Here is a 60,948-nt window from a genome sequence, read left to right as displayed (position 1 = left end):
GAGTTTAAACCTTGAACCCTGACCAGCAGCAGCTGATCTCTATTTGCTCCTCTCGGTTTATAGATCCCCACCTTTGGTAAACTGCTTCACAACCATTAGCAATAAATCCAGGTGTTTTCAGGTAGCCGAGAGCGCGGCTCAAATTCATCCGTTTCCTTAAGTCGAGAAGCAGGTAGCTGAACCTGTTCCAAGAGAAGCGGTTTTAACATTAACATGTTGCCCAGGAGAGGAAGCTGTAGGATAAACCGTCCAGAAGAGCCAAGTTAAACTACGCGGCCCTGTTCCAGAGCCACGAGGCAACGCTGCTCGGAGCAGCCTGCGGTTGGATTCAGCAGGAAACCGTTTCCTCTTCTGAACTTCCCAGATGCAAAATGTTGTCTTATCGTCTTTAAAGGACATTTCAGTAGAGTTTTGATGCAAAACACTCTGATTGGCCGTCTTCAGCCAGGTGAAAGATCTTCACCACTCTCACGTCTGTGGGTTAAATATGAAGCTCGAGCCAGGGGGTTGTTAGCTTAGCATAAAATAACCACTTAAAGCATTAATTCATACATTATATCTCATCTTTAGCCAGGCTTGCTGTTTCCCCCTGCTTCCAGTCTAGATGCTAAGCTAAGCTAACCTTCTGTTAGCTGCAGCTTTACAGATGAGAGCGGTGTCGATAGTGGTACCCAGATCAGCCATTCCAATACCCGACAATTTATAAAAGAGCTCAAACTCAAAGTTTCCTCTTCTTACTGGGATAAAAGTGGTGTCTGTCATGCTCGAGCGTTTGTGGCCCGAAAGAAGCGTCGCTTTTTAATTAAAGTGACCAAAACCATCACGTGCTGATCACTCTGTCAGACTGAAAACAATCCAGTCAGACCGACTGAACCACATAACACAGTGACACTCGTGGGCCATTTGTATTTGCTCATAGGTCGTGATTATAGCCTGAATACAACATCCTCTCCAGCCTCGCTCTAGGGTCCCCGGGGCCCTTTCGCTTCCCACCTGTCCACCACATGCCTTTGGACTTTCCCCTCCTTACCACATCACCTGACCGCCCCACAGAGCCACACACCTGGTCCCACATCCCTCACCTGCTCTGCAGTTGTCGTACATTCCCACCCATCTCTCACTTCTTCCCAGCTGCAACGGCGGTTTCTCGCCTTCTGTTTTCAGCTTCTGAGCGTCTGTCGCCTGAACCTGGACCTGCACCTGCCTACCTGTACCCACCTGTGAGCCTTCTTCATCAACAAACCACTCAAATCATCCTCTCTGCCTCAGCTGTCTGCACTTTGGTCCCTCCCATGTCGCCATCATGACACCTCAAGGCTGCACTTTTTAAAATGCTCTTAAAAAATGTTAATAACCATGAGACGCGAGTTATTCTGGGAGTGGAAGCAAATACAGAAAACATGAATGTGACCCAGCGCCGAGTGCGACGTCATTATTTAGACTGAGTTCCTGTCGACGCCCCCGGCTCTGACCAACTTCCTGCGGCCCTGGACGCACCAATGACAGAAACCTCTTCAGCCCATGGCCGACCCCGTGCTTACATCAGACCCGTTTATAGGAAAATGCTTGTACTCAAGGAGGAGGAGGAGGGGGGGTTAATCAGAGGGTCTGTTTTGGATCGAGACATGGATTAGTCTGAGAGAGGGAGCCTGTGCGAGACTGCAGGGCGAACAAGGTGACTGCGATGAGTGTGTAAACCGCAGCGACCAGAGCCTTCGTTTTGGGGGGTAACCATCCAGCAGCCTCGTCTACCAGATGTAAATTCCTCCACTGTTACGGAACCCTTATGCAACTCACATTATGAATGAGCAAATGAATACGGCACATGCTCAAGAGAGGAAAACCGCTTGCGTCCAGACGGCCGAGTTTGCACTTCCGTCTTCTTTTTTTTTTTTTTTCTCTCAGAGAGCCCACATTTTCCAAGTTCATGCAGTATTTTCCATCACTGTAAAACAGCTCATTGAGGTAGAGTTGTCTGGGTTAGGGCATTGCCCTGTTACAGTTTTCCAAGTGTAACATGTGTGATTGAGCTTTTAAACCCAAGCAGTGGAACTTCGATATGGAAATAGTACATTATATCGTGTCTCATGGAATCGTCTGCAAGGAAATTCAGGGGGCAAAGGCAGCCATGGACTTCTGCCTCCGTTTGGCTCTTCTGATTTCACATGTCAGACACTTTGCTCTTTTCTCCTTTGCATTGAACTTGATCAAACCTTTTAGAGGCGCAGCAACATTTGGAGTAAAGCATCCGCCCGCTCTCTCCGCCAGCCTGTCACGACTCAACCACTCATTAGTTTAAGTGGAGAAATATGGCTTCATACTTACAAAGCACACAGAAACAATCCGCTTCAAAGGAGTCGCTCGGCATTGTGGGAAATGTGCTCATTCAGAGTGAGATGAGAGGACTGATGCCACTCTCGTATCCGGTCGCCAAACATGACGCGATAGCCGGCAGCTGGCTAACTTAATAAGCACATTTCCTGAAACTTTCCCTTAATTAAACTGTCTGATGTGTTTTTTTCCCACAAAGTTCAATTAACAAGTTAAAGATTCTTAAAAGCTCATTAATTCCTCCCTCATCAGAGAGTCACAGTCAAAGAATATGCACATGCTTGTATTTGAACTGCTCTCAGTGGATGAGCACAGGTCAAACAGTACTTTACATTAGTGTACTAGAAATATAACTGCAGTACAGAAAAGCTACTGCAAGTACACGTTTACTTTTTGTGCTTAATTTGAAGTACGTTTAACATCTTTTAAAAAGTGTACTTCTAAATAGATGTCATTTAATTCGACTTAAATGTATTAAAAATGAATACACTAATTCTGCAGTAGATGGTGGTATGATGATGATGTGGTGATATAGTATAATTGTACTGCAGGTGTGTTTTGTTGCTCATTAATCCTGATTTTCGCTGGTGGACTTCAGGACACTTAAAGTTTGTAAAAAGTTGTTTAGCAACTATTTGCACTTCAAGAATACTCAAGTGGTACTCAAGAACTATTTGAGTGCACTTATAGCACAAAGTGTACTTTTTTGAGTATAATAAGTATAATATTTTGTCGCCTGCGTGTGACTCAGTTTCCATATAAAACCTGTTGAAAATAGAGCCATGATGATGATGATGATGATGATGATGATTCCAAACTTGAAAAATCCTGCTTATATATAAACATCTTGAATTCAGTAAAGTAACAATAAGCATATATTTGAGTGGAGGGAGACTAATATCAGCTCTGGAGTGGACAGGTGTTTTTAGAGAGTGCAGCACACAGTCTGTAACTGTGTGTTTCAGTGATGAAGCAGCGTAATGAAATCAGGTTGTGTTTCATAATTATCAGTAGCTTATTTGGACAAGCAGCTGCTGAGACCGCCGCTGACTGGATTTCAGTCTGGGCAGTGCTGGCATGTCACTGCGCAACAAGGAATCTTGTTTCCTTCCTGCCACAACTTGAGATCCCTGGAAAACATTTTCCCTCTTTTTCCGAGTTGTACAAATGAACTAAAACGTTCCATCAACATGGAAACTACATACATCCACGCTGGACGGAGCCTCCTCATTATGTAACGGGATTCTGATCGATACTCGAATGTTTGTAGAGAGAATTCGAGTGTCTTGAGTCCAGTGGAAAAGTGGCGCAGGATTTTTCCCCTTTGAGCGCAGCATTGTGAAATCCCATGAAACAATATCACCCCCCTCTTGTCGACACTATTTTCTCTCTCGTCCAGGTTTCCAGTTCCATCCTGCAGTATTTCATAACTTCAACATCTCTCTGCATTTATTATCAGCACAATATGGATGCGAAACAGCCAAAATCTGGCAGCCAAAAGGTTACTGAGGTGAAAGAAAAGCCCCCTCCTCCCACTGCAGCTTCATTCATAGCAACAACTGACTGTTCAGCCTTAAAAATCACAATTAATCACTTATTGCACCAGTTTAAAGAATGGATTTAATCCCGTGGGATTTAAAGTGATTTGGGCGGTTTCGTTCAGTTGTTTTCGGAGGCATTAACCAGTGGCATTAGAGATCACAGGGAGAGGCCGGGGAACACATCTGCAGCCCTTCTTTAACAGTCATGGGTGCTAAGACAAATCAAAGCATTCCAGGCCCACAGAGCTATAAATAGTGGCAGAGGAGGGTGTGTGTTCATGCTTCGCAATGTTTCTGTGAGGGGCCTGTCACTGCCAAAACCCAGTGTTTACACAGCGCAATAACAGTGTGTAGTAAACAATTCATCTGCGCTCGCTTGTTCATTATTTTCTGTCGCTCCAGATCATCCATCAATGGTTTCTGTTATTTCAAAACAGCCCGCTGCATCTGCGCAGACACGTTTTAATGTGGCGCACGATCCCCGGGGTGCTATGCAAATGAGTTACTGCGAGCGTAGTTCATCAGGCCTTCAATGATCAGACGTGACGCAGATGCACGGCCGACCTCGGGCCCGAACGGTGCGGCAGCAGCTCGGGGTTTCGCCAGGAAACTGGCGAAGGCCCAGAGAGCTCATTGATGTGGTCGCCCGGGCCTGAAGGCTGGACGTGGATCCCGCATGGTTCCATGCTATCATTTGTATTAAGCGCTGCAGCCGGGGCGCTGTGACAGTTTGTGGTGGACTCTGCAGCACATCTCTCCCTCTCTCTCTCGGGAGCAGCGTGCAAGATGTTTCCAGGCTGGAAACAAACTCCTGTCGTGAAGTGCCAGAGATAAAATGCACCGACCTCGTGATAATTAGCCTGGATCTGTTGCGTAACAGCCGTAAGCTACCGCTCTTTAAAGCCTGATAATCTAAAGCTTGTAAAATGCAAAGTAAATTTCACAATTTACTCTGACTCTGATTGGATTGTGGATTTGGCAGCGGACCAGCTGGGCCTTCACAGCTGGCTCTGAGAGAGGAGGAAAGGCCACGAACGTTAAGGCGAGCAGGCAGCTCTGTTGACTCTGGAGTGGAATTTCACTTTTCATGGGACTGATTAAGTTAAATGGTTTCTTTTAATGGTATAACTTGCGCATTTGGGCAGTGGAACAAGAAAAACAGAAGAGAAAGTTGGACATAGACTGCAGCTTTAATTTGAACATGCAGTCCTGAGCTGCTTGACTGCATGTTTTAAAAAGAAGGAAAAGATTTAACGACCGAGAAGCTCGTCCAACTAAAACCATCTCTGGGCTGAGACGCCATGTAAGCTGCCACACTTTTATAACGTGTAGCCTGCATGGATGATTAACAAAGGTCCCTCTAAATATGTAAAAAAAAGTGTGGACAATTCAAAGAAAAAGGGATTTAACAAAGAGTGAACACATTTCTGATTCAGTCATACAGCTTTTTGTTTTTGATTCCTGATTGTTTAACGTGAAGGTTTGAGGCTGTAGATTATCTGACACATGTGGGAGGTGACCCTGACTGAAACGGCGTCTCCAGGCACCAGGGACTCCCTCCTCTGGCGAGAGAGAGCCAAACACCCAGGCTCCTCAGGCTGCCTGCACCATGTCCTGTGTAACTCGCACCTCATCAGAGACGGCTCTGAAGTGGAACACCGCCATAAAAACCATGATTGTTTCTGCATGCAAGCTGGGGAGAAAGCTTTCAGTCGAAAATCAGCCTCCACGGATGAGGGATGCCCTGAGAGAAGTTGCTATAATAATCGCAGCATGTGCACTGTACGCCTTTCGTTTCATCCTGAGTTAGTCTGAGGCCATTAAACCACGCTGGGCCACATTAAGTTCAGCTGGCTCCACTTTTAATTCATGAAATGGCCACATTAAGCTCCATTATTATTATATTATTTGTTTGTGTTATTCATAGTGCCTCAGTCCTTTACACCACAGCAAAATCTGAGGAGTCATTTTTTTTGCCTTTTTCAAGGATTAGTCTGAGATATTCTTTTTTTTATTATTGTCAACAAATCCCATAAAAAATACTGAAAACAAAAATGAACTGATCCCTGTGATCCTATAATTTATTCCGTTGTTGTCCACAAACTGTTAAAAACACATCAATGAGCCACAGAGGGTGAGATGTTCTGTATTTACCGAGAACACACACAGTGACAGCAACACACCTGCTGCCATAAACACTCACTAGAGCAACAAAAGTGTGTTAATCCGCAGCTGAAAGTAGTCCCAACAAATGTGCTAATTACTGCTGTTTGAGTAACGTTTGTTATACTTTAATATGCCCTAAAAGTTTGTATTCTTGAGCAAACAGGCTCAAACAGACACGGTGGGCACAAAATGCTGAGAGACACATTTTGTTGCTGCTGTTTTGTTAAAAATTTGTTTGGACATGAAGCATTTTAAATCTGCCACGTGAAGAAAAAACAGCACAAGAAAAGAAAACATGAGCTTTATTAATCATTAACACAACACTGACATCAACACAACTCTCCCTTTTTGTTCTGCTCAGTTCAGTGCAATCAACACCATTAAATAAAACATGTTAATAAATTAAAAAAACAGGTTATTTACAAGCAAACAAATCGTTTTAGCATCATTTATGTTTTGCACTTCTATTACAACATAAAAATACAATCAGTTGTACAAAACAAAATTCTGTGCAAACAGCTTGGAATTCAGTGGGGATTCAAATCTTGGTTGAACATATTGAAATGTTAGTTTTGGCACCCTGGACGCTCTGTTTGACACGTTAAGATTCATCAAGTCACATGAGAAAAGTGACCGATCTCCTTCCAACAAAACTGAGATTAGTTTTTGAATTAACAGCGTGGTCATGAACTTCTGTTAGATGCTAATTATTTACAGTATCTCCACCATCACACCACTAATGAACCATGAGGACTGAAGTATCTCAATGTGCAGTAGTAATACTTATTGACAATATTCACATTGTATTTGACAGAGGAGACGTGATATGGTCCTTTTTTTCTTTCACAGCTGAACTCTGGAGGTTAGTAGTAGTGAGCAGTGAGGGGGCCCTGGATCAGACGACATGAAAGGGGGCAGCTGGACGCAGGTCACCGGGGTATTTTCAGTTATGGCTTTAGGTCACCGTTACAGTGAGTCATCATGCAATGCAGAAGCGTGGCCGGTGCTGGCCTGCCGAGCAGCCACATGAGAGGCTGCACATTCCCCTGCAGACACGCAGCCGGCCGGGAGCCCCGGCGGAAGGTTTCGGCTGCAAATAACCGACGCTCCTTTGTGGCCGTTTTGACCGCGCTCCACAAACACTAACAAGTCAGGGTCCATACAAAGAGACAAAGACAGATTTAACATCAGACACCACGGGTCATGCTAAAATAAACAACCACCTCCGCCGTGTCGGGCTGCAGCATCGCGGTGACGCACAAACAACTACACAAACTTGCAGACGTGTGTTTTATGCAAAGTCTAGCCAGTAAACTTTTTTTTATTTTAACCATGTATTCTCAAACTCCATTTAGAAATCACTGTTTAAGGAGAGTGTGAATCAAGTCCTGAGTGAGAATGCTACGTCAATTTCAGTGTCTAACAATAAAACCGGTTTTACTATTTAAGATGGAGCTGGAAATTAGAGAAAATTAGTTTCCAGCCCGAATGACACATCGACAGAACCGAGTGAGAGACATCGAGCTTTTCCAGTGACTCTGGTTGATGCGAGGTTTGACATTATAAAACAAACTGGACCTGCAGACTTTACCGAACTGATTTTGTGCCTCAATTTGTTACGTACGGGCTAAAAAGCTGCGTGTTGTTACACTACGTATTTACATTTCTGTTCAGGACATTTCTATGTTCATCAGTTAGTCTTTGCAGCAAGCACATGTAGCAAGTAACTCGCTCTCAGTAAACAACCCGTCCCTGACACAACGGTCCATCTTCCACGTTTCCAAGTCGACTATTTCAGCTTTTCAGGACAAATTGAAGGGGATGAATCCGTGTTTGATTCTCTGGTCTGCGGGATGAAGACAGGGACACCTTTCTGCTTCCCCACAGGAAATGAGGCTGGAGGCTGCTCTCAGTCTTTAAGTGGTCAGCTTGGAGTAGCTGGGCGGGGAGAAGCGTCTGCGTAGGTACTTCAGGATGTAAAGGGGCAGACAGCTGACCAGCGTGATGACGGTCACCTTCCACAGGAACGACACTGTGGTGATGAAGTACACGTCTGGCAAAGACGAAGAGCCAAAGATCAGAATGAGGTTGTCGGACAGAGACACACTTTACTGAACACGATTTAACAGGTCGAGTAGAAAAAGTGATTTTTTTCATGATATTTTTGACAGTCAACAGTTGCTTAATTGATTTCTTCTTAAATCATGAGGTCAGGTAAAATTTTGGTGCTGGCTTTTTCATCTCATCTGGTACAAATCAGGGGTTAAATGTTGGGAATGGGTGGGTAATGTTGCCGTGGAGACAGTGAGTTAGCTGTGGGCTACAACTTAAGCTCAGTTTTTTTAATCCTATATTTGTTTCTAATTTGGAAAATGGGAACCATTACAAGTTAAGTTATTAACACAGTTAGTAGTTAGTAACACAGAAGTCTGCTGCTGACTGTAACTGCTACTAGCTAGTTAGCTCAGTTAGGTAGCGGTGTTATTACTGTAGCCGACTCTTCCTGGACTGGGAGCTCTGAGCACCAGGAGGAGGAGGTTTTCAGGCCTGGGGCGGGGGGACACAGCGGGGAATGCTGACAGGGACTCTCCCCGGAATGAGCACCAGAACCAGAGCCGGGTGAGCGCGAAACACAACAATGTCGTGGTGATTTACAGCAGCTCCGACCAGGACTCTGACTCCGGGGCAATGAAGACACGGTGAGTTCAGGTGGAGACAGGCGAGTTTGAAACATTAGTGAGTTAATGTGGAGGTATAAACCATCCAACGTATTGAGAAGTTTGTTTTCGTGTAGTTGGAAGTTATTTTTCCAGAGTTTTGAACGAGACAGTCTCAGTCTCCCTGCTGGTTTTGTTAGCAGTCGTTAACACGTCGCTCGGTGAGAGCGTGCACTCGTAAAATTCATATTTTAAAGGCTGATTATTACAGTTTAGTATTTCTCTGTAATGTAGCACAATGTTACTTAAGACATTCTCTCTCAGCCCTGGAACTCAAACCATGTTTTTGATTCCCCAAAAATCTATATTAAACTAGTCAACTCATGGCTTGAACTGAAGACTGCTAGTCGACAGGGAAAATCTTTAGTCGGGGGCAGCCCTAGAGTGTAAACTGCACATTCAACAAAAGAATAGCCTTTAAAATCTATTCCAGTCTGACTTCAAGAGGGAGGAAAAGTGTCCAGAAAGGGTACACTTGACCACATGCCAGTCATGATCCTCAGCGGTGGAGATTGTAGGCTGAAAATGGAACTCCACACCCCACATAAAGCTGAAAATAAAGGCTTTGAAAGCTCTCGGTTAGAGTATTGTATATGTCACAAGTCTTAATATGGCACGACTAAAATTGGCATATTTTTTCGCAAGCTCAAGTAAATAAATGTCCAATAGCCTGGCAACATGCAGGCTGCAACAGAGTAATAAGAAGAGCAAACAATACACCCGTCTTCTGCTATAAAAGCTGTTTGTGTTTCAGACTTTGGGACTTCGGGAAATACTATTATTGTGGCCAGTGTTTTCTACCAAACACACCATCACTGCGATAAACACATGAACCTTGGCAGTCCACAGGAAACTAACAGAACTGTTGGCATTTCCTCTTTTATATTACGGTATGCCTGAGCCTTGTACAGACCAGGACAACCTGTCAATGCACTCACCTTTAGCCTTCCTAATATCCAGCAGGCCACAGCTTATTGTACACCAGAGGCATAGCATGAACAAGCAGAGCCCCCTTATTCCTGAATGCTGACGTACCATTTCAAGGTCAGCAGAAGCACAATAACACCAATCAGGCTGCAGCGAAATGACTGCACACTGCGTTCGTTCTCTTGTCTCAATGAAATATGCCGCCGCAGCCTCCTTCTGTGTGGAAATATGTGTTTGTGTTCACTCACCTATGAACTCGTGCAGGAAGACGAGCGAGGCGACGTAACAGGCCAAGCTCAGGAGCTCGCCGACTATCATGAGCCAGTGCCACGTCTGAATGGTCAGGGCCACCATCAGCAGCTCGGTCAGGATGAGAGACGTGAAGGAAATGGCGACGATATGGACGAACTCCGACTCGAAGAGCAGCAGTGCTCCGTACATGATGATGCTCCCTGCGGAGTGAAAAGAGGGCACAACCTAAGAGCGACACCAACACGTTTGCAGCGGCGTTAGTGAAATACTATCCTGCAGGATCAGAACTATGGAGGCCTGAAACAACAAAAGGCTGTTACCAGAAGAGGAGTCATAAACATCAGTGTAAACAGAGCAAGCAAGAGGAATGTGTTGCTAGCTCGCTAGCTTACCAGGAAATATTAGTGGCTAAACACACAGAGCAGTGAGCACCAGCCTTTAGCTAACATTCATCACCTAACATTTATCATAGCTAACTTCAAATTAACATTATCTTGCCTGCTTAACTGCTTTACCTACTGTTAGAAGAGTTTATATTGAAATGCTGCAGCACATTGTAGTACAGATTGATGAAAGTTAACTGCAGCTAGGTAGCTAGCTGAAAAGCCTGGTCCTCAGTGTTTAGCTAACAGTGTTTTTAAGTAAACAAGGTAGGCACACACTCAGTTGCTTCACTGAAATTGACACACACACACACAAAGACACCCCCCCCCACACACACACACACACACAGCATGGACATAGCCATCTTGTTACAAGTCAGTATGAGGAAAATGGGACATCTTGCATGGGAGAAAATAAGGAATAGACAAATCATTAATTGTGTGAAATTGTGTGAAAAGAGGTAGCAAGCTGAAAAACAACACATTTATTTTATCACATGATTGGAGGCAAAGAAAAAATATTTTCTCTAGTCTTAACCAACCACTCGGAGGTTAAGCATAAAGAATAAAGCACAATCTTTTTGTTTTTACTCCCTATTTCAAGAACTAACGCTACTATCTACTGATTTATTCAATTATATTTTTGACCTCTGCTATTTTCTTTACTGCCTTTTGTCAGTTTCGGTGCTTCATACAGAATGTGATTCCCACTCAAATGAGGTTAAATGAGGTTATTCCTCGTTCACGGATTTTTTTCTCACAGCTTGATCGTGACAGTTTGACCAGTCGACCTGTCACAGAAACAGTCTTATTCATCACATTGGAACAAACAAAGTGAATGCACAATAGAAGAAACTGTGAGTAAACCGATATCAACATACGGAGCAGCGGTTTGGAAACCAGGCCCCATCCTTGGAAACATACGGTAGCTTAAGATCATAAAATAAAATGCTCATGTGTTGACAGAAATAGATAAAAGGTTTCGGGGTGTAGCTTGTGATGCCCCTGTGAGCACCTTTTCACTGCAAATGGCCCATGTCGGAAAGTTACTTCAGGCCTTTTCACAAACAAAGTCGGCACACAGAAATAAACTCCTCCATAAATTCGGATGAAAGTGTGTGGGCTGTTCCAGAGTAATGTGTCACGGAGCAGAGACACCTTTTATTTGTGTTTGTCAGGGTTTGATTTGTCTGTCTGATCCGACATCTTTGTGTCGGACCTGTTTACTTACTTGTACATCTGCAAACAACTGGTCTAAAATGTGTACAGCTGGCTTTTATTGTGGTATTTATGAGTATTTCTCTGTGATTATCAGCTATTTGTACAAACTTTTCCTTACCTTGATAGATACTTATTAAGACCCAGATTAGAAATGTCTTGAAGGACAGTGGTCGACCCTGTGGAGAGAGAAAATAGCAGAACGAGACTTCGTATTCATCACTTTTCATGCATGTTTCTGTGTATCATATTTGGTTGTGCTGCAACAGCCTGTGCATGAACATTCATTAAATACCTTCAAGAGATCTTTGTACAATTCTGGGTACAACATGGCAACCTCTGACTTGACATCTTTGTCCAGCACCAGGGAGAAGACGGGGAACATGGTGTACACAGTGGAGTAGCTGAAACAGACAAACTCATGTGACCTCAGCGTGGGGAACGTCCTCCAGATAAAATGGCAAACAGACAAGACGCTTCACACATTTCATTGTTAGATTCAGCAGTGAAATGCATCAGTCAATACTTTCACATTTTCCCCTTCTCGCATTTCAACAGTGCTTTAACACAGAGGAAATGCCAGAGAAACAAGGCAGCCAAATGCTCTCTTGATAAGTCATGGCCATTCACAGTTTGTATCTCACCCAATAGTCAGGAATCCTTGGTAGAGTGGGACTGAAGCAAAGTAGAAAACAGAGGAGAAGACCGCCTGGAAACAGATAAAGATGGCCATCATGTCTTTTTCCAAGGGGGGTTACAAATAATGAAAGACACCAAGGGCATCACTTTCCAAAAGAATAATCCATTTTCACATCAGAGAAATACAAGAAACTGAAAACCATGACATGAATCTGGCATGGTAACACACAAATTAAAGGGCAACCACACTTTGACTAATCAATTAGCTAAATCCCACACATAAAATACAACCCGGCAATAATCCCTGTTCTACCGCAGTGCTGCTGCCGCAGAAAGTCAGACTGCACGGACTAATTCTAGCTTCTGTTTTTTGCTAATATTGAGCTGTCAACTAGCCCGCCTGCCATCCAAACGGCCCCAAACCAGACAGGTCACAGCTGCGGCTGGTGTTAATGTGAGACATGTGGAGGAGGGCCTCCCTAAAACCCCAAAATCCACGATGCAGTGAGTCATGGGCTATCCCTCCACGCGGGGGCCGAGGTTGGACTGGGACATGGGAATTGGACTGGGCACGGTGTCGGGTGTGTATGTGTGTGTCGGGGGGGTGGGGGGGTGGCTCAGAAGGGCACCACGGGCCTACTTCTCTGAGTCATCGTGCACCCCACCCTTCCATAACCACCCCCGAAACTTCTCCCTGCCTCGCCCCAATCACTCCTGCCTCGCATTTAGATTTTAGCTGTTGTGGAGAAAAATGACCCGCATCTCCCTGCTCAAATTTTAAGGGGGCATACATTCTTTTTCAGACATTTTACAGTATTTTGTTGCTTTGGCTCAGTGTTTCAATGCAGAAAACCTTTAAAGCAAAGAGCCAAACTGACACCTAAACACAAAATGCTGTCCTCACATACAAAGAGCAAAACACTAAATCAGATGCTCAGCCTTCAGTATGCAGCCACCTCCTATTAGCACAAGTGTCTATTTATGATTTAATACTAAATCTACGAGTCACTGAATCAATATGTGCATTTGCAAGCATTTCACCTGACAGTAACATCATTACCGAACATCATTAGTTATTATTAGACAGGAGAGGGAAGACAAAAAAGAAAATTTCCAACTGCAATTTCTCTGTTAGATTACTATTAAAATATACGGTGCACTGAGTGTCTGTTACAGTGGCTTAAATCGTGGTTTAACATTACATGCTTTCCTTGAAACAAGTGATTTGACACCTTGATTAAAAAAAAAAACAACCTTTGTGGTTGATACAGAACAGAAAAAGTGAACTGATGCATTGAAGTAAAATCAAATTTTTCCTTGTATGAATGTAGGATTTACTGTGAAGTCAAACTGTGGATTTTATTGTCTATACTTAATACAGCTTGTTCAATAAAGAGAATCAAAGTTTTCAAAAGCTGAAAGTTGAAGTCTAATATTTTTTCTCCTAGCTGTTTAATCTTGAGTAAATGACTGTGGCAGACTCATGAACAGATCGATGAATAAACATATAAACTGTTGTGATGCTCAGGTAAATTCAACATGTGATGTATTACCTGCTTTGATACAAATTTAGTAAAATTTTGAGGCCAAACTTAAGAGCTGGGAACTGAATTTTTTAAATATTGTGTGAATATTGTGCCAAAACGACTGGAAAACACTTGCAATTCAAAGGTTTGATCTCAGCATGACTGATGAGCACAAACCTAACAGCTCTGTGTTGCACTCTACCTGCATGGCGCTGATGCACAGGCTCCTGTGGATGACAAACTGACTGAGGGCTGCAGACCTTTTGTAGCTGTTCCGACCGTGGACCATGAGGAGACGGCCCAAATGTTTGAACTGAGTCACCGAGAAGTCTGCAGCCAGCGAGGCCTGCTTTCCTTCCTGTCAAACACACACACACACACACACACACACACAGCACAGAGGGCAATGAGGACAAGCTACAAGAAGTCTGCACTGACCTGAAAAACTTTTTGTCTTTTGGGTGCTTATCATGACTTGATCGTACGGTGACAGATTTATTTATGTTGCTTGGTTATTTGAAGACACAAAAGTCAGCCTGAAGCTGGACAAATACTCCCTGCAAACATGAAATTAACAAAAACCAGGATTCCTTCAGAGTCCTGCAGATTTTAATAAAGCACTGAAATACAAAACCGTTAATCTGTCCAGCAAACAGCCCAAAATGCAGAGAAATGGTCATTTGATCATTATTATTTCAGCTCTGATATCCATCACGATGCTATTATCCCTTTCAGTCATACAACAGGGGGTCATATGCTGGACTATAGAGAGCACAGACTGCCTGGAGTCTTGTTGTCACCATAAAGATGCAAGATAGCCAGAGTAAAATATCACTCCCAGCCACTGGTAAAACCACAAACCGTTGTTTTTACACTTCAGTTTGTTGTACAGATCAAATAAACATTATAATATAATGTGTTAATTAGTGAGCTTCAGAAGTGCCGCTGTCGCACACATTTTGTTACCATTGGCCAAAACTAGGCTAGCTGTTTCCCCTTGCTTTCAGTCTTTATGCTAAGCTAAGCTAACTGGCTGCGGCTTCAGCTTCATCTTCAACAGACAGACATAAGGGTGTTATTGATTCTTAACAAACTCGGAGCAAGAAAGGCTTGTGAGTTTCCCATAAGTCAAAAGTCTTCCCCGTGTAGTATCATAGCTGACAGATGCAGCTAAGGAGGCCCAGGTCTGAGCAAAGCAGCCATCTTGACAGGGAGTTTACAGAGAGGCGGGCTGATGAGAGACTCTTACTTTTACTTAAGCACAAAAGCATCCTGTGATCTTCGTTTCCTCTACTGAGACAATAGATCCTCATAAAGAGGAATCATCTGTGTGCACGTCTCTGAACATGAGAGCGATCTTGACAGGAAACACGAAGCGAAAATCTGTGAGAGCGGCACGTCAATGTGAGGCGATGGGATGGACAGAGTCTTACTTTTCCCTCCACTCCCACGCCACAGTCGGCTTCCTGGATCATGCTGACATCGTTTCCTCCATCCCCTAAGAGAAAACAAAAGCCATGGAGGTGTCAGTATTCACAAACTGTTGGTGGGACTATTGTGCATGTGTCTTTCAGGAGACACTCCCTTAATTTGGCCTGATTAAGGGATCAGAACTACAGCCAAAGACGGGAAAATGACATGTCTGCTTGGAATTTGCAAGATAAAGGGTGAGATATGGGGGCTGGGTGATATGGCTGAAAATCAAGAAAAGCACAAATTCATATAAACACCTTTCCAATAACAACAAAATAAAACAAACGTAAAACATTCAGATTGATTGATGTCAATTCATTGAGCTTTACACATAAAAACTCTTCACATGGTTAAAACAAGAAGCGTCATGATTGATTTCATTAGATTTAAGTTCAAAGTTTTTCATGATATGATTCTTCTGAAAGGTGATAACAAGAATTAGTGTTATCATTCAGCCAGACGTCATCATCATGTGATACACAATGCAACCCAGATTCCAGTTACAGATAAAGTTGGGACGCAGAGCAGTTTTCTGAAGTGTTACTGAGCCCAGGTATTAATCACCTTTATCCAATCATGTGATCACAAAGTGTTGAACCTCGCTCCATCCTCGCTGTGAACCACTGAGCCTTTCAGTCATGATACTATCACCTGTTACCAATCAACCTGTTCACCTGTGGAATGTTCCAAACAGGTGTTTTTGGAGCGTTCCACATCTTTCCCAGTCTTTAGTTGTTCCTGTCACAACTTGTTTGAAACGTGTTGCAGCATCAGATTCAGAATAAGCAGAAATTTACTAAAATCAAAGAAGTTAATGAGGTCAAACATTAATTATATTGACTTTGTGCTGTTTTCAATTGAGTTTATGGCAAAAAGGATTAATAAGTTATCACATTCTGATTTATTTGGGTTTAACGTTTTTGGATTCAGGATTGTATACCGGCAATAATGCACGTTTAAATCAGCTCTGCTTGACTGCGGCATTTTATTAGTGCTTATACTGGGACAGGTGTGGAGATGAGCTGGGGTTTGAAACTGATGAATATGTTTTAGGAGGGTATGGGGGAAGGGAAAGGAGCTGTTAAATGTTAAAAACCCACAGAAAAAAAACAGAAAACAGAGCTGAAAGTTGTACGGACTGAAACCCCTCATGAAAAAGCAGTTGGACAGTTTCTATTTTCTACTCACCTACAGCGCAGGTGAGCTTGCCTGTGCGCTCCTGGAGCAGCCGGACTATCTGAGCCTTCTGTGTGGGGGTACATCGGCAGCAAACCACAGCCGGACACTGACATGCAAGTTCCATGAACTCATACTCATAGTATTTCAGACAAACCTGCAAGAAACCCACCAGAACCGACGGGTGAGCAACTTAGGCGCATATAACTGATCTCAACGGTGGATCTTTAACACCTCAACTTAACCTACAGTTTAACTCCTACTGCGGTTTAGAAAGTGACTCTAACCACAGATACCACTTCCAGAGATGCTTCAGTGGCAGCGATATTATCATGCATCACACAGAGAACATATCAGAGTTTCATAAGGACAAACAAGTCCGTGGGAGGAATGTCAGACACACACAGATGCTGTCTGAGTTTACCTCAAGCGAGTCCCCCGATATCACCAGCGCGCAGTCGTGTTTTCTCCTGAAAGCGTTGAGCTCCAGGTGGGCTTCCCCTCGTGTTGTCACCTATGGTAAAGGCAACCACATTTATAAACGCATGCACATGCAAGCGCACACAAGACACACTCACGAGAAAAAAAAATTATCAAAGATGACAATCTGTCAGCCTTTGCATCCTGATTGTAATCAGACCGGACGCTCTGAAGAATGGCAGCTCGTTTCCATCCAGCTGCAGTGACGGCAAACGTTAGAGCAGCAAAACGCCCTCCAAACGTCCACCTAACTTAAATACTGACTTAAATAAAGGTCACAATATTACTATTTTAGTATTTTTCCCATATCATTTGAGGATGCACTGATCAGGCTTCTCTCCAGACAGCCAAAACCTGTAGAAAACTACTCACTGCCTGGAACTCATGTTCTTATGTATTACACAAGGTAGCATGAGGCTTAACTTAACGTGAATGTAAGACGTTCAAACGCCTCCATCATTTAAAGCATGAGCATATCTTAATTATAGTCCTATCTAAATTCAGAACAGAAAATGGAATTGATGCATGATGAAATAAAAGTAACACAGAATCAGTTCAACAAATCAGATTAGTGACTAATTGTTATTAATATGTGGGAAATGTAAGAAAAATCACAAATAAAATTAACTAAGTGATGTTCAGTATTATCAACTGTGGTCCATGTTTCAGAAAAAAAACCTTTTAACCACACATTCTGTCAGCTTTATAATTTTCCTGGAAAATTCCTTCACATAACATGATTTGATAAAACTATCCCACAATATAAATCATGATATAATCATATCAACAGGACACGATTACTCTCAATGTCAATAAGACAATAAAACTTAATAAGCTGTCAACTGAGAAATGCAGCCAGCAATACTCAATATTTATGTCTAATGTTTAAGCAATTCTATTAAAATCTCTCACTTTAACACTTTAACCCCCTATTTTAGCATTTAGATGTGAACATTTTAAAAAGTTACATGGTTTATAAGATGATATAAGTTAGCTGTAAGCTGATATTAGAACTAGACCTCCTCCTGTGGGCAGCTGCAAGTGGAGGCTGGTGTACAAACACATATTGCATAACCATATAGTAACATCCAGATGTAATAATGTGAAATATGTCTTCACAGGGGAAGCTGTAATTGTTCAAATGCATCAATAAACACAATTCTACTGTGTCCTGTGCATAGCTACATTATAGTGTGTCATAAACTGTTAATTAAATCATTATGTAGTGCTTACAAATGCTTAATATGGAGGGTTAAAATAAAGCCAAAATCTCAACTGGAAAGTGGGAAAATACGCTGCATTGTAACAGCAACAACTGAGAACAACTGTGTCAGGTTCAAATATAGACTTAAAAATTATCCAAAAATGCAGCACTGACAGGGCCTGGTGTTAATCTGTCGACAAGAGTTATGCTCTGGAATGAATATCCTTCAGCCGCTGACTATTCATACGTCAATCCAGAGCAGGCCATTGGTGGCCACCAGGAAACTAATCCAGATGTATGTGATGCAGGCCCAGTCAGCACTCCCCCGTCCGCTGGGACAGAGGTTTTCAAGCCCTGCCAACCATTGTTATTCTCTTCCAGTAACCGCAGTTGTACGCAAGTTGTAACCTTCCTATATGGCAGGCGCTCCTTCTACACTGGCACGGCTCCAAAGGGGAAGGCAGAAGCGGACTACCAAAGCGGCGAGAGAGCCCGAAACCTGCAAAACAAATTAGGAAGTGAGCCCTCTGCATGTTCCCTCTGGGAGTGGTTCAGCTGGTTTCTCCTCTGTTGAGCGAAGGCCTGTTTGTTCTCTTTGACAGTGGTTTGGATCCTTTAGCTGGTGGGAGGTGATTTATTCAGCTGTGGATGCTGGCTTGGGCTGCATGCGTAGCTGTGTGGGGCAGTACGACCACTAGCTAATGGGCCTCGGTCGCACAGAGGATGGATGCCCGTGGGTCGAGGGAGTCAGGAAACTGTCAGTGCTGCATTGAACTGGAATGAACCCAGTGGTGCTAAAATCCACTATTAGCCACTTCATACGCATATAAGAGGAAGAGGGGTCCTTGTCCTGCACTTACGGGTCTGAAAATATGGATGTCCTGGCTGCGGGTGATCAAATGGGCGTTCTTAGCGGTGCATGTGGCCGTTTCAAGCTTATCTCCTGTCAGCATCCAAACCTACGCAGCAAAGAGAGAATGATATGTGGCAAAGAACAACTTTTGATTCTTAAGTTGCACCTGAACTTGTAAATACATGAAGCAAAATGTTTGCAGAAACTCTCTGTTAAATCAGTTAACAAACGCTAAATTCCAGGAATCAAACACTAATCACCGACTTTATCAAGCAACCTGTAGCTGCTCTGTCTGGGAGCCAAAATCTGTCATCTCACAGTATCTTATGATCAGAAAGGCTTACGATATTCTAATACTTCAAACAGAAGACAAGCACAAGTTATCACGCTGATAAGCATCACAATATCCAAATTCTGTCTCAGACTAATTCTTAATGGAGCCATATAGCAGAAAATCACAAACACAGATTTCTTAACTGTAGTGATTTGGATTTTTAATTGCTTAGTATTCATTTAATAGATTTTTGCCACCTCTCAGATTCAATGGAGATGAATGGAATGTCATTTCTGCTGCTCATGGCATTGAAAAAAAAGACATTTAGAAGCAGTAACAGGCCTTTCCTGCAACAATGAAGTAATACTCTGTTGCAGCATGTACAGGAAGATAGAGCTATTGAATTTATTACATTTTATTTTTAAATGCAGTGAGCAGCTGAATTGAAACCCCATTCACCTCCACTGTACTGAGGCGGAGGCAGGAAACAGACAGATATTTCGATCTGCACCACTAAACACCGCTGGAGACAAGTGAGAAATTAGCTTTTTGTGTTTTGGGTGATCTGACCCTTTAAATTAAAAAGGAGACGATCAGCCCAACTTCTACATTTGTGACTAATCAGCTTTCTGGTTCCTTGCAGAAAACCAAATACTCATTCTCCATGAAAACGTGGTCAAATATTTAATATCATCCATCTGCAGCGTGCCAACGAACAACCACTTAAAACTTTCCTCATAGTTCATTCAAATTCACGAAAGTCTTGGCTCCTTTTCGTACATAAAGGAGGCACTTGGATGAGGCCTGTTCATGTATATGAAAAACATATGTACTGTACTTGTCTTGTGTCTGTGTTTTGTTTTCTTAGTTTGTTGCTACTGTGAGCTACGAGGCAATCTGCCCCCCAGACCTTGATGCCTGCGTTGCGGAGGATCTCCAGGGTGGGCCTGACGTCAGTTTGGAGCTGGTCCTCCACCCCAGTCAGACACAGCAGCTCCATCTCCATCTCTAGACTCTCAATCACTGTGGCCACCTTCAGAGAGCGGTCATGGACACTCAGCTTGGCCTGGACGTATCGCGCCTGGGGAGCAGGAGAGGGAAGGCAATGTTTTAAGTGGGAGGAGATTAAATTAGGATAAATAAGGTAGAATCATTGCAAGACCAAAAAAGGGAAACAGTCAGGATTAGAGGGGGAAAACATCAATATGGCCATCCGCCTGTGGAAGCCATGTAAAACACAGAGAGAAAAGTATAAAACGCTGCAGCAGGGATGCCTCACACAGTGTGCATGCATGAGCAGAATGTTTTCCACCTACACAGAGATTAAACTGCGAGCAGCGTGAATACACACCATTCACCACGCACACAAACTTGCATATTAGCTATGAAAGTTTCGGTACAAATCACAGATATTTGCTTGCAAGCAGCCGTTAATGCTACAACGTTTTAGAAAGCTGGAAAACAGAACAGACATGATTATTGGTTGACGCCCATCTCCAGCGCTCCAGCTCCAGGGCAATTTGCGAGTGAGATAAAGCAAAAACAATCTGAGAGTGACTCATACAGGAACACAAACTGTGTGTGTGACTCAGTTGGTGAGTCATTGCTGCCCACCAGCTCTGCTCACACAATTATACACTTCAGTCATGGGCCTGGGGCTTAAGACTGCAGGGGAGACAACCCAGCCCTGTTCAAACAATGAGTGGGGCCTGGGTGTGTGTGTGGGAGGGAGGGGTGCATGGACTGGACCCTCTCATTATCCAACAGCACACTTTGACATTTAGAAATACTGAACATGTCCACATCAAATATCATTCTGCATGTGTGTTTGCCAGTGTGAGAGACATCTAACATGCTGTTGATATTTCTGCAGTTTCCCAGCCATAATGGCTTTATTAAAAGTGTAAAAGTGTGAGTATTGCATTGTTCTCGGATGAATCTGAAACTCGGTCCCTCAGCTAAGCCTCAGATTGCTTTAAGTTCATCCTAGAGACGGCGCTTACCTCAAAATCTTGATACTGCTCCTCTGTCAGGGACTTCTTGGAGACCACAAGGACCCTCAGGCCTTCCCTCGCCATGTTTCCGCACTACAAAACAGAGTCAGCAACATCTGGATTCAGCAGTTTTAAGAAGTCCATTAGTCTGTGAAAATCACTGTTGTCATATACGTCATGTGTTGTGAAAAAGAAGGAAATCTACCTCCTCTTCCAGCCAATCATTATACTGGACGATGCCTGCCATCACCACATCAGCACCCTTCATGTAGAAAGTGATCTCTCCTGTAGATTCATCCTAGGAAATAATCATTCCCAGTTTATTCAGCGTGAGACATAAATAGATGATCTGGCTGACATTGAAGGCCTGAGTATGTTTCAGTCAAAAGGGATTTCCACTTCATGCCCACGTGAGCAGTGCACGTGCATGATTTTGCGTTGCCTAGAAATGCACAACTTATTTTGATATTCACAAGGGGTTTCAAAAAGCATTTGAAAATATTATCACGAGGAAGTCAAGTTTAAAAATCCCCGGCTTCCTGAGTTATATCCCAGCCAACAAAAATAAAGTTAGTCATCAGACTGAGTCAGAGGTCATTATAAGGTGAGACAATATGCTTTAATATGAGTCTGTTTGTCTTGTTGAAGCCAGTTTAAAGTTCTAATCGCCCCCCTAGCAACAAGCAACAAGACCTACATTGTCACTGAAAATAATATTTAAGCAACTGAACAAACTAGGAAATCAATTCAATTTCTTTGCAGCACATAAGAAAGCAAAGCAGCTGCTGAAACTTAACTGACAAAAGAGAATATTAATCCCAGGCAACTAAATTATCTTGGCACTCACTCGCACTATGATGCCCATCCTCTTGCTCTCATAGGTGAAGGGGAATATCTGCAGGATGGTGAAGTTCAGTATTTGGCCAGTAGGGGTCCGCAGCTGCATGGAGGACTGGTCTCTTCCCACCAGTGTCAGGCCAACACTCTCAGTCCACTGCACCAGCGACACCTATCAACACCACATTGTAAAGGTTTCAGTGGGCGGTCATTAAAGTGGATATAGGTGAATTTAATTGCTAGCATTTTGTTTTTACCAATGATAAAATAATTCAGGTAAATTAATATGATGATATAGTATTCAGGTGCAAACAGCAAGGGAGAAAAGTGACCACTGTTTTGGGTGTTTATGATTCTCTTGGTTAAAGCCATTATGTCAATATGATGGTCCATTACTTGAATTACAAAGAGAAGAGTGAAGGTCACTTTGGACTGAGCAGCATGTTAGGGAGCACAGTAACCATTCAGCTTTAATCAATAACTCAAGCATTTCCAGCACTCAAGACTATTGATTGATAAACGTCCATTTCTGGACTGAAAATACTGTTTTCGCTTGCTCCTTTCTGAAGGACACAGCAAACAACATCCATTAATACGATGTTAACTTGTGTGTGGGTTTGTGTGGGGAGAAAAAGAGCGAAGATGACATTGCCCAATAACTTCCAGACCAGAAGCCAGATCACAAACCCAATTCATCATCCATCCTCTGACAGCTCTAATAGCAGAGCTGCCAAATGGACACAGATGAGAGACAAACAGCAGAAGATCGCCATGTTCCAACTGCAATTTTATAACCACAGATTTTGTGGTTCCGAAATTCCTTATTTTGGAAATACATGACCATGTAGTCTGACAATGCCTGGCCAGGAGCACTTGAACGTCAGAAAAGCTCTGACTACCGTAATGTTTGTCATCCAGGTTGGGAAATATGAAGATTGTGCTTAGTCACAGTCTAGAAATAGTCACGGTGGAGGCATTCTTGGATCTGGTGTTGGCCACAACAGCACCACCTTGTAAGCAGCATCTGGGTTGGCTGCAGATTTCGGACTGGACTGAATAATGCTGTATCCAGTTGCCTTGACTCAGAACCACCACATGTTTTTTTATGAGCTAAAGAGCAAAGTGATTCAGATATCAGTTATCCTCGATGACTCACACATAACAAAAGTCAGCCTTTTCACTCTTAGTCCTTATGCATTCGATTATTCTGATACCAGTAAATGAGGGGGAAATCCTATTTTCTTGTGCATATAGATATCTTTAAAAAAGTGACAACTATGTAGGAAAATGTCCCGTTTAACTGCCCTGGTAAAACCATGCATTCAACAGTCACTGTGTCCATAGTGCTCACAGCCAAAACCAGATCTATATTAAGACTTCCTGAAAGCTGTAGGAAAGCAAACTGAATCTTGCTCTAGATTGTATCAAACTCATACAATGCACCTTTCAGGGCTCAGAAACGCAAAGAAAACAGTTGAAATTTTTATCCAGTGTGACCTAAAAGAATGAAACGGCTCAATTTCCTTCCCACACTATAAACCACAGATCTTTAATGACAACAGATGTACTGGGCTCTATCAAAATATGCTATCAAAGAGGAAATTCAAAAGGGGATAAGTGCAATGGGCCGGGGAGCACATTAAGGAAATCCGTATTTACACCGCAGGAAATGGATCGAAGTCGAATTCCACAGCCCTCTTCCTGACGTTCAAAGAATTCATACAGATCAAGGACATAAATGTGGGATGCCATTTGGCTTGGGAATGTTCCCCTTCAATAAGAAAGCAGTGAAGACACTCAAGATAACGGCCTTTACTGATAAAAACCAAGAAGTCCGTTCTGCTGTCAGGCCTTCCATGTCTGTTCGTGAGGAAATAACGTTTATGTATTTTAAGTGTGCATTTCCCAAAAGGCCACTTTAAAATATATCAACATGGACATGTAGGCATTTGCCTGTGTGTATTTACATATACCATCTGATGGATATACTGCAGCTTGTCATATAATAAATGTGGGAAACGTTTACATGTAAGATTCCACACAAACGTGCAAAGTAAAGTACGTTCAGCTGCATTTGTAATATGAAAGGTTCTACACGTAAAGTCTCTTATTATTATTTGAGCTTCAAATATCCAAGCAAAGATATTGGAGGGGGTTTTAAATCACTCCAGTTCTTTATAAAACATCTTTAAATTAATATCTTGTTCGGTACATCAGCACATGCTCTGTAGGTTTTGAAAACCAGAGTTTCCTCAGGCTTTTAAGGAGCGTTTAACCCCTGATAAACATAAATGTCACTAAAACTGGAGCAACATGTATATGGTTCTGCGTGGCAGGCCATCATACCTCATCAGGGCTGGAGGCCTGGTACACTCTGCATGTGTCTTCATAATGCTGCTCGGCCTCGGCCTGGTCCGTCACTCCGTTGGACTCGTACACCGGCGTCACGTTGTGCACCAAAGCGATGGCCTTCACAGCCTCATGGACTCTACTGCTGATGGTTTTGCGGACCTTAGTGGCTGCCGGAGCCCTGGAGGCTGGAAGGTCATGGGTGGGCTGAAGGGAATTACAGAAGGTATTATGATCAAAAGAAGGACATACAGGCATCTGAAAAGAGTTATACTGCACTTTCTAATGGGAGTATTTCATTTTGCTCAAGGTTTTTCTGAGGGTGGGCAGCTATTGTAGCCATAAAAACTAACAATGTGTGCTGTCTGAAAAAAAAAGAAGCTGAATAAAAATCTGTGGCGTTAAATTGAAAAATAAACACGATGTATGAACACTTATAAAACTCCTATGCGCAACAATATAGAAAGACAAAAACTGCTTTGAAAGCAGAGATTGCTAACTTCAGACATGCAGTTTTTAGTCTGAGAAACTAGCTGCTTCACTGACCCAAGTTTCAATCATCGCTGTGATAGTGGCCTGTAAACATAACCAGATGTGTAAAGTAAATATGAACAATCTGCATTGAGGCCTTGCTATTTTAAGAAGACTGTGCGTTCCAGGGGTTAATGGTAGCGTCATTAAAGAAGTCCGGTCAGTGCTCTGCTTGTGGGCTAATCCTGTTTCCTGCTTCACTAACCTCTGGTGTCAAGGGGGACAAAGAGTGTCATTTGAGGTCAGGAAGCATTCAACCAAACAATAATCACCAACTGATATGTTTCTGAAAACAATGCTCGTGTCTGTTTGTTTGACCTTTTCCCAATATTTTGGAATTTCAATCTTTTGTTTTCTAAATGTTTTGAGTGAATTCTTTCATTTTCAGCCATTTCTTTCTCTTTGACAGACCTGAAGCTGTGCACAGGCTGCATGCACGTATTGTTTACCTGTGTGTAGGCGCTGAATACATGACTTTGTACTTCATCCATCGAGTCCATCCCATACGCCACAGTTCCAAGGTGGAGCCGCCTGAACACCATTTCATTTTGAGTAAGAGTCCCTGGCAAAGATGATATTACAGACATTCGAATAGTGAAATAATCACAATTTAAACAGCTAACTTCAAGACAAATTTCAGCATCACGCTACATGCGACACTGCATATTGACTGACAGCAGAAAATATGAAATGGTGTTTTAGATTTTGGTTTCTAAATGAACATAATTGTGGAAATTAACTTTTCCAGCTTCAATATCTGCAAAAGTATTTCTTCATCTTTCACAGGCTGGGATTTACAAACATGAATCAGTTACTTAAAGCGTTTGCATGTCACATGTGGTGACTGGGGGGGAAAAAAATGTTAAGAAAGCCAGAAGCCGACCCTTCAACACTACACACAACCTCTGTATCCTCACACTCACTTTAAAAGCATTTTCCGCCAGTATATCAAAAAGACCTCAGGGGCCTCGCACGTACATTAGCCTGACCTGCAGACCCCGCCAGCCTTATCACAGTCTGGATGGGAAATGGCTGATCATTTTATTGGGCATGAGGGCTGTAAATCTGACGTGTAACACCTCGCGCCTCAGGAAATGCACTAGTGGAGGTGTTGTGCTCTAAAGGTGTGTATGGATGAGAGACTTTGGGCTTTTTTATGATTTAAGGGGCCAATAAGTAGCAGGTCTCAAAGAGCAGAGACCCCACCACATAGCAAAACCCCCCGGGGAAGCAAATGACTTAACTCTCTCCTACTGGATACTTCCTTGGCAAATCCTCAGCACTATAACCTTTTATTGTAGTGCTCCACGCGGTAGCCAGTGATTCTTTTCACCACACAATCAAGGCTATTTTAATAGAACGTATGCTCCTTTTCACAAGCTCACCTGTTTTGTCTGTCAACAGGTAGGAGATGCGTCCAAGCTGTTCAGGTATGGTGCTGGCCCTCACCATCGTCCCGGGGATCTTGGAATCCTTCTTAATCATCCAACTGAAAACTATCTTCCCCATATCCAGATTGACGCGCAAACTTCATCAAATAAAAACAGCAAATGAGTGCTTTTCAACTCCTTACATGTCGATACAATGCAACAACGCTGAAGACTTTGAAGTAGAGAATCTTAAATCGTACCTAATGGGCACAATGTTGGAGAAGAGCAACAGGAAGCGAAAGATCTGGAGGTACCAACGACCAGCGAAGTGCTGGAGGGCCACCATTACCAGTGACACCACCACCAGGGCTCCAAACAGGATCTTAGTCAAGCAGTTCACTTCCAAGTCAAACAAACCCACCTACCATGAAACACAGGTTAACATGATGACAAATGTAAACAGAAATGTTCTATGTATGTACAGTATGCAAATAAGTAAATCAAAACTTGAATACACAAAACTAAATCACTATCCTCCAACTAAATATATTTTTATGCACAGTAAATGATCAAACGTCAGTCTTCAGGCTCTGGTTCATGCTACTGTACCTTATGTCTTGGGTTGGAGGTGTTCATGACACTGCGCAGCTCCCTGCCTGTGTAAATCACAACCCCCACCACTGTGCCTGCAAAGAGGGAGAGAAAAAGAGCTAAAAAAAACTACCCAGGTCAATATAATAAAGGAACAACATAAAACATGGTATGTCAAGAAGATGCTTCCCAGACTTATAATCTTGACATGAATAGACACTTGGATTAAAGGACGCATATTTCAAATTGTATAATGGAAAACATCTGACAGCGCGGTTTAAAGTGGATTAAATCTGCTGTGAAAGGAGCAAACTTTCTTTACCATTATAGTGAGCAGCCCCCGAGCTATTTATAAATGAGCAAAGTGTCTGACTGCGTGTGTGTTTGGTGAGGGGAGTCGTCAGATCAGTTGTGAAGGAGGCAACGCTTCAGCGCAACTCTGTGGGTTAGGAGCAAAGGCTGGTCCTGGTTATTTCCTGGTTATTAGCTGCCTCATCAGCAGAGCTGCGCCATCAGTCACACATTTACCAGAGGCAACCACGGTGCTGGCCCACAGAGTGTTCTCAATGCTGAGGCTTTCGTTGACCGGAGGGTCCCCGTCTTCCTGTAACACGTGAGGAAGACACAAACCGGTGGTCAAATAATTGCTTTGTTAAATGGAGGGTCTGTAAATATTAAATCTAAGCACTCACTCTGGTGAAAGTTCCAATAAAGTTGTGGATATCAATGTTTGGTTCTTCGGCATACACGTATGATCTGATTTGCAGGAGGTCCTGTGTGGCATCAAAAACACGGTTTAGGATCAGTGACACGTGAAAAAGTGAACTGAATAAGAATCAATGACTGAGAAGAAAAGAACAGTATCATTTACAGCTGATGCAGCTGCAGTGTTTGCTCTGTGGTCTCTATTTTACATTGCTGAGGCTTTGCTTGAGGCTATAACTAGAAGCCACACTGCTAATTGTTATCAGTTAAACAGATTATCACATCAAATAACCAATGAATCATTTGGTTTAGTAAATATCAGAAAATAGTGAAAGATGTCACAACTTCCAAATCCAAGTCCAAATTAACATCTTCAATGTCCAAAAAAGATATTCAAGTTATTATCATCGAGGATGAAGAAAACCATCAAAGATTCACATCTGAGAAATCAGAAGCAATGCTGTATCATATGATACTCCAGCTGGGTAAGAACAGTTTGTAAAGCCTGTAAAATATTAGTTAATTTATCAATCAGGATTATTGCAAATTAAGTTGTCTTCAGTTTCAGGGCTGCACTGCTTACTCCTCAACAAAATGTCAACAATGCAGATAACAGCAAACCTAAAATTTGTGCAACATTGAGTCTAAGTGGATCATATAGAAAATTGCTTGAACTTACTGACTTACTGACAATGTCAAATATAAAAATATCAGCCTGAATATTTGCTTTGAAAAACTGCTCAAACACTGAGGAACTCTCTGGCCTGAAGGGGAACCTTTAGTCATGATGGTTTCTGATGACGAGGCCACCCTGCACTCACGTTAAATCACCACTCTGTACTAATGAAAGACTTGCTTCACTGAGACCGCGGTCGCCATGTGCAATTACTCACAAATTCATCAAAAAACATGGCACAGCAAGTCCATAAACGCGACGCTCAACGTACAATTTCCTCCGACATCTTACTGACTACCTCTCCGTCTTTATTTTATGACTCACGGCAGCAGTTGGCAGTCTCTGTGTGCAGGCCACTGGGAGGCGTAGTTTCCAGTCCGTCTCTCCATCCAGCTGGTCAGTCCGCAGGAAACAGGAGCCTGGGAAGGAGAGGACAAGAGCTGTCACTGATGCAGATGCAAACACATTCACCCCTAGAGGGCAACAATAGATAGGCTTTTACTGAAAAGACAGACATCACAAATCTCTCATTCCTGATGATGCATCGCTTGTGCAAATCAGTACATTTATATTTCAGTCAATGCTGAAGGCTCCTGTCTACTGTCCCTGGTTCCTGATTATATCTATTCTAACACAAAAGTTCCCCATTTGAATAAACACATGAAAAAGGGCAATAAGACAATTTAGCATGGAGTCACAAATGAATAGCAGCAACTTCTGTGAGTGAGTGAGTGAGACTGCATTTTACTGTTGGGACAGAAGTGAAGGCATCCACCACAGCCCATCCCCCCACTGCCCTGCATGCGTCATCCTGCCCAAAACTCCCAATCCTGGCCTAGGCTCTTCATAATTGACCTAATGGCCTCCACATGGAAGAGAGATAACCGAGCACTATTTCCAGTAAAACAAAGCTGGTGTTTTTCTTTCCGTGGCAGGAAGACGCAACAGCAGCTTCTCTTACTGAGGAGCTGAAGACGAAACATTTCCCTGTCATGACATTATTGGTGCGCTGAGCCTTGGAGGTTGTTATTTTGAATGGACTTGTGTGTATTTTGTATATGTGCAAATAAACAATGCGATGCAATTCACCAAGTGTGTTATCCCTGACAAATCTTGTCCTAATCCATATTTGATTATTCAGATGAGGCATCCTCCTCTCATGTCTCCTGTTTTGTCTTTGCATTCGATTTTTGTGCGTCCCTCGATTTTCCTTTTTCATTATCTTCTCATTTGAAAGACAAAATTAGTCATAGACGAAGATGAAGAGAAAACAATGTTTTGTCTGCAGTGCCCGTCTCACCATTACACCACATTTTGAGTGATAGTTTAGTACTGGACTCAATTACAATTTAGACATTGTAGGACTTCCTGTCCTGGCTCAGGGCTAATCCCTGCACCTCAGCGCCTTTTTAAACAAGTCATTTCCCCGGCCAGCCAGCCAGGCAGCCGGCCTGTTGTGGAGATCTGGATGAATGACCAGCAGATGTTTACCATTTCTTTCAGAGGTCCTTAAAAAGATCATGTCAGCAGGAACACGCTGGTTCTACAAAGAAAGGCAGAAAGAAAAACATGACTCCAACATCACTTCCTGATCCTGCACTTCTCCTCCTCCCTCCTCTGCTCTTTAACTGCACAAAGTACGACTTTTAGCTTTTCATGTGCCACATTACCAGCAGCTAGTCAGTCCAAATAATAAGCCCTCCAGCAAATCATCCTGTCGTGGCCTGAACGGGACCCTGACCAGGTTTTACACTCTGTCTGACCTGGTCCCTCTTACTACACCAGGCAAATTCTCCATTCAAGTCATCTGGACAGCTTCCCAAAAACTGAACTGCGTATGGATTATTGCTAAGTGGTCGATACTCTCAGAAAGATGTATTATGGGTCCTCAAAGGCAGGTCAATTATAAAAATCCAAAAGCTTTCTTTTTGTTAGGTCCTGAATTCACTGCGGCTGATGAGTTCACATTTCTGAGTAACTCTAAATCACTCTGTCATATTGGGGAAATTCGTAGGACAACATGTGTGACCTTTCCTTCAGCTGCGTTGAAATGAGCTGGAAACTGAAGACAGGACTCACTTCTCGTATTTCGTGTACAAAGACCTGAGAGACTCCACTCTGTCCATGAGAAGAGTGAAACCTGACACTAACTTAGATGTTCTTTAACAACTACAAACCATAAATGGGATTTCTAGATGAAGAAATAGTAAAAATAATAGGTAATTGAATTTGTGTTTAAGATCTAATCAAAGGCATTTTGGGTTCACGTCTGCTGTGCATGCATTGAGTCTGACAGGCTGTGGCTCAGCATTGATCACAAGATTACAAAATCTTTACTAACTCCTTTCACCTCAGTCACCATGCAGCACAGAAGATTAACAACCCCCTCATTATTCGCTGTCATATAAACGGTAACTTGACAGCCCTGAAAGGCAGAATTTTTCACAGGTGTAGATTAAATAATCTTTAACAAACCTTTTCCACAATTATAAGATCTCCAACTTGAATACTGCTGCTTTTAACCTTCACTGTGCCTGAAATACAGAACACACACACACACACACACACACAATGCAGTGAAATGTTTGAGCATTTATGAAACTGATGCGTCAAAGATCTTGTCTAAACCCACACAAAGTTCCTCTGTGTTAAATCCAAAATGACTTCAGGCCACTAAAGTCTTCTTTGGGTGAACTGTGTCCTGCATGCCTCAGCAGTCACCCCCGTGAATTTGGGAAAGCAATTTTCCTCGCAGATTTGAAAGAATGCTGGGGGAGTTGAGCCTTTTCTCTCATTTCATTTGGAATGAACAGGCGAAATTGTTTGGAAGAGATCACTGACCCTTGACCTCTGTGGTGACCTCAGGGCTTTGCATATGTAAGACATTAAAGCACATTAATATTGCTAGGCGTTAGGGTTCAAGGGACTCCACGTGAGTGTTCTGCTCCAGTAATGCAAAAACATTTCACAGATTACTTAACAGAGGAAGTAGATACATGCAACACCTTTAAGAAACAAAATATATCACATATCTAATATAAAAGATGGATCATCGATTAACATAAGCGAGAGTTTCATGTCGACATATCATGCACATCTGTTGCAAAACAATCAATCACTTGATGAGTCGATCAGCAGAAAATTAGCCTGATAAAATTATTCTGATGATCAATTAATCTGGTTCCAGCTTCTGAAATGCAAAGATGTGTTGCTTTTCTTTGTCTTATATCACAGTAAACTGAACAGCTTTTTTTTGGTTGAATCAAGAAGAAAAAAGCAATTTGAATGCATCCTCCATGAGCAGTGCGAAACTATACTGGCAATTTTTCTTTGTCAAAATCTTTTGACATTTTATGGACAAAACTAAACAGAACAACTTGACCCAGTTTCTCCCTCTTCTAGAAAACAACACACCAAGTTCTGACATCATAAAGTTTCTATAAACCACAAGATATGCACGGGGGCCGCTATCATGGAGGCAACCAGTCATTGCGTTTATGGGTAAAACAAGCTGCCACATCAAAGGGGAAAAGTGATGGAAACCACAAGAGGTCTCCTGCCTTTTATTGCTGGTAGCACTTTATACCAAGGCCTCTTATGTACACTTTTACATCTCTGCTTTGAATTACCCACCATTTCCCCTAGCCCCAATAAGTTTTAATAGGACCAACCTCCTACAGTTAATAGACGCTGATGCAGAGAAATAAGCAACATGGTTCAGATATCAACAGGGAGAAAGCATGACCAGTGTCCAGGTTTCTAATCCGTACCTCTTGTTGAAAGCTTGCTGTAAATCTGAGAGTTCACTTCTTTGTCTCGAATGTAGCATCTTATTTCTTCAACTGCGTCTCTGATGACGGTAACGATCAAAACAAGACCCTGGAGAACAAAATACCAAAGTTAAAAAAGTTATTTTCTCCACAGCAGAGAGCAGCTAACCAGCTTTACATATGTGGCAACTGCGTTTGTGGGAAACACCTGAAGATTTACAGCACAAAATAAATGCCGAGATGCACTGAACACAAATAAAGTATGAAAAAAACAACTGAGTGACTATAATAAACAGTTAAGGGAAGGAAGCTTTGTGCCACGTACCAGAGGGACCCAGTAGGTGTAGAGGGCGCCTAAGCGTAGCTCGTTGACAAATTGGGAGCAGGCCAAGAGCAAAAAGTACAAGTTGAAGAAGTACTTGAACTGGTTGAACAGTACCTGTGAGGATAAAGCAAAGAAGAACAGACTGAGACGTTTGCTTTGTGGAAAAGTTACTGTGTTTTTTTGTTTTTTTTTAGGCCATGACCGATGACTGATTTTGATAGAATATGTATTTGGCACCGTCAGCCTCCGTGTGCCGTGGTACAACGCTGTTTTGGTGACCTGCAGATGAAAAGTTGTCGAAGCGTCTGTTAACATAAACCGAGAAAATGAAAAGTAACTCAGCCTTTTATGTGTGACAGCTTTAACAAAAAAACTTTGTTTTTTTCTTTTTAAAATAAAAGGGCCCTTTCAAGAAATACAGTTCTGGTGACAGAACCAGAATCCCAGCAAACATACAGAGACCTAAAAAGTAGGAGTGAGTAATATAATGAATATGATGAATATAATCTTCATCACATTATATCGTGACTACATGTTGATTACACCTGAAACAACTAGCTATTCAATTCATCAACTGACAGAATAATACAGGGAAACTGTTTGAACCATTACTGAATTTAAAGAAAAATACCAAATTTGCTGCTTGTTAGTTCTCAGACATAAACATTTGCTGTTTTTAACTCTTCTGTCAAAGCAAAATGAAGATTTTCAGTCTGTTGGTTGCACAAAACAAGTCATCTGAAGACCATGGGCCTTTAGTAAATTGCAATGGGAATTTTTCTTTGTTTCCCAACACTTAACAGGCCAAACAATTAATTGATTTATTGAGAAAATAATCAGCAAGTGAATCAATAAAAGTACATTTCCTGTAAAATCAAATGCAAAACTGTTTGTAAATGGAATCCTGTGTACTATCACTATCTATCTATCACTGAACAGAAACAGTATAGCAAAATCTTTGACTGTAGACATGTCTATATGGTACATGTTGACATGTCAACCACCCCTACTGAAAAGATTTTCAATATAGCCCAGTTTTATCCTCAGAATCTTTTCAGCAATCTAAATGATATGGTGCTTATTTTTGTGCTTATTGTCACACATACATTCCTGCACTTGCGTCAGTCTTAAAATTAACACTCATGCACCAACTTTGCTCAAATTTCATTACCACCAGTGTGCAAGATTACTACCAAGGCAAAATCTGTGTCTTCACATTGCTACTGTATGTCCTTTCCAAAGCTGTGGCCATGTGAGGAGCAGAGAACATGAAACCCTGCACAGAAACATCAAGACTACAGCATGTTCTGATGACAAGAACTTCTTGACATGAACCGAAGTAAATAAAAAGCATCATAATTTGCAATGCAAAGAAAGGCTTCGCTCTTGTCTTCTGCTTTCCAAACAAATTTGAGCTACCTTCAATGTCTGACTTACATACAGCAAAAAAAAGCCATAAGATCTTAAGACAACTGAATATCCGGAAAACAAATGCATATGTAAATCAGGCTGGGGAAAATGCGATGGTCAAATTCACACAGCTTGGTAAATGCTGTCCATGTAATCATGACGATCTGGCGCTTTGAGACCGAGGCTGAAACTGTCTCTCACTGTTCTCATTTTAACATGAGACATTCCTCTATTTATGAATGACTAATGATCTTCTCATACTGCCGGCATAGGAACTGAAAAAAGTAATAAATAGTTTATTTACAAACCAACCTCATCATTTCAGTCCAGCACGTTCCTATGAGAGTGCGAACGGTGCATCGGTTAGAAGATGCCCTCTGGCAAAATACATATGAGAAAAAATATAATCATCCATACATATGCTGATAGAAAACAGGACTACAGTAGTCTTAGATTAAACTAAAGAAATATATGCTTTAAAATACAAAAAAATATTCATAACCGAGGCACATATCTAATGCAGAGCTGGGACTATTAGTTGATTCATCAATTAGTCAATAAATTAAATTAGACATGAAGTTCATTGAAAACTATTTAGACAATTTACAGTTGTTTTAGTCCCTTTACAAGCCAAAATTCCAAACATTTGCTGTGTTATGCTACTGTAAAGTGAATATCTTTGGGTTTTGAACTGATACCACCTTGAGCTCCACAATGTCCTAATGGAAATTGTTATTCACGTAACAATTTACACACTAAATTATTCTGTCGGTTAGTCTATCAGTTTAATCGCTACTGAAAACAGCTGCAGCCCTTATGTGACCCCCTAATCCACAGTGATTTAAAATGAGTCAAACACTACAATGAGCTTCAATGACTTATCAGCAACCAACAGCGAGGAGTGAAAGATGACAGCCAAGATGACCAGACTCCTAACATTATGACTGTCTTAAAGGGAAAATGTGTCCGACTAGTGACAGCGAATCAGGGCCAAGCTGAGAGAGGTGGGTGGTGGTTTGGGGGTTAAAGCCAGGGAGGGTGGAGGGGCGACCTTTGACTGACACTAACCGCGGGCAGGAAGGTGAAGAAGTTGTACTTCTGGTTGTTAATGACATTCCTGGGGTACCTCTGCTCCCTCTTTTCTGGGTGGCCGAGCCACACGGTGCGGGGACGGAAGTCACCCAGGCCACAGCATCTCGACCACGGGCAGCACCTGAGAGGAAGACGTCAAGGAATTTCATGTTTAATCACATCATTTGGTTCAACAGCAATCACGTTGAGACTGTCAAGATGAAGAAATAAGTAAATATTTAGGATTTAGTTGATTAATGTGGCTGTTTCACTTTAAAAGGAAGAAGTTGTAGTTGTACTGTGTGACGCTGTCAAGATAAGGGAGCCATTTTTAATTAATTTCCTGTCACATCTCTTAGTTAATGTGTTGCTTACTGCAACTACAAACCACAGAACAGACAAGGCTGAACTAAAGATCCATGACCATGGAGCCCGGAGGAGATTACGCCTTACAAAATAAATATTAACTTCATCTGGAGAAGGGTGGCCACTCCCTTCCATCTACTCAGAGAAAACATACCATATAAATCAACCAAGAGGCCAGTGACCTTGTAATTAATTATTGAAAGACTTTGTAAGTTAACACTGACCATAAAGAAAATATAGGTGTGAGCCTCTATTAGCTGCAGATAGCAGCATTCAGAGATTAAGGAAACAATAGTTTTATGACATGACTTAGTTTTTTTATACACCTGTTCGAAAGCCGTCTGCTGGACCTAGCATCATTTCTACTGCATTTTTGGAGTTAACTGTGTGATAACCCTGCATTGGATGAAATACCAAACACGACGATGCTGTCCCCCTTCATACACTAGAGCTCAGAGCTCACATTCAGGGAGAAACCAAACTAATGGTTCTATAAAGCCCACATATGAAGGGATATGCATGCTAGATATACACTGTGTGCAAACACAGAATTCTTGTAAATGTTGAAGAACAGCAAAAACAAGAATGTGCTCTGTTAGTGCAAAGCAACTCCTGCTTTCTTCTCACAGAGGCAGCTACACTGCACCCTACTGCAGATTAGGGCTGCAAGTAATGAAGACATTCTGACATGTTACAGCAGGTGTAAATAATACAATTTACGATGGTTATATTCCATTTAGCTGCTGCAGTTTCAGGGGCCTGGATTGTGCATTCTGGCTCACTGTAACACTGTCCGGCTTATTGGGACAGCCATCATTAATATCTATAGGTAACACCTGTGCTTTTCCTGTCACGATGAGTCAAAATGTCTGCTATGAATAAAACCCCCAGTTTTTCTTATTAATTATTAGGTCAAATAGTTTCTCAATGTATTGTTTAGAGTACAAAATATCAGTTAAATCTACTGTACCAATTTATTTCTATAAAACATCAAAAAATGGTAAGTACACAAGCACAAATTCGCAATAGCTGCAACCACATGCATGCATTCACACACCCATGCATTCACATTCACACACGCTCAGACACACCAAATCCCACATGGCATGAACAGTAAATCAGCAGTCCTCTGGCTCACGAGCAACCCTCTCACAAAACCTTGTGCAAGACTGAGTCCATCTGGCAGTTATGCACCTTTTGTGAGTGGCCACTCCCATTAATACGCACTCTCTGAGACAACCGATATGAACGACAACACACACACATCCTCCTGGGATGGAAACTGTGGCTGCCAAAGGGAGGGGAAATCTTTGCAGACCAAATGAGAAACCGACTGCAGAGCTGCTGGTCAAAGCTAAAAAAAACAAATGGCCATTAATATTTTCAAGAATCCATGTTGTCAATTCATATCTTTGTTTTGTCCAACCAGCAGTTGAAAATCTGCAAATCCTCACATTTGAGAAGCCAAAACAAGCAACTCTCAATAAATTACCAATTCATTTTCTGTCAATCAGTGTAGACTGTACATTTTTATGCTCTGCAGCTGAAATAGACCAAAGTATGCTTACTTATTGATGTATAAAAGACACTTGATTGCAATCTTCAGGTTTTGTGGTACACTCAGTTGCCAGTTTATTAGGAACACCTGACTAAAACTGGCACAACAATAATACTGTTTTTATTGAAAGTGCCTTGAGAGCTGTTGATTCTGCTGTGTGGTCAGATGTTGGTGGTACTGTTGAACTGTAATTCCATTATACAGAGTGCTACACAGTGTGTGTATATGTACTGATATGAAACTGAACTGAAAACAGACTTGGGCTGCATCAGTTTTAGCTAGGCGTACCTAATAAACTGGCAACTGAGTGCACATCCACCACGTCAGAGGGTGGACAGGTGAACTGGAGGCAATGATGGATCAGGTTGGACTATAATCATAATGCTAACTGTGGGAGGCTTGCAGCAGCTAGCTAAGACGTGTCTTCATTATGAGAGCTAATTTGCGGATCTTGAGTCTTTGTTAAGTGTGTGTTATTAGCGGCGGTGACATCAGCACGACCGCACGCTGTATTTCAGCACTGCGCCTGCCCTGTCAGCGTCTCTTCCTCATCATGTAGGAGGCCTGCCCCGTGATGCGCTGGTCAAAATAAACCAACAAAGCACCACCTAGCTAGCATGTAAAATTAGCAGACACTTCTGTAAAGGTCGGGGCCTACATTTGTGCTCTTTGACAGACTGAGCTCCAGTCGACTGAGCAAATATTGACATCATGGGCGTCATGCACTTGCTCCGACAGCAGCCCGGAATGAGGATGTCTCCAGCGCTAGCTAGCTTATTAAAACATAAAATTAATGGCCGCGTCGTTTTTATTAACATGTTTGTGTCTGCTAGCCGTTGTCGCCCCCCTGGCTGCTATTTTCCCCCTGAAACCCGCCACCGTTTAGCTAGTTATTGAGCCGATGTCGACGCTCCGGTTCACAGTTTAACGGCTACACTGACATCAGCAGAAGCTCGCGAGCGAAATACGTTTAAAAAAATGGCTCCGTGTTCATATTCCAGGACTGTGTGACGGTCTTACCCATTTCTGTGTTTACTGTCGTGTCTTTTCGGCCGTCTCACCGGCTGTAGCGGGATATTGTCGGTCATTCCTGCAGCTCCTGGTAGCGGGTGGAGGCTGTCGGCAGTGCGCCGGGCTGTGGCGGGGCTGGGCGGAGGCTTCCCGGCTGTCACTCAGACAGGACGGTTCAGCAGAGTCAGCTGGGACACAAAGCGCGCTCATCTGAGCGCGAGTCACTGACCTATTTCAGCATGGAGTATTTGGGATTTTAGATTTCTGCTGTCAGTCTTTGTTTCGGACTGAATGAAGTATAATCAGAATCAGCTTTAAGTAGGCTGTAACTCAATGTACTGACAATGCATAGGAAGATAGAAATAAACATACAGCTAAAAACAAGGGCACCAAAATAAACTGATTTATTATATGCATACAAGTAGCCCAGGTGTAAAAATAGGTGCATATATATATTTATAAAAAGCAACAGTTCCCAACAACATATAATGTCTATAGCCATGGCAAGTGTTGCAAACAATACAAAAAGCATATAAATATTGAACAGATATACATGATGTGGCTAGTTATGTACAGTATGTATATATGTCTATATACAGTATATACAGCATGCAGGAGTCCTATTTGACAGTGAGCAACTATAAACTACTACTACCACTACTATACTAATGTGATGATTTGTAATTAAGTGGATGTTTTAGTGTACCATTATAATTATTAGCAGGGTGTTTCTTATCAGTTACTCTGCATGACTCTGAAACTATCATCAAATTATAATAATTAGGGTTTATCTATGAGTTATTTTTGGTGATAGGTACATCAGAGGCAACAGAGGATGGCGTGTTTATTAAAAGGCATGTCAACCTACCTCTACTAATGCTTTTTTGTGGAACAGAGCAGTGGTGGAGATTAACTGAGTATATTTACTGTACTTCCGTGCAATTTTGAGGTATTTGTACTTTATACTGCCACTTTATACTACTGTATCACATTTCAGAGGGAATTTGCACGTTGTACTTCCACCACATTTATTCAGCTGCTATAGTTACTCGTCACTTTGATTTCACATTACAAAGAAATCCGATCAACACATGGAATATGATGCATTATAATAGATTAAATACAGGTGTTTTCTGCTGGTGGAGCTGATTTGACCTGCTCAGGTTGGACTAGTGCAAAGATATGATTTGAGGCCACCACCAAAATCTATGTACTAATAAGACCATAACAAAACTATCAGGTAAGAGAAAGATAATGTCAGGATTTATGTGCCTACACAATCTTCAGAAAAGGTATAATCAGGCAAAAATTTGATTACCGTATATGATTTAATTAACTAATCTAATTTTGATACTTTCACTACATTTTGTTGGTAAAACTGTATATATGTACTTTTACACAATGGAGGACTTTTGCTTGTAGCAGAGTGTTAATTCATAATTGTATTTCTTTTGTTTCAGTCAAGGATCTGAATACTTCTTCCGCCACTGCTTCTGTGTGTCCAGAGAAACAGAAACATGCATGTTGCAATCCAATACAGCAACTGTGGTTTGTGATGGCCACTTTTAAGGCTGTACTTTATGGTGTAGTGTTGGATGTACACTATTGTAGCAGAAATGTACTGTTTGTACAATGAGGTGTATTAACCTTTAGTGTTTTCATTCTGTGCCAGACTTCAATTTTATAGAGAAAATCTCATTGTATATTTAATTCTATCTAAAAAATGTTTGTCTTTGTGTGTGTATGTCTTTTGTGTTTTGTGTTACATACAAACGACTGAAGTAGCCGCAGCAGAAACTGAACATTATGACTGTGGTTGTATGAGCCCGATTCTGAAAATAACGTAAATAAAAACAGAATCAGGAATCAGGAATCAGGAATCATTTATTGTCATCACACAAGTTTCCAAGTGCAACGAAAGAATGCAGTCATTTGCACAAAAACTGTGTTTACCAGCAACAGTTTGACAGTGTTTCTGAGCCCAGGTATTAATCTCCGCAATCATGTGTTCACAAAGTGGTGAACCTCGCTCCATCCTCGTTGTGAACTACTGAGCCTTTCCAGGATGCTCCTTTTACATCCAATCATGTTACTATCACCTGTTACCAATCAACCTGTTTACCTGTGGAATGATCCAAACAGGTGTTTTGGGAGCTTTCCACAACTTTCTCAGTCATTTGTTGCTCCTGTCCCACAACTTGTTTGAAACGTGTTGCTGCATCAGATTCAGACTAAGCAGATATTTACAAAAATAAATGAGCTGATGAGGTCAAACATTGAATATATTGTCTTTGTGCTGTTTTAAATTGATTATCTGTCTAGAAGGATTCGCTAAGTATCAGTTTTTATGTCTATAGAATCAGGGCTGCAATCATTGCAGAGCTGTTGTGCTGCAGTCCAGATGTTCCAATATTTCTGCCTTCTCACTGGATCCCCAATACTAATTTGAGTGCCCTATAATGACAGTTATGCAGATTATTATATCATGTAAAACTCATGATGGGAAAGGCCACTGTATGGTTGACCTAGAATGGATTGTGGACACACATGATTGGAGAGCGCCTTCAGTTGTGGATGCAAATAGTTTTTCATTGCAGATGCAAAACAGCAAAGGATTAAAGGCTGCTGGTGGGTCATTGGAATAGAAAAAAAAAGAACTTCACTTGAGACATCTGAAGGTGAATTGATGTAAATTAGGGATTTTATGTGCATTCAAACTTGCCTGTGCTGGTAGCGTCAGGCACATTTCAGTGGCGAGTGCAATGCAATCAAATGGGTTTCCCGCCAGCTGTATGAAGTCAGCTCAAATATCAGCACAAATACGACAGGAAAAAATGTTGAAAAAGTCACCCTGATTTTATTTTTCAAAATCAGAAAACATTTAGGTGAAGGAAACATTTGAAAAACAAAGACATTTACATTGTAAACAGGCCAAATTGGCTCAACATTACTTGAATTGTAGAGACAACTTGAAAGCAGTTTTGACATTGTTTGCTAAAGAAAGGCACAACTTGGCAAATGCATATCGATAAGGAATGTACAGCAGGGGCCTACAAAGTACTCTGACCATTCTGAGTTGTGTAAAGTGTCCAGTGATACATTCATTACTGTTCAACTCAGCAGGTTGAGAATGAAAAATCTTATCGCATACTCGAGAATGTATCGGAAAATGTACAGATCATTGCTGTGAGAGTATGGGGGGGTGAAGGACAAGTAAAATCTAAACGAGGTAGAACTTACCCCCCAAACTCAAGCATTTTGTGAAGTATAAATAAATTAAACGACGCTACAAGCTGATAAGATAACCTAGGAAAACAAAAAAAGTTAAGTCTGACAGATACTTGAAATGGTTTCTTGAAACCAGATCTGACAGGAAGGAAAAGTTAACAAAATAGTTGATTTGCCCTTTTCCTGTTCAGCCATCACAATAAAAGCAGTGAAATGCAACTATAAAATGTAAATGTAACCACAACCTGAAATAAAGTGCAGGCATGAGAACGTTGAGCATATAAAAGCCTTCAGACCTCAGCCAACTAAATTTGACTCTGCAGGTTTGCAAGTGGAATGTGTTTGTGGGGGACTTCTGGGCACTGATGATATGAAATGCGTGTAATGCTACACAGTACAACCCACTAATTTATCAGTCTACTGGAGCCTTCATACAACCTCGTGGTGCAGTGAAAGACAACAGCAACACGTATCGTTTGAGTTAGGCACTTGGCAAAAGACTTGAGTCATTAACTACTGTATCTTAGCACCAATGCAGCAAAGATGAAAGCCTATGTCATAATCTACATTATCTGAAACTGATGACTGAACTGTTGCACCTTGATAATTTGGAATAGTCTGTCAATCTGATCGACGCCCCTTCAGAATGAGACACGCTAATGACATTTACCTCTACAAAAATGTACAATGTCATAAAACATATGGCACACAATAGGAGGGAAAGTAGTCATCATAGATACATACCGTTAACTACACCACTACATCTGAACACTGAGACACGGTGTCACGCCCTGAAACTTTTCCTACCAAAGTCAAAATCCTTCAATAGCATCTAGGAGACGGTCTGAATTAAAGCAGTTTCAAGTAAGTTATACATTCAAACTTCTGGATAGACAGCAAAAAAAAAAAAAAAAAAAGAATGCACAGGAGAAAAAAAAATACCCGCATATATATTTATATAAAATAAAATACAACTACAGTAGTTATATCAAGTTCAACTAAAAATAACACTTGAGTCGTTCAGATCAGGAGGGAAGAGAGCTGCAATGAAGTAACTGGGAAAATTCAAACAAGCAGAACTCTACAAAGTTTTCTCTGAATATCGATTGTACCTCATTCAAAAAGGAGACATTCAAAAACTGACTTCATATGATGAATTGATGGCTAAACGGCCTAATTCACTGCAATTTTACCCTCCTCCATGAAATGTGGGAACTGTGATTTTGGCACATTGTCAGAGCCGTTCTTCTCAATTTCGGCCATGGTGGCAGGCAAGCCAGAGTGGGATCCGTCCATCTTCACGAGGCCGCCAGTGGATCCAATCAAGGGCCCACCGGCGGGGCTCCCCGGCAGTGGGATGCCACCACCCTGGATGACAGATATTTCATTTGTCTTCATGGTCAGGCCACCACTGAAGGCAGCAGCATACTGGTTCCACAGAGAGGGGTCAAAGTTCAGTTGCGGAGCACCCAGTTCTTTGGGGGCCTGCATCATTTCTGGTAGCATCTTCGCCTCGGAGCTCATTGCCATCAGCGCCATGGGATTATCCAGAGACAGACGCTGGCCACGACGTGACGAGTTGTTCCACATGTGAGTGCCGATATGCACCTAAAGACAAGACACAGTCAATTACAATCCCATCAAACACCTGATATTATGACAAGTACACACCTAAAATTAGGGCCGCAACTAACAAATATTTGTATTAATGAAATCAATTGTTTAGTGTACAAAATGTCAAAAAACATTGTGAACAATCATTTAAATTTCCCACCGGCCAAAACCAAAGACTCTTCATATATTATCACAAATGTCAAAAGAAAAGCAGCAAATTCTCAGATTTAAGAAGCTGGAAGCAGCAAACGTTTGACATTCTTTGCTTAAAATATGACTGAAATGATTGATTAATCAATTAACAAAATGTGATTGTGATCAATTTTCTTTCAACTAGTCGTTGCAGCCAACTCCGCACCAACCTACCTTTAGATTTCCCTTGGTGGTGAAGGCCCTGCCACAGATGTTGCAGGCAAAGGGCTTCTCTCCTGTATGAGTGCGCTCGTGGATCTGCAAGGCGCTGGCAGATGAGAAGTTCTTGCCGCAGACATTGCACACGTGCTGCTTGGTTGATCGCCGTGGTGCTGTGGAGATTGAGGGCATGGCGGTTCCCTGAGGCATGTGGGAGCTGAACAAACCATGAGCGCCCAGCGGATTCTCTGGAGGAATCTTCATCTCCAGACTGGCCAGACTTGATGGTATCCTCATGAAAGGCATGTTACTAGGAACTGTTGACAAAAGGAGGTGGAAAATTAGATCAAAGCATCTAATACGACAACCTCTGAAATGCTTTTCTTAGTCAGTACTCACCATAGTCTCCGTTTGTGAATGGAGTGCTGGGTTCCTCTTTAATTGCTTTGGGGATGAAGCTGCTGGAAGCTGTGAGGTCAAGGGCTCCACCTGACTCTGTGCCACCTTGAGCACCACCGTCGGCCTCTGGTTTTGACGCACTGCGGGCGTATTCGTCAACAGCAGACTCAGGAGACTTGCAGCCACTCATGTTGTTTACAGGGGAAGATGAGTTAAAGGACATGGCAGAGTCAGAAACCGCAGGACTACGGCCGTTCTGATAGTCCTGCTCTTTCAGAGCCGATGGGGATTCTTTGGGTGTACCCTCGCCTTCTGAAGTGGTGCTACTCTGTCGTTTCAGTGCAAGAGCAGAGGTAAGATTCTTCAGGACATCGAGGCTGGAAAACACAGCGGGGGCGACATGCTGCTGTGGTTGTTCCTCAGAGGCAGATGGGAGTGACTCCGAGGCGTCGTTTGGCTTGTGGGGGTTCAGCTCTGCCTCGTGATCATCCATGTTTGCTTCAAAACCATTGGTTTCCACTGTCTCCTCTGGTAGGGAGGACTCCATTGCTTCTGCTGCTTCAAACTGGTTTTCTGGCATCGGGGTGTTGGGGATCTGCCCACCCATGTGCATACGAATGTGCTGCTGCAGAACCACAGCGTTGGTGAACTTCTTCTGGCAGATGGGACATGAGTGCTGCATTTTAAGAGGAGTGTTAGCCCTGTGCACGCCATAATGGGCCTTGAGGTTACCTTTGGTGGAGAATGCACGGCCACAGATTTTGCACTTGTAGGGCCTCTCGCCGGTGTGTGTACGGTAATGCATTTTGAGCGAGCTCTGGCAACTGAGCACCCTATGGCAGATTACGCACTCGTTGGGGTCATTGGTTCTCTTTTCCAGGCCATCTACCATCTGCTGAAGTTTCGCGGTCCCGGAGCTCTGTTCTCCTGGAAGGGCACTACCATTCATGTGATGCAGCACTCCAAGCAGCTCTTTAGCATCCTTCTGTGTCTGGTCCAGTCCAGTCTCTTGGCCAAACATATTAGAGGAAACAGATGGGGAGCCATCACTTGTAGATGGGGAGGGTCTCTGGGAAAATGGGTTCTCTGCAAAGCTGTCAAATGTTGTCTTCAATCCTGGCATGGATGAGGGGTGGAACCCAGCAACAGGATGTCCTAGAATAGGCTTAATTTCAGTCAAATTTGACTCATCCATGGGCACAGACATGCCAAAGGGAATGCCGCTGCTGGTGGGAATATTGTCAAGGTGCTCTGGCACAGGATGTGGGTTCATGATGATGTTAGGGTACTTGTCTTTATGCCTCTGGAAATGCACTTTGAGGTTACCTTTGGTTGTGAAGCGGTTTCCGCAAATGTTGCACTTGAAGGGCCTCTCGCCGGTGTGAGAACGCAAGTGAATCTGGAGAGCACTGTCATTGCCAAAGGTCTTTCCGCAGTACTTACACTTGTGCTTGTACAACGAGTCACCGTTCTTTGACTCTGGTGTGAGGTTGAGCATCTTCGTCTTCACTTTTTTGGAGGACTCAATCCCTGCTGGGATACTACTGAAGGTGCTGGGGAAACCCATGACACCTGGTGACTGTGGCAGTAGTGCTGGTAAACGGCTTGCCAGATCTGGAATGCTTTTCAAAATGTCTGTTTTAGAAGTCATTGAACCCAGTCCTCCAGGTAGAGACGCGGGGATGCCGGTGGGGAGAGGTAGTTTACCTTGCTTCATCGTCTCCATAGAAAGGCTCTGACTGCCGGTCCTTTTTCCTATCAGTGCTGCTGCAGCAGACAGCTGTTGAGAGAGATGTGCACCAAGAGCTTTCAGAGGGTCCATTACTGCCCCTACTGATGACTGCAGACCCTGTGGAGTCATCATGGCTACTTGGATTCGAATCTGTTCTGTGAGCTGGATTTGCTGTAGCTGCTGTTGCTGTAGGCACACTAACTGTTCCAAGATCATCGGGATGGCCTGCATGGCTTCCTGTGATGAGGAAGGAGATTTGCTATTTGAAGAATGTTGGGATACAGCCACTTTAGTGTCTGCCATGGTTTCAAGAGTGACATTTGAATCTTGGAGTTTGGACAAGGCGTGGAAAGCCATCTCAGGGCTAGCAGCCATCTCTGCCTGATCCTGTTGTCCCAAGTCCTCTGCATTATCTTCCTCCGTTCTCTCCAGGTGGTCTGTATTGACGTTTGATAGGGAATGACTGCTGGACCGACTATCGTCATGGTCACTCGTCACGCCATCGGGAGAGCCTTGTGAGTACTCCTCAGGCACTTCATTGCCATCTCCATCTTTCATGATGACCACTTGCTGATTCTTAGTGCAGTTTTTCTCGTGCTCAAGAAATTCAGCTTCATCAAAGAATTCGGCACAGCACTTGTTGCAGACCCTGGTCTCCTCCATTCGGAACCTCTTCATTTCATTTCCAGTCTCCTCAGCTTGATCATCTTGAAGAATCCCTTAAAACAAGAGGATGCATGATTAAATGACTGGACTTCATACAGTTATGACAACATTCGACAAGTGAAAATATGTTTGAAAAAAGGAATAGGACATAGTATAATCATATAACATACAGAGTTGCAAATTTAGACAGACAGCATTAGAGGTGATGTGTAACGGATACAGAACAAGACTTTTGTACAATACACCAACCTGTGATATTTTAACTTTGCTTGTGTTAAATGTTGTGACTTGGTTCTGATTTCAACTATCTATTCTATTGTAATTTTCCAGGTTTCAGTTTGCTCTGTTCCTCTCATGTTGTCCACAGCCTGTGGGTCACTGCACTGGGCAGTTGAGGACTTTTAAATTTTGGCTATTGTCAACAGGGCCAGCAGAGGGCAATCAACTACCTTTGACGCTGTGCAGAACAATGTCCACAAAGACAAAGAGCCCTGAGCATCAAATTACGGTTTCTGAAACATGCCACCAAGCACTTGCTAAAAAGCAGATCTGTTTCCACTGGTGCCACATGTGGAACAAAACTGAGATCCAGTAGATGCAGCTGTGAGGGTGAATCTAGCTCCCACAGAAAGAAATTTATATCTAAAAAATGAAGTTTACTATGCAAACACGGGCTAAAGGTGGGGAGGGGGGAGCAGAGGAGTAATCTAATGCTGATTACCTTCAAGCATTTCACAGCCTGTGAAAGCCTGATAACTTCTCCTGTGTGCATTTTAATTTGTCTGCTGACCAAGAGGCCATTTCACAACTGGGTGTATTGTTAAATGCTAATGCCTCAGAGAAAGGGGGTAGACCACCTGTTTGCATTTGCCCGAGGAAACTGTTGGACTTGTTAATTGCTCACCAGGAGGCATTGAAGCGGTGTCACAAAAAAAAAGTTGCGAACTGCGTTCCATACTGATGAATGCGCAAACAGCTGCGCACTACACTGTACTGGCGCTGTGAATACAATCAACATCCACAGGAGCTGAGCGCACAAGGTGTGACTTCATATCCAACTATGCACTCTTTTCTAACCCAACAAAATCTCTACTGGAGGATTAGGAAGTAAAAACGAGGAGGCAACGCGCTGGTTTACCACTTGACGGCGCATGACCTTTAGCGGGGTACATGACACGAGGTCAGACTAAACCTTCAGCTCACGAGCTGTGTGCCACACAAAACCTGAAATCTTTCAAACTGTAGAGTCATAAAGGCAGAGACAAACAACAAAGGCACCGCGGCTCTACAGAGGGACGTGTTATCAAAGTTTCCTAATTCTAAAAGGTGAGGTCTGCGGCAGCGCTGGAGTCTGCATATGGCACCACCAAAACGCACCCCCACCCAGTCTCAACAGAAAGGCCACTGCTCCATCCCCCACCTCTCCACATATGTACGAAAGGAAACAGTCATGCATTAAACTGGGGGATTTATTGCCTTTAGGTCAGCTTACTCCAGAGTCACATTTCATACAGGGTTTGGGTACCTTTGTTGAAAACCTCAATTTCTGGCGCACGCTTGCAGCAAAATATCAGTAAACGAATACATACATTTCTGCATTAGATACAGAAAAACTCCCAAAGCAAAAGTCATCAAATTTACGAGACAATAAACAAATGGCAACTCAAACAATAGCCATGTAAACTCAGTCAAAGGGCGCACTGATACTGGCCAGTAATTAAAAGTTGTGCGTCAGGATGAATGAGACCAGCAAGTTCGCAAATATCTGAAAGATGTGAAGAAAAAAGTGTATCCTGCGCAGCAAAGCAGTGACTCTGAGCCGCAACAACTTCCCACGCAAGTCGACTAAGTATCAAACAATCAACAGGTAGCGACACACGCTTCAGCGGATCCAAAGAGATCAAAAGGGATCCACCGGCTTCACTTCCCACTAAATAACGACACGAAAAGCCTCAAAGAAGACGATTCAGGATGGAGAAAGTCGACTGATTAAACGTTCAGATCATAGAAGAAGCAGCCATGAAAGATGCTTCACCGTTTGACCTTTCTGATGAGAAATTAAGCAAAAGCTGACAGTTTGAAAGAAAAAGGACCGAACACCTGCATTGAGTTTAAAATCATTTCTGAATGCGTCGCGTCCCACAACGAAAAGCCTGACTCCTGGTCAGTTCAAACGGACAGCAACAGGTCAAAGTGCGACGGGAACAATGTGAACAGCAGCCCCCCCAAACTTTCTGCTAAAATGTCCAGAGCTCGCGACGCGGCATGGCGGTGCCGCACGGCTACTTTTCTGGGTGGCCAACTCTTCCATCTTGCGCGTAAAACTTACCGTTTCCCAGCGAAGCGGGCTCGTCGGAGTCGATGTGCTGCGGCTTGGCTTGCTTGCGCCTCGACATGGTGCAACCATCGGGAGCGAAGAGTTGCAAACAATTTCCCTCTCCTTCTCCTACAAATTCTTCGGCCTGGAAAATTAGCCCCTCAAGTAGAAATGCGCATGTCAACGTAATTATTATTATCAATAATGCATTGCGATTTATCACGGTCCTCTGACAGCTGATTGGCTCCAGTCCAAGTGCTCACACATTATTCAAATGCGCTCCCCATTGATGAGCGGAGCGCAGCGGCAGGAGGGGGCGGGAGGAGCCATGCGAGTGGCCGGATCGCAGGATGGAGGCTGGGTTAATAACACCCAACTCATCGCTCTTTTTCCTTGTTCATGAAAAAAAAGAGAGGAAAATACTGTCAGGGGCACAAATAAGCGAGCAGAAGATCAGCCAAACTCAGTCTCACACTGCGCGTCTGCCTTTAACCTGTCACATTTTTAACTCAGAATTATATGCTGTGAGCAGGAACCTCGCGTGCTTTCCTTCATTTCCTATCAGATCCAAACACACATGCTGCTGTTTCTGTGTGTGTGAGTTTGTGTTTGTGCTGTCTTTCTCTGCAGGGACTCATTGTGTATCACTGCTGCCCAACGCTTCCAGGAAACTCATCATAAGTTATATCCTCCTCCAGCTTTACTCTGTGCTTCTAATCACGTTACTGTATACACACCAGCACACACGTATGCTATCATTATAATGTTTGCATCATTTTCCATAAGCATTTATAGATTTGTTGGGATATTCTTGGAACAAATATTAAAGGAGGGCTGTTTATTAGTAATAAGGGTATAAATGTTGAGCTAAACTTGTCCAAATACAACCAAAAGCTTCACTCGCAGTAGGTGTTTGCACGGCTTTCTTTAGGGTTGAAATCTTTATGATGTAGGATGACAAAAGACATTTCGGCCATCACAGAGCAGCAAACATGAGATCAATGTGACATAAGGTTCATTTTAAGGGATAATTTAACAGAACATACCAGCTTTCACTGTTATCGTGACTGGAGGTTGCTGCTTTCTTACTGTGCACAGTTACTCATGTGTCCAGCATCATATACGGAGATCACTTAACTGCTGTGGACATTCAGACTAATGCAAACGATAACAAGCCGTTACACTGGTGGTCTTTGGCACCAGTAACTTAGTGGTCTTCATTCTTTAGATGGTAGGCCACCTCGAACTGTTGTGAGAGATTATAATTTATGAATGAGGCTAGATTTGTCTCAAAGTCTGTCCTGTTTTTTTTTCTCTACATGTCAGTGCGCTGAGCTGTAAATCCAACACAAACTGTCAAATTACTTAATCTGATTTAATCTGAAAGAAAAGTGTTCAGAATTAAGACAGTCAAAAGAAAAATCAGCAGTGAATAAAATGATTTATCCACATTAACATTCACCTTGTGGGCTTAGCTGGTGCAGCAACAGCATTCCAGGAAGTATCCTACACATCACTGACGACAGTTTGCACAAAGGGAAAAGGCTTTATGAGAGCAGTGATCACTTCCTGCACACTCAGAGAGAACTCAGTGCTAAAAGGTGGAATAGAACGGCTGAACGGATGATCAGCCGGTCAATGTGTTTTTATCTTCAGAGCACGAATGTATGAAGTATGCTCGTACAGGACGGATATCTTGCCTTATTTGTGACTTTATGCAGACAGGAACTTATTTTTGGAAAGCGACATACCAAGCACATACCAAGCTGCGCACGAACGCTGCGCGGCCGTTTCAGATCAGTGAAGTGTGGGAAAATCTATTCTGGATTCAAATTTATTACACATGAAGTGTCGAAGAAGAGAGGGAGGAAAATAATCTCCCTGAGACACTGAGATATAACAAGAGGGATATTATGCACAAAGAGGAGTCAAACGAGCGTAAAGGCTGGATTAAACTGTCCACAGATGCAGAGCAGACGCAGAGGAAACTTTCCTTTAATGCACAAACAGTTAGTGTTGGGCAAGGCAAGGGAAATGTAGTCATGCAGCACAATTCAAACAGGAGGCAGTTTTAAGGTGCTTGACAGACATTTGAGCTTTAAAAGGAGCTGGAAACGATTGAATAAAATGATTGAATAAAAGGAAGGGTGAATATTTATATCAGGGGTGCCCAAACTTTTGACCTCTATGCACCAAAACTGGGTCGCAGGCCACAAGCAAACACCTATTATTAAGATTCAAAATAGTATGACGATCCAAAGTTCCCTTTAATTTACCTTGCACAAACTCCGCCTGCTGGGCTCAGATAATGCTAAATAATTACTTTTTAAAGAGCTTTTTTTTTTTTTACCTCACAAAAACAAAACAGCATGAACAGCCATTTCTTTTATTTCTTTATTTCTTTATTTTTTGCTGGGAACATCCGGCGGGCCAAATCAAAGCTCACGGACGGCCAGCTTTGGCCCGTGAGCCCCACTTTGAGCGGCCCTGATTTCTACACACTCGGAGGCAAAAGTGATGTGGAAAATGGAAATCAAGACAAAAGCAAAATACAAACAGTGGATCTGTTGATGGACCAAAAAGCTTCACCTCTGGTAACTTGTCCTGTGTTTTCTTTGACAATGAATTCCTTCAAGGCAACGAACTGACTGCAAAAGTTTATTTTTCGTCATCAGTTAAAGGAGCTGCAGACGAGTGACTAACCTGACATAAACTATAACTGTCCACTTTATCTGAGTCTAAAATGTGTTATATAATCAGCCACAGCTGATAAGTGCGAGACAAAGACGAGCCAGTATGTCCAGATAAACAAATGCTCTTTAAGAGGCTGGCTGAAGGTGAAAAAGAGGGGAGTGCTGTCTAGACGCTTTATTGCCCCAATAAGAAACTATGCTTGAATACGCTGCTTCTTCCACATTCAATCTAAACAAGTCAAACTGTGTGCGGTCGTAAAGCTGCAGTTGTGGGAACCAGAGGGATATCGGCTGCGTGAGCGACACTTTTTTGGAAATTAAACACTGACACTCATGTGGTCAAGCTCAGACAACAACCAAATGTAGCAGCGATAAATAAGATAAGTTCGCTCGGAAATGGAGCTCAGCTTTCACCTTGACACACATGCACAATCGGTGGAGACAATGATTATGTGAGAGAATAGAAATCCATCTTGCTGCTTCATACTTCTTCTGTAAAGAGCAATAAAGCAAGCGGACAGATGGATCCTTGGCTTTTTGCCCCCCCCCCTGCCTTTTGTTAAAGTGATCGCTGTTTCTGAGCTGCACAGAAAGCATAACATGCGCCGTGTCCTTGACCAGGTCGTGCATCTGACAATAGTGCATCTACGTCGGTGTCAGATGAAAGACCTCATAAATGGCCCATCGGGGCGGTTTGAAAGCAGCCTCGGGACGGATCCTCCACGCTCGGCGAGTATTTTCTATATCCTGAGCGTTTTCTGAATCTCTCTGGAGTTAACACAGGAGGAGGCAGCGAGATGGAGACACATTATGCTTCTCGGATGTGTCATTTGCCGAGCTTTACGACGACCTTGCGGTGGACAAACAATAACAGCCCCAACACTTGCTGAGGAATTGTGAATTGAACATGTGTGTTTTTTTTTAAGGACTCAGTAAAAGATGAAAGGCCAAAGACCATCTTGGGGAGGATGAGCTATCTCACATGAGTGTGACCGTCGGCGCTGCTGTCAAAACAAGCCCAGGTTTTATGAAAAGAGCCTCAGCTCAAACAACTTCAAGTCCTGCTGCACTCATTTGGATGTTTGACCTTCGCTGTGCAAAACTCTGCTACCTTAAATCTGAGTTTAACATCGTCAAGTGACGTCACAATGATCTTGAAAGCCAATCATGGTCCAATATGCAGCTTGCACAAGCGTGCTATGGAGGCCTGAACCCTCACAGCACATGTGCACATACGTTCAGCGAAGGAGCGGACATTTTATCGGGTCTTCAAACATTTCTGGAATCAGAAAACTTGCACTGAAGTAGTTTATGATGTAACACGTGTTGCAGGAAACCCTTGTCATCATTCCTGATGACATTTCAGTCTAATCCCGAGCTCCTCGCGTCGAATCACATGCTTGATGAGTGTTGGATTGCAAATAATTAACCGCCTACAGGAGAAACACAACGACAAATGAGCATTTTCCTACATGAGGAGCTGAAAACACAGCCGGGCGTTTCACCTCTCGCCCTTCCAACACCCCTCTGCAGTCCTGTTATGGTTGACCAGCTTTGGGCTGGACATCAGGACTTCTCCTGAGTGTATTTCCCATATCCTGTTTTATTATTTTATCCTCTGTTGGTTTTCTTCAGGTGCCCCTTAAAACATTTCCTCCCTTGTAGTCATAAATAACGTCATTAAACTCGCACAAAGGACAAAGGGGAACTTTTTTTCTTTTTCATGCAAGACCTGCTTCCCATGGAAAGGGTAAGTAATGTCGAGGATAGTCAAACACAAATGAAAACAGCCCAGGTGACCTTTTGTTGCTCGGACGAGCTCGCTCCCGTGTGTTTTTCCACTCATATTAGTCATATCACGGCATAAGCTCTGCTCGTAGGCAATCAATGCCCCCTTTTCTGTGACAGCACTGTTAAGACTGTGCAGAAATTTTCCCTGCCACCCTTTGTTCTCACTGATTGTACGATCATCTGAACATGGCATTATCTAGCAAATACAAGTATAGAGGCTCATGGCAATTACTATAGTGTCAGACTGTTTTCATTATTGATCAGCAAACACCCTTTCAAATGTCCTCCTTTTCATGAACACATGTATTTAGTTCTTTTGTTTGGTAACATCAGCCTAGAATAGAGACTGAGGGCATTGAGGTGAAAGGTATTGGATGTTTGTCTGTTGGACCAATATTGTTTTTCCCCCATTGAATGTTGCTCTTTTGGAAAGCATATGAGTTATATACCAACATATACCCGTGGTCACATCGGTGTTTATATGTGGTAGATTTTCTGTAGCAAATAAGAAGCTTGAATCCATTCAGAAATGTGTTTTGCTCATTGTTTCTTCACTGAATGTTTGAGCCTCACTGTGCACAGAGATGCATGGACTAAAATGCTGTTTTCACGTTTATCTGCTGAGGGAGGAAAGCTTCTCTGAGCTCACCTTAAACCTGAGTTTAAGATCAGGATTTTGAGACGTTTGGAGGCCAAGATGCAATTTATGTGACGTCCAGCACCCATACGCTGACACTGAATTAAAGAAAAAAATCAGCACATCCATAGATAAATGTCATTTTAACTTGCTTATTTATTTATGTTGAAAAAACACACCAGGCTCACATTATTATTCAAAGCAGAGTATTTCTACATGTCTTAAAACATGCTCTGAAGGGATATGAAACAAATTTCCAAAATGTGACACGCTCATTTGCATGTTAAGAGTTCAGCCGGAAATGGTTGTGTCACCTGGGTGAAACGGGAAGTATAAATGGCCGTGTCTTTAAACTGGATCTGTGCCTTCAGAGATAACAATAAGGCTGCTTATTTGTCTCACACCGTCGGCTCGGAGGTTGGGAGTCGGGGCTGGAGGAAATTATGTGAACGGCATTCCACAAACAACTCTCCGCTGTGGTCGGGAACACTCGGCTTCGGACGACAAGTCCTGTCGGGATTATTGTAACTGCTGTTTATTTGCCATTTTCTTACAGGTGATGACATGAGGAAAGAAAGCCAGAGTGTGTTCTTTAAGGTCTTGGTTTATAGTGATGGTAACAGTCTCATATCCTGCTCAGCCCTGAGTGTGTGATCTGTGTTTATGTGTATTTGTGTGTGTGTGTCGCTGGTGCAGGGGCTGGCGGGTGAGGGGAGAGATCAGTGGCCCACACATGGCTGTAATTTAATGGAGAATTGCCCAGTGGTTCCTGTGCAGAGGTAAACACACCAATAGTCAGGCTTTTGTTATTGCCTGACTATGACAGCCACCTCCATCAATAAACAATAGAGTGTTGGGGGGGGGGGGGGGACAAGGACTCACTGTATGAAGAGAACCCCACTGTGTCCACTTCTCACTCTCTAATCAGCCACACAGTGAAGGAGTGCATGATGAGTCTGAGCAATAATGAGCCCGGAGAGCTGAAGTTTGGAGAGAAAGTAAAGCACAAACTCATTTATGTTTTAAGATGAGAAAAACCCACAACTCTCACATTCAACTCTTATTAATCTACAGCTTTCTACAAGTGTTTTAAGAGGAATCGCCGTTTTGCGGATGAAGAGGTCAAACTTGAAGAATTTGAGACACAATAAACAAAGAGATAGGGAGAGCTTGGCAGTCACCATCAAGCTGTGAGTCAACAGGGGGCCAATCCTTCAAATCTGAGATGCAATCTGGGCCCGGGCCATAAACATTTACAGGGTGGGAAGTGCCGAGCAGAGGGCCTGCAGGATATCAGTCCTCTCGCACTTCTAATTAGCTTATGAGAATGCACTAGTTATACAATAGCACGCTGCCAGCTCCTATTTGGGTCATTTCCAAGTGTTGCTCTCAGTTGAAGGGCAGAAATGTGATAAGATGAAGTCAAAAAGTGCGTCAAATGAAGAATCTGGGTGTTTTTATTAAATGTGAAAAGGCAGAGGATCTGATTCAAGGAATCAACTTCAAATGCAGGTAAATTAAATCAACCAAACAACATCTGAAGAGTTGCATAAGTCAACTTTGCAAATGACTGATTTGATTTGGTTAAACCAGGTGGCTCGGGGTGCAGGAGGACACGTGTTGCATCATTCATACTGATGGATTAAGTTTTGCGGAAAGTGCAGCCAGATGGCAAAATGACCGGAGCGAAGTATGGTGCTGATGAAACATTGATGATGGTAGCAGCACGCCCACGTTAACGTGATCTCATGCTGACACGCCCACCGACATATGCACACACACACACACACAGCTCCCGTGCTGTGAGGCAGAATATCGATCGAGCACACAGGGGTCACATTTATTTGCAACAATACGTCAAAATGTGTGAATGACGAGCAGGAAAAAAACACAACATGGCACATGAAAGTAATGCCATAACCTTAAAATTTCTGTTTTTCTGATTGAACTTTTATAAGATAAGATAAGATATACGATAAGATATACTTTTATTGTCCCCATGGAGAAATTTTTCCTGGACTCCATCCATATGTTGTTATTGACATATGTGGCAACAGATATTACAATAATATAATTATAATGATTCAAATAGTTTTGAAGCACTTCTTAAAGGCTCATTTCTCATAAGGAAAAAGCTCTCAGAAGTGCCTGCGGGTGCTGAAGGTAAAAACTTCTGAACACAAAGGAAACACTTGACAGTGAATGTGCTCGTTCTTCTGCGGCTCAAAGACTATACGACACCTGGTGGGTTTTCAGGCTCCTCAATGTAGGTTTACAGCGGCCATTGACAAAGACAGCCGTGGACCTCAGAGGTATTGACTGCCTTCTGCGACCTGCTGAAAGAAACTCTTAAGCCCCTCGGCCTCTGCCTACTGTATTCACAAGCTTTCACTCCCTGCCATTTAAAATTTGCTCACACTTCCTGATGAAGATGAGTCAAATATCCTGCTGTTCGTGTTCTCTTCGTGCTCTTGAAAAATGTTTCTTGGTGCCATAATATCTGATATTAAATAAGGTTAACATTTTGATTTTTGAATTAAAAAATAAAGCAAAAAGCAAAAAAACAAAAAAACAAAACTCTGGCATGTTTGAGTTTGTTGTGCTTCATCTTGTCAATAAAGTTCAAAGAATCAGAGCTCATTCTACTATGAGTGCAATGACATGGATAGGAGTGTATTATGGTTGTTATAGCAACCACAGAAATGGCCTCTATGCTGAACAATAGTCAGATGGGCCTTGGGGAGGCCCGGTGGCAGCCCCCCCCCCCCCCCCCCCCCCAACCCACATCTGCTGCCCCCACATTCAGACTTATGGGATGTTCTGCCGATTATTTTCTGTCCTGCTTCCCCCTTTCAAAACTGACAGGCCGAGTGAATGAGAATGAAATTAGGAATTCTGCCTACATCTGTGCAGGAACTGTGATGCAGTAAGCTGTTTTGATAGGAAGAGAGAGAGACATATGAGGTCCTGCTGAAGTTATTCAACTCGGCGGGGTTGAAAAAGTGTGTGACAAAAGTTCTTATGTGCTGTGCAGGGTTTATAATGGCAAACAATTCCAGAGGAAGAGCCAGAAGCATCCAGCTGCATGGGCGGTAAATAATAACAGTGCATAGCAACCAGGAAGGTATGCAGAGGTAGAATATGTATGCTTCTGGGCCTTTCTTCTGCCCTTTTTTTTTTTTTTTTTGCTTTTATTGGCGAAACGTAGCAGGACATAAACACAGCGGGTGGATAAACAGAGGCAGGAACAACAGAACTCACTCTACAGACGCCACCACAGATTAAAGCAGCATTATCTCACAATTTTACCTGAAAATACTCAGAATCAGAATTGGCTTTATGGGCCAGGTATATGTGCACATACAAAGAGTCTGACTCTGGTTTAAACACTGAACTTAATCTGTGTACTTGCATAGAAAAAAAGGACATGCAGCCTTAAAATCATGCTGATGGTGCATTGACTTGTCATCGCTCTGCACCTGGAATACCTGTTCCTGCACTGTGTGACTTGGCTGGGCAGGTATGATATCACACTTCACACACCTTTAACTATGTCCCTGATTTTAATGAAACTGGGCCAGATTTTATGGAGAAAATGTTTTCCGGTTTCCCCTCTGATGTCCTCCAGCTTCCTGGTGGACAGATAGCCTTACTTGCTGCTAAAGTAACCCGCTAAGCTAGTTAGCTCAGTTAGCTGACTCTGTTCGGATCGGGCTGGGAGCGCGGAGCGTTTTGGACTCGGTGAAGCGGTGATTCCTGGCAGGAAGAGGACGTTAGTGGAGAGAAGAGAAAAAAAAGAGAGTGAGAGTAAATCTCAGACTGGGTTTTTAGTTGCTGGTGAGAGATTAAATAAAGCCAGCTAAATAATATTAGCTGGCTGTTGCTTCTTGTGTTGTTGCACTTGCATGATGTTTGGCTCTTAGCAAAAGTTTTTGAGTGGCTGGTTTCTGATCATAAGTAACATAATAGATAACAAATGCACGCATGCAACAGTGGTGCAAAAGTGAAACGCACTAAGAAATTGCAGGTGAGCTAAATAGCAAAAAAAAGTCCAACTTTTGCATAATGCTGCTTTAAAATATAAAATATCATAAAGAGTCAATGACAGTGAAGAGTCGCCATAGTGTCTTGGATAATTGCAGGATGTTGCTGACTGATCTGATTTTTATACCACAGCGACCTCACAAAAAAACTGTGTTCACGTATGACAGAGAGGGCGCTTTACTTTATGGGAGGCACAACTGTAAATCACGAGCCAGACAAAAAGGAGAAAACCCTGTCGTGCCTTTGTCCTTCGGCTCCTCGCGGACAGCAGCCAGGCTGCGCTGGACTGGAGCCACCTGCCTGTCTGCAAAGCCACCGCCACCGACTGAAAGAGAGACCACCGCTGCCTTCCTGCGTGATGCAGGGAGGATTTAAGCTTTTAGTGAAAATGAGCTCACGCACACACACACACACACACACACACACACACACACACACAGCACATTAAAAGTGTATCATTTGAACAGTGTTTCCGCCCAGCTTGACTTCACAGACAATGCGAATGAAAAGCTCAACATTTGTTAATAACATGGACATATTATTACATCATATTATATCACATGACTGCATCCTGTTATATGTTACATGTCATGAAGTAGCTGAAAAGAGAAATATTCAGATAATTTATTTAAAAATGTAAAAGTAGCCACAGTATGCATGTACTTAAAAAGTAGTGTGCTTAAAGTACCAAAAGTAAGATTGGAACATGATTGGATTGTTGTTATTGATGTATTAATATGTAAGTGGTGCTTTAATGTTATTGTGGAGCTACTTTTAATGACCTCTTATAGTTTTTGTTCAAGATTCAAGATTCCTTATTGTCATTGAGCATGACATGTCAATGACATTGCATTGCCCCCATGTTAGAAACAAGATAATAAGAAAGATAAGAAAGATGATAAAATAAAATTAAGATATTAGAATAAAATAAACCAACATGCAGTAAAAATATGCATAAATGCAATAAAAATATACCAGAAATGAAAATATACTAAACAATAGACAATAAAATATACCAATGAAATGTACCAACAGAACAAAATATACCAGTGAAATGTACCAATATGCTAAAATGTATATAATTTAGTTAAGTGTGTGTACTGTGTACTTAAATGTGAAGTACACAGAAGGTGCAGGTGGAGGTGGAGGTGTAAAAGAGGTTGTTGTTTAATACGCAAGAAATGATCATATTTTATGTTTTAAAGTCTTATTTTGAAAAGTAACCAGTAACTTAAATAAATGTAGTGATGGGACAAGTACGATATTCTGTAGTGGAGTTGAAGTATAAAAGAAAATGAAAATACTCAAAGTACAAGTACCACATAACTGTACTTAAGTACAGAACTTGTGTAAAGGTAGTTTAGTTACTTTCCACCACTGAAAAGCCCAAAATCACAAATTTCCTTCGGTTCAGACTCAAAACTGCCCAGAAAGTGATTCAAAGAAATAGAAATAGACAGGGAGGTGGAGCAGAGGAGGGATTCCTCCTCCACGATGGTCAGACGTGTAGTAGATGGTGAAAAGAAGTCTTTGTTATGAAGTGTCCGAACTTGTATTACTCGTTTGAATCTCTGCGCTGTTTGGCCCCCGGCCTCCTGATCACTAACCTCTTTGCTCGCAGGTATTTGTTTCTGAAAAGCTGAGTTCTCCTAATACTCAGCGACCACTGATGCGTTTACATGCAGGACATAAAAGGAGGGGGAGAGAGAGGCTTCTGTCCGAGGAGGGTATCCAAACCCCCACATCCATATTGATTAAACAAATTTGCCACAAATCATTTTACAAATGCCCAGTGGGGGGCTATAGAGGTTGGTGGAAATGCCCCATTCATGCTCCGTCCTCCCCCGCAGAGCTGAAGTCTCGACTCTTGGCTCGTTTAAGCGTGCTGACAGCTTCTGATCCTCCAGCCATCTGTGGGGTGGGCTGGCCAGCGCCGAGGGGTCTTTGTGTTTTTACCTTCAGGAGATTTAACACTGAAACTTAAAAAAAAAAAAAAAATCTGAAGGTGAGGGACCCCACCCATAATGCTGGTTAACTGTGAAGTCAAAATGGCACAGAGCAAAGGACAGGAAGCTCACTGATAAGCATCTTTATGATAAATTGTTTGTTTGCAGGATCTGAAGTGAATTTTCACAATAAAAGCATCACTCTTACAGACAAAGTAAGTTTCTCTGCAGCACATAGCAGATGCACGATGCGCCCTCTCTGTGACTCATACTAATCTGGGTTAGCTGGAGCGCCGCCTCCCTCGCCACGCTTCTCTTTGTGAATGAAAATGGGTGGGGACCGCTATGTGGAGTGTGTGTACATGTGTGTGCACATGTGCTGAGCTGCTGCCCTGCAGGGGAAAGTAAACAGGGGGCTTGAACACACTTTGGCAGATGCACACACCGCAACATGGAACGCTAATTGAGTTATTGAGTTGGAACAATTAAGTTGTATAATTTCCATGCTTGTGTACATTTCGGTCTAGATTTTTTTTTCTCCTTTAGCCCAGTTTGTTGTTTTCGTTTAATATCATCAGTAGTCATTTTAAATATTGTAATTTGTGGGCTACTGTTACAGAAGAGAATCAATATCTAAAATGGCTAATCTTAGGCTAATCTGAAGCTGTATGTGTCGCATGCTGCCTGTTGACGATGGAAATTAAGTCTAAAGCAGAGAAAACAATCAAAACAATCTATAAAATCAGTCAATGGCCCACCGCGCTGAGACGTGAACAGCTAGAACTGATGAAAAATCCTCATTACAGATGTTTTATCATCATATTCTCTCCAGGTTCTAATCAGGTTGAAGTAAACTGCCTCTTTGCACGGGGGGGTCCCTCCCCTTCTCATAACCTCAAACACATGGTCAGCTCCTATTATTTTAACTGCTTCCAGTGACTTCAGATCTCGCTCGACCTCTGAGTGCAATCAGGGGAAGGAATGGCCACATTAAAACAAGCAGGCCGGCGACAGCTGAGGTTACCCCCGTTATGAAGGGCTGGATGCTACTTTAAAAGCTGCGAACGGTCATGAATGATCGATCGGTGTCTCTGGGAACAATGCTAATTTTTGATGTTAAGGTGATAAAAAAAGGAGATGACTCCTGTGTGTCTTATGCATGTGTGTCTCCCTTCCATTCATGTGGAATACATGTCTGGAAATTATCTTGCTGCTGTTCATACAGAGGTCAAAAGACACATGATGAGTAGGCTCAGAGGGAGCCTGATTGGATTTTTGAGGAGAACAGCAAACAGGTAATGCTTACAGCAGCTGTGTGACTGTTCGTGTGTGTGTCAGACGGCGCTCACTTCCTGCCGGGTGGGGATTTCGCCAGCGTACGACAGCACGGATCCGGTGGCATTTTGATCAATTGCAGAGTTCAGGTGAATACGTGCGTGCACACGTACGCTGGATTACGCGCATCAAACATTTATTGGGATTTAGAATAAATTCCTGCATCGCTGTCCTTATAGGCCCCGGCCCCTAAATGCTTCCCCAGAAACCTAATCCAACAAAACAGCCCATCGCTCATAAAGCCGCCACATGAGTGATGTGAGCAGAGCGAGTTATGGCGACCCTGGGACACACAACTCTTCCCTTTGCTCAAACGCACAAATTCCACTGATTTGCGCTCATCTGTGATCTGAAGCAACTGTCGCCTCAGTTTCAGGGTAGCGTTTGTAAAATGCTTTCCTACCCCGGTTTTACATTACTTGTAAAAACGTCCGGGTTGTGCTCGAAAATGGACGAGAAGCAGTTTCATTC

General features: G+C 42.6%; 2 protein-coding genes across 2 annotated transcripts; both read right to left on the bottom strand.

Moving 5' to 3' along the window:
- Positions 1 to 6,343: 6,343 nt before the first annotated feature.
- On the bottom strand, positions 6,344 to 37,848 carry LOC121612442 (probable phospholipid-transporting ATPase IIA). Its single transcript, XM_041945327.1, has 28 exons — positions 37,734 to 37,848; positions 34,787 to 34,931; positions 32,309 to 32,422; positions 31,984 to 32,092; positions 30,689 to 30,747; positions 29,705 to 29,756; positions 28,538 to 28,632; positions 27,525 to 27,605; positions 27,361 to 27,436; positions 26,851 to 26,927; positions 26,502 to 26,662; positions 26,257 to 26,399; positions 25,321 to 25,433; positions 24,338 to 24,547; positions 22,002 to 22,163; positions 21,360 to 21,452; positions 21,164 to 21,247; positions 20,071 to 20,241; positions 18,894 to 18,992; positions 16,774 to 16,863; positions 16,362 to 16,506; positions 15,134 to 15,198; positions 13,903 to 14,058; positions 12,180 to 12,244; positions 11,831 to 11,939; positions 11,657 to 11,714; positions 9,931 to 10,134; positions 6,344 to 8,091 (listed from the first exon to the last, which is right to left on the bottom strand). Exons 1-28 carry the CDS (start codon positions 37,799 to 37,801, stop codon positions 7,955 to 7,957), a joined length of 3,141 nt encoding a protein of 1,046 aa, XP_041801261.1. The 5' UTR covers positions 37,802 to 37,848; the 3' UTR covers positions 6,344 to 7,954.
- Positions 37,849 to 42,077: 4,229 nt separating this feature from the next.
- sall4 (spalt-like transcription factor 4) lies at positions 42,078 to 48,110 on the bottom strand. The gene is made up of 4 exons (XM_041946364.1): positions 48,044 to 48,110; positions 43,317 to 45,767; positions 42,933 to 43,234; positions 42,078 to 42,560 (listed from the first exon to the last, which is right to left on the bottom strand). Exons 1-4 carry the CDS (start codon positions 48,108 to 48,110, stop codon positions 42,126 to 42,128), a joined length of 3,255 nt encoding a protein of 1,084 aa, XP_041802298.1. The 3' UTR covers positions 42,078 to 42,125.
- Positions 48,111 to 60,948: the final 12,838 nt, after the last annotated feature.

Source organism: Chelmon rostratus, chromosome 10, assembly GCF_017976325.1.
Source record: "Chelmon rostratus isolate fCheRos1 chromosome 10, fCheRos1.pri, whole genome shotgun sequence".
NCBI classification, from domain to species: Eukaryota; Metazoa; Chordata; class Actinopteri; order Chaetodontiformes; family Chaetodontidae; genus Chelmon; species Chelmon rostratus.
The sequence above is the reverse complement of the archived record's forward strand: the minus strand, read 5'-3'. Positions and strand labels throughout refer to the sequence as shown.

Excerpts from the sequence above, each read along its gene's own strand:
- sall4 (XM_041946364.1), bottom strand. The coding sequence starts at position 48,110 with ATGTCGAGGCGCAAGCAAGCCAAGCCGCAGCACATCGACTCCGACGAG. Across the intron at positions 43,235-43,316 it reads ATTCACAAACGGAGACTATG|TTCCTAGTAACATGCCTTTC; the intron begins GTGAGTACTGAC and ends TTTTGTCAACAG. Across the intron at positions 42,561-42,932 it reads CCACCAAGGGAAATCTAAAG|GTGCATATCGGCACTCACAT; the intron begins GTAGGTTGGTGC and ends TCTTGTCTTTAG.
- LOC121612442 (XM_041945327.1), bottom strand. The coding sequence starts at position 37,801 with ATGACCGACAATATCCCGCTACAGCCGGTGAGACGGCCGAAAAGACAC. Across the intron at positions 29,757-30,688 it reads ATCTTATAATTGTGGAAAAG|AACCAGCGTGTTCCTGCTGA; the intron begins GTTTGTTAAAGA and ends CTTTCTTTGTAG. Across the intron at positions 20,242-21,163 it reads AGCAGTATCAAGATTTTGAG|GCGCGATACGTCCAGGCCAA; the intron begins GTAAGCGCCGTC and ends CCTGCTCCCCAG.